The sequence below is a fragment of the Chiloscyllium punctatum genome, chromosome 15 (assembly GCF_047496795.1).
Source record: "Chiloscyllium punctatum isolate Juve2018m chromosome 15, sChiPun1.3, whole genome shotgun sequence".
Taxonomy (NCBI): Eukaryota; Metazoa; Chordata; class Chondrichthyes; order Orectolobiformes; family Hemiscylliidae; genus Chiloscyllium; species Chiloscyllium punctatum.
Window position 1 is genome coordinate 14,459,183 of NC_092753.1, and position 72,089 is coordinate 14,531,271.

At 43.9% G+C, this 72,089-nt stretch overlaps 2 protein-coding genes and 1 non-coding gene across 10 annotated transcripts; 1 reads left to right on the forward strand and 2 right to left on the reverse strand.

Annotated features, from left to right (window-relative positions):
* Positions 1 to 12,377: 12,377 nt before the first annotated feature.
* On the reverse strand, positions 12,378 to 12,450 carry trnar-ccu (transfer RNA arginine (anticodon CCU)). The gene has a single exon. It is a non-coding gene; the product is annotated as a tRNA-Arg (tRNA).
* Positions 12,451 to 15,989: 3,539 nt separating this feature from the next.
* Positions 15,990 to 21,109, forward strand: kbtbd7 (kelch repeat and BTB (POZ) domain containing 7). Its single transcript, XM_072584700.1, has 2 exons — positions 15,990 to 16,460; positions 17,278 to 21,109. Exons 1-2 carry the CDS (start codon positions 16,029 to 16,031, stop codon positions 18,769 to 18,771), a joined length of 1,926 nt encoding a protein of 641 aa, XP_072440801.1. The 5' UTR covers positions 15,990 to 16,028; the 3' UTR covers positions 18,772 to 21,109.
* A 572-nt stretch (positions 21,110 to 21,681) lies between these two features.
* mtrf1 (mitochondrial translational release factor 1) lies at positions 21,682 to 57,830 on the reverse strand. Of its 8 annotated transcripts, none has more exons than XM_072584701.1 (11): positions 57,660 to 57,684; positions 56,022 to 56,085; positions 54,201 to 54,666; positions 51,605 to 51,696; positions 44,594 to 44,675; positions 42,444 to 42,551; positions 36,236 to 36,408; positions 28,098 to 28,215; positions 26,435 to 26,571; positions 24,783 to 24,881; positions 21,683 to 24,116 (listed from the first exon to the last, which is right to left on the reverse strand). In XM_072584701.1, the coding sequence occupies exons 3-11, from the start codon at positions 54,619 to 54,621 to the stop codon at positions 23,994 to 23,996; spliced, it is 1,353 nt and encodes a 450-aa protein (XP_072440802.1). In that variant the 5' UTR covers positions 54,622 to 54,666; positions 56,022 to 56,085; positions 57,660 to 57,684; the 3' UTR covers positions 21,683 to 23,993. The 8 variants fall into 8 exon arrangements, with proteins under 8 accessions (XP_072440810.1, XP_072440809.1, XP_072440808.1 ...); XM_072584702.1 differs by lacking the exon at positions 57,660 to 57,684 and adding an exon at positions 56,367 to 56,492; XM_072584706.1 differs by lacking the exons at positions 56,022 to 56,085; positions 57,660 to 57,684 and adding an exon at positions 57,771 to 57,830.
* Between the last annotated feature and the right edge of the window lie 14,259 nt (positions 57,831 to 72,089).

The window sequence follows — 72,089 nt, forward strand, 5'->3', positions numbered from 1 at the left end:
AAAGCTGGTACTGGTAGCATCATGTTTATACTGAATTTTGAATATTCCTGGGTTTTAGATATTCCACCTGTGCAGTGCTTGAGTGTCATAAAGACACTGGAACTGATGCAGACCCTGGATCTGGGCTGGTACACCTTTTTCCAAAATGTCCTGTTTCCAGTTTTCAGACAGCCACATTTCCATTTGATGTGGTAGCTCTTAAAAATAAGCAAAGTAATTCACACGTGTCAAAAAAAGGAAACTAATAACTGCTACAATGGAGCAGAACTAGTTGAGGTAATTTATAGCTTTTTCCATTTGTTGGTAATGTAGATGAGGGCGTCACATTACTAAGGACCATAGGTTAAGTATAATTATCTGCATCATAAGGTCAGAAGTAGGGGCATTCACTAATGATTACATAATGTTTAATATAATTCACAACTCTTGAGTTATTCGCCCATGAACAGCTCCAGTATAAGTGGCAAATTAGATTTGAGCCACTTAAGTGCCAATCAACAATGACCACTTAGAGTCATAGAGATGTACAGCATAGAAACAGACCCTTCGGTCCAACCAGTCCATGCTGACCAGATATCCCAATCCAATCTAGTCCCACCTGCCAGCACGCAGCCCATATCCTTCCAAACTCTTCCTATTCATATACCCATCCAAATGCCTCTTAAATGTTGCAATTGTACCAGCCTCCACCACATCGTCTGGCAGTTCATTCCATACACGTACCACCCTCTGCGTGAAAACGTTGCCCTTAGGTCTCTTTTACATCTTTCCCCTCTCACCCTAAACCTATGCCCTCTAGTTCTGGACTCCCCAACCCCAGGGAAAGTACTTTGTCTATTTATTCTCTCCATGCTCCTCATAATTTTGTAAACCTCTATAAGGTCACCCCTCTGCCTCTAACGCTCCAGGGAAAACAGCCCCAGCCTGTTCAACCTCTCCCTGTAGCTCAGATTCTCCAGCGCTGGCAACATCCTTATAAATCTTTTCGAAACCCTTTCAAGTTTCATAGCATCTTTCCGATAGGAAGGAGACCAGAATTGTACGCCATGTTCCAACAGTGGCCATGTTCCAACAGTGGCCTAACCAATGTCCTGTACAGCCGCAACATGACCTCCCAACTCCTGTACTCAATACTCTGACCAATAAAGGAAAGCATACCAAACGCCGCTTTCACTATCCTATCTACCTGTGACTCGACAGGTGAGAATCTAATCATGTATGGTTGGCATTGCCAACACTGAATTTCTTTCCATCAACTTCCTGAGGATTATCATTGACTGGAAACTGACTTGGATCACTGTACTGTGGCTACAAGATCAGGTCAGAGACTGGGAATTCGAGTTTAGTAACTCACCTCATGTTTTTCTCAAAGTCTACCTTCAGTCTCTGCACACTATCCACGACAACACCAACCTTTGTGTCATCAGCAAACTTGTAAACCCACCCTTCCACTTCCTCATCCAAGTCATTTATAAAAATCACAAAGAGCAGAGGTCACTGAGCTCCAGGCTGAATACTTTCTATCTATTACCACCCTCTGTCTTCTATGGGCCATCTCTTTCTCTGTCCAGACAGCCAAACTTCCCTGTATCCCATGCCTCCTTACTTTCTGAATGAGCTTACCATGGGGAGCCTTCTCAAACGACTTGCTAAAATCCATATCCACCACATCTACTGCTCCACCTTCATCAATGTGAATCTTAGATAAAGGAGCCCATTTGATCAGCACCCCATCCACATGTTAACTTCCTGACTGACATGTGGTGCATCTTAGAGATGCATTGCAACAACTCATCAAGCATAATTCAACAGGAACTTCCAAACCTACCAATTGTACCATCTAAAACTACAAGAGCAGCAGATATATGGGAATACCACTACTTGAAAGTTCCCTTCCAAGCCATTCACCATCAAGACTTTGAACTATATCGCCAATCCTTAAGTGGCATGAGGTTCAAGTCCTGGAACTCCCTTCGTAACAGTACTGTTGGCATCCCTATACCACATGGATGTAGTGGTTCAAGAAGGCAGCTTATCACCATCTTCTTGAAGGTGGTTTGATTGGGAGACCATTTATTGCCCAATCTGAGATTCCCACATCACAATATTTTAAAAAATTAGCAAATTTGCAGCTGTTGGGATTCAATTTCTGGAAGTGTAAGATTTACTTTGGATTTTAGATGATGAAAAGATTTGTTCTCAAGATTCTTTTCATATTTCTTTCAAATCACCTCAAATTTATTGATTCCTCATGTTATTGACACCTCTGCCAAGGGAAATAGTAGCTTATCTGCTCTTTGAATGTTCCACATACCCCACAAAAAGACAGGTGTAACTGGGCCCTGTGCGGGTACCCATGGCCACGCCTTTGACCTGAAGAAAGTGGAAACAAAATTAAAGGAGATGTTGTTTAAAGTGAGGACAAGCTCAGCTGGGTGGTGGTGGTGGATAGGGATGATTCAGGCATTTGTTTTCCAGAAAGAAATGGGGGAGCCCTGCGATCATCCTGATGGGGAATGGATGTATAAAAAGATTGCACATCCAGGAGGCAGTTAGAGCCTGTGAACTGAAATTCTGAAAATGACATTATTATCAAAGGAATCATGGATGTAAGTGAGAGGAGACTGGACAAGGGGAGAAGAAAATAGAGTCATACAACATGGAACCAGTCAACACTGACATTGTTCCCAAACTAAACTAGTCCCACCTACCTGTGCTTCTCACATATCCTACCAAATCTTTCCTATTCATAAACTTATCCAACTGTCTTTTGAATACGTTATCTGTACCTGCATCTGCCATTTTCACCAGTTGTTAATTCTGCACACAAACCGTTCTATGTAAGAAGGTTGCCCTTTTTAAATATTTCTCATCGCCTTAAAAATATGCCCCTTTGGTTTTAACTCTGCCACCCTAAAGAAAAGACTCTTGTCATGCACCTTACCTATACCCCTCATGATTTTATTTTATAAGCCTTTCCAGTCCAATTTTATATCTGGAAGTGGGAGTTGACACAGTGCATGCTGACACTGGATACGCAGACACAAGATGGCCAATGAGCCAATACATGGAAAAGTACAGCGAAACGTATACAGATACTGCCTGAGGGCAACAGGGTACCAGCACAATAGACACAGAACATAGATAATTAGTTTAAGGTGGGTGATGGAGAGAATACACATTAGTAACATCTACTGCCCACCGAAGTGTGTGAGTCCAGCTACCACCTTCAATAGAAGTGTTAACTACCTGAGACGGCTTGTATAAATGTGTTCATACCTTAGGTTTGCAGAAATGGAAAACAACCTTCCTTCTCAGGAAGAATGATCATGACCAATTCCTGCAGCAATGGACTTCTGCATAGCTGCTGAAACTGACAATGACTCTGTAACATTCCTCGGAAACTGACGATTCTGTGATGTTTTCTGTAAACAAACCATGCTGCACAAACAAAGACTCACTATCTGGACCATTATACCATGAAATGTATAAAATATTGTGACATGTGCTCCGAGGGTGAGAGAAGTCTCGCAGCTGACAGCCGTGCTGCTGGACCTCTCTCTCTCTCTCTCTCTCCCTGGAGCTCCGGTTTCTATGTACAATAAACTCTATCACTGAATCCTGATTCTGACTCTGAGACTGGTGATTTTCCCCACAGCAATCTCAAACCCTCCATTCCCAGCAACATCCTGGTAAATATTTTCTGAACCCTCTTCAGTTGTTACGTGGGCTGCTACCACAAAGCCCTGGTCAGCTGCTACTAATGGTTCCTGTTAGTAGCTATTCATTCTCCCAGATTGACTTTTATTTATTCTTTTGTCCACCTTGTTCTGAGGAAGGGTCTCTGGACCCTCTGATTTTTTTTCACAGAAGCTGCCGGACCTGCTGAGCTTTTCCAGCACTTTCTGCTTTTGTTTCTGATTTCTAGCATCTGCAGTTCTTTGGGGGGTTTTTTGTCCTTCCTTCCTTATTTCCCTTTTTGAACTTCCCTTATAACAAATGTCTTCCTACCCATGTGCTGCATGTACATTCCACATACTTGTTGTGATTCTTTTGGCAAGACACCCAGAAACCTTTACATCAGAGGTTGGAATCTCTCTCCATTTAAATAATATTCTTGTTTTCCTATTCTTCTTGTCAAAGCTGAAGAGTTCACACTTACCCATGCAATGCACCATCTGCCACACTTTTGCTACTCGCTTAATTTATCCATATCCTTTTGCAGCGGGAGTGAGCAATTCAGAGCTTTTGAGTCCACTCTGCCATTTAACATGATCATGGCCGATCTTATCCTGGGCTCAAGTCCACCTTCCTGCCTGCTCCCTGTAGGAGCTTTATCTCACTTTTCATCAGAAACATATCTGTTTCTTTCTTGAATCTGTTGATTGATTCTGCCTTCATAGTGAGTGGGGCAGTGAGTTCCACAGATTGGCAACCCTCTGAGAGTAGTTTCTCCTCACCTCTGTTTTGAACCGACCTCCTCTCACTCCACATCTCTGACCTCTTGTTTGAGACTGTCCCACAAGAGGGCACATCTGTTCAACGTCCACCTTATCAATCCCCTTCTGCATTTAATGTCCTTCAATCAGATCTCTCCCCATTCTCCTAACCTCCAGGAAATACCAGCCCAAGGTATTCAACCACTGCTTTGACAAGAACCCTTTCATCCCTGGAATCAACTTGGTGAATCTCCTCTGAACTGTCTCCCGTGCCAACATATCCTTCAAGTAAGGAGACCAAAACTGGATACAATAATCTACATATAGTGTCACCAATGCTTTACATCACTATTTTTATGATCAAGATGTTTTGCAATAAATCCCAGGATTCCATTTGCCTTTCTTATTATGTCATAGAGTCATAGAAACCCATACAGCGTGGAAGCAGGCCATTCAGCCCATTGAGTCAAAATTGACCCTCCGAAGAGTATTCCACCCAGACTCACCCTATCCCCATAAACAATCCACCTAAGCCGTACATCTTTGGACTGTGGGAGGAAACCCATGCAAACAAGGGGAGAACAAGCAAACTCCACAGACAGTTGCCTGAGGGTGGAGTATGAACCTGGGTTCCTAGCCACTGTGCCAACCTGCATATGCTCTATTTTAGTATCATCTGCAAACTTTGCTATGTTACACACTGTCCCTATTTGCAGATCATTTGTATAAATTGGAAACAGTTGAGGTCCAAGAACTGAACCCTCTATGGCAGCCCACTAGTTACAGTTCATTATCCATTTATCCCAAACCTCTGCTTTCTGTATGTCAGCTAATCCTCTATTCAAGCCAATAATCTACCCTGAACCCCTTGAGATCTAACTTACAGAATCAATCATTTACGCAGCACCTTGTCAAATACCTTCTGAAAGCCTAGATATACCATATCCACCAGATCCCCATTATCCACCTTGCTGGTTACATCCTCAAAGAACTCCAAAAGGTTTGTCGAGTAAATGTATCCTTCATGAAACCATGCTGAAATTGGTGAATTGACCTTTGTTTTTCCAAGTGTTATAGGATGCAGTAACTTTATTTCAAGTGGTAACCTTTGATGTGGCACCTTGACAAAGGCCTTCTTGAAATCCAAGTACAGTACATTGACAGGCTCCCTAATTTACCACTACCCCCAAAAAATTGTAATGAATCACTGAAAGACAACATCATTTCCATAAATCAATGTTGATTCAGTCTGATTGCCTTCAGATTTTATAAGTGACCTGCTATAAACGCCTCAATGATAGATTTCTATATGGGATGTTGTTAAATGGCGTTCTCAAACAGATGCAACAAATGGCAATCCATTTAAGGCCCAACTTGCATCATAATTAGGGCACTCAGTACAGCCATCCAGCAGAGATCACTGGGACACTGCAGTCAGTACAGGCACACAGCAGAGATCACTGGGACACTGCAGTCAGTACAGGCACACAGCAGAGATCACTGGGACACTGCAGTCAGTACAAGCACGCAGCAGAGATCACTGGGACACTGCAGTCAGTACAGGCACACAGCAGAGATCACTGGGACACTGCAGTCAGTACAAGCACGCAGCAGAGATCACTGGGACACTGCAGTCAGTACAAGCACGCAGCAGAGATCACTGGGACACTGCAGTCAGTACAGGCACACAGCAGAGATCACTGGGACACTGCAATCAGTACAGACACCCAGCAGAGATCACTGGGACACTGCAGTCAGTACAAGCACGCAGCAGAGATCACTGGGACACTGCAGTCAGTACAGGCACACAGCAGAGATCACTGGGACACTGCAATCAGTACAGGCACCCAGCAGAGATCACTGGGATACTGCAGTCACTCCATCAGCCAGCAGAGATCACTGGGACTCTGCAGTCAGTACAGCCACCCAGCAGTGATCACTAGGACACTGCAGAGGTAAAAACAATGACTGCAGATGCTGGGAACCAGATTCTGGATTAGTGGTGCTGGAAGAGCACAGCAGTTCAGGCAGCATCCAAGTAGCTTCGAAATCGATGTTTCGGGCAAAAGCCCTTCATCAGGAATAAAGGCAGTGAGCCTGAAGCGTGGAGAGATAAGCTAGAGGAGGGTGGGGGTGGGGAGAAAGTAGCATAGAGTACAATGGGTGAGTTGGGGAGGGGATGAAGGTGATACGTCAAGGATGCGAGGGTGGAGTGGATAGGTGGAAAAGAAGATAAGCAGGTAGGACAAGTCATGGGGACAGTTACTGAGCTGGAAGTTTAGAACTAGGGTGAGGTGGGGGAAGGGGAAATGAGGAAACTGTTGAAGTCCACATTGATGCCCTGGGGTTGAAGTGTTCTGAGGCGGAAGATGAGGCATTCTTCCTCCAGGCGTCTGGTGGTGAGGGAGCGGCGGTACCCACCCCCACCCTCCTCTAGCTTATCTCTCCACGCTTCAGGCTCACTGCCTTTATTCCTGATGAAGGGCTTTTGCCCGAAACGTCGATTTCGAAGCTACTTGGATGCTGCCTGAACTGCTGTGCTCTTCCAGCACCACTAATGCAGAAACTGGGACACTGCAATCAGTACAGGCACCCTGCAGAGATCACTGGGACACTGCTATCAGTACAAGCACCCTGCAGAGATCACTGGGACTGCAGTCAGTCGATCAGCCAGCAGAGAACACTGGGACACTGCAGTCAGTACAGGCAACCATGAGAGATTACTGGGACACTGCAGTCGGTACATCAGCCAGCAGAGATCACTGGGACACTGCAGTCAGTACAAGCACCCAGCAGAGATCACTGGGACACTGCTATCAGTACAGCCACCCAACAGAGAACACTGGGCCACTGCAGTCAGTACAGGCACCCAGCAGAGATCAGTGGGACACTGCAGTCAGTACAGCCAGCCAGCAAAGATCACTGGGACACTGCAGTCAGTACAGGCACCCAGCAGAGATCAGTGGGACACTGCAATCAGTACAGCCACCCAGCAGTGATCAGTGGGACACTGCAGTCATTACAGGCACCCAGCAGAGATCACTGGGACACTGCAGTCAGTACAGGCACCCAGCAGAGATCACTGGGACACTACAGTCAGTACAGGCACCCAGCAGAGACCAGAGGGACACTGCAGTCATTACAGGCACCCAGCAGAGATCACTGGGACACTGCAGTCAGTACAGGCACCCAGCAGAGATCACTGGGACACTACAGTCAGTACAGGCACCCAGCAGAGACCAGTGGGACACTGCAGTCATTACAGGCACCCAGCAGAGATCACTGGGACACTGCAGTCAGTACAGGCACCCAGCAGAGATCACTGGGACACTACAGTCAGTACAGGCACCCAGCAGAGACCAGTGGGACACTGCAGTCATTACAGGCACCCAGCAGAGATCACTGAGACACTGCAGTCAGTACAGGCACCCAGCAGAGATCACTGAGACACTACAGTCAGTACAGGCACCCAGCAGTGATCACTGGGACACTGCAGATATAAAAACAATGACTGCAGATGCTGGGAACCAGATTCTGGATTAGTGGTGCTGGAAGAGCACAGCAGTTCAGGCAGCATCCAAGTAGCTTCGAAATCGATGTTTCGGGCAAAAGCCCTTCGTCAGGAATAAAGGCAGTGAGCCTGAAGCATGGAGAGATAAGCTAGAGGAGGGTGGGTGTGGGGGGAAAGTAGCATAGAGTTTCAATGGGTTAGTGGGGGAGGGGATGAAGGTGATAGGTCAGAGAGGGGACGGTGGAGTGGATAGGTGGAAAAGAAGATAGGCAGGTAGGACAAGTCTGGACAAGTCATGGGGACAGTTACTGAGCTGGAAGTTTAGAACTAGGGTGAGGTGGGGGAAGGGGAAATGAGGAAACTGTTCAAGTCCACATTGATGTCCTGGGGTTGAAGTGTTCCGAGACAGAAGATGAGGCGTTCTTCCTCCAGGCGTCTGGTGGTGAGGGAGCGGCGGTACCCACCCCCACCCTCCTCTAGCTTATCTCTCCACGCTTCAGGCTCACTGCCTTTATTCCTGATGAAGGGCTTTTGCTCGAAACATCGATTTCGAAGCTACTTGGATGCTGCCTGAACTGCTGTGCTCTTCCAGCACCACTAATCCAGAAACTGGGACACTGCAGTCAGTACAGGCACCCAACAGAGATCACTGGGATACTGCAGTCAGTACAGCCACCCAGCAGAGATCACTGAGACACTGCAGTCAGTACAGGCACCCAGCAGAGATCACTGAGACACTGCAGTCAGTACAGGCACCCAGCAGAGATCACTGAGACACTACAGTCAGTACAGGCACCCAGCAGAGATCACTGCGACACTGCAGATATAAAAACAATGACTGCAAATGCTGGGAACCAGATTCTGGATTAGTGGTGCTGGAAGAGCACAGCAGTTCAGGAAGCATCCAAGTAGCTTCGAAATCAATGTTTCGGGCAAAAGCCCTTCATCAGGAATAAAGGCAGTGAGCCTGAAGCGTGGAGATATAAGCTAGAGGAGGGTGGGGGTGGGGGGAAAGTAGCATAGAGTTTCAATGGGTGAGTGGGGGAGGGGTTGAAGGTGATAGGTCAAGGAGGAGAGGGTGGAGTGGATAGGTGGAAAAGGAGATAGGCAGGTAGGACAGGTCCGGACAAGTCATGGGGACAGTTACTGAGCTGGAAGTTTAGAACTAGGGTGAGGTGGGGAAGGGGAAATGAGGAAACTGTTGAAGTCCACATTGATGCCCTGGGGTTGAAGTGTTCCGAGGTGGAAGATGAGGCGTTCTTCCTCCAGGTGTCTGGTGGTGAGGGAGCGGCGGTACCCACCCCCACCCTCCTCTAGCTTATCTCTCCACGCTTCAGGCTCACTGCCTTTATTCCTGATGAAGGGATTTTGCCCAAAATGTCGATTTCGATGCTACTTGGATGCTGCCTGAACTGCTGTGCTCTTCCAGCACCACTAATCCAGAAACTACGACACTGCAGTCAGTACAGGCACCCAACAGAGATCACTGGGATACTGCAGTCAATACAGGCACCCTGCAGAGATCACTGGGCCACTGCAATCAGTACAGCCACCCAGCAGAGATCACTGGGACACTGCAGTCAGTACAGCCACCCAGCAGAGATCACTGGGATATTACAGTCAGTACAGGCATCCAGCAGAGATCACTGGGACACTGCATCAGTACAGGCACCCTGCAGAGATCACTGGGAGACTGCAGTCAGTATAGGCACCCAGCAGAGATCACTGGGCCACTACAGTCAATACAGACATTCTGCAGAGATCACAGGGACACTGCAGTCAGTACAGCCACCCACCAGAGATCACTGGGACTCTACAGTCAGTACAGGCACCCAGCAGAGATCACTGGGACGCTGCAGTCAGTACAGCCACCCAGCAGTGATCACTGGGACACTGCAGTCATTACAGGGCACCCAGCAGAGATCACTGGGACACTGCTGTCAGTACAGGCACCCATCAGAGATCACTGGAACAGCGGTCAGTACATCAGCCAGCAGAGATCACTGGGACACTGCAGTCAGCACAGACACTCTGCAGAGATCACTTGCACACTGCAGTCAGTACAGCCACCCAGCGGAGATCACTGGGACAGTGTAGTCAGTACAGACACCCAGCGGAGATCACTGGGACACTGCTGTCAGTACAGGCACCCAGCAGAGATCACTGGGACACTGCTGTCAGTACAGGCACCCAACAGAGATCACTGGGACACTGCTGTCAGTACAGGCACCCAACAGAGATCACTGGGACTGTAATCAGTACATCAGCCAGCAGAGATCACTGGGACACTGCAGTCAACACAGACACTCTGCAGAGATCACTTGGACACTGCAGTCAGTACAGCCACCCAGCAGAGATCACTGGGACAGTGTAGTCAGTACAGACACCCAGCGGAGATCACTGGGGCACTGCAGTCAGTATAGGCACCCAGTAGTGATCACTGGGACACTGCTGACAGTACAGGCACCCAGCAGAGATCACTGGGACACTACAGTCAGTACAGGCACCAAGCAGAGATCAGTGGGACACTGCAGTCAGTACAGGCACCCAGCAGAGATCACTGGGACACTGCAGTCAGTACAGCCGCACAGCAGAGATCACTGGGGCACTACAGTCAGTACAAGCACCCAGCAGAGATCACTGGGACACTGTCGTCAGTACATCAGCCAGCAGAGATCACTGGGACACTGCAGTCAGTACAGGCACCCAGCAGAGATCACTGGGACACACTGGGACACTGCAGTCAGTACAGGCAACCAACAGAGATCACTGGGACTGCAATCAGTACATCAGCCAGCAGAGATCACTGGGACACTGCAGTCAGTGCAGGCATCCAGCAGAGATCACTGGGACACTGCAGTCAGTACAGCCACCCAGCAGAGATCACTGGAACAGTGCAGTCAGTACAGGCACCCAGCAGAGATCACTGGGACACTGCAGTCAGTACAGCCACCCAGCAGAGATCACTGGGGCACTGCAGTCAGTACAGGCACCCAGCAGAGATCACTGGAACAGTGCAGTCAGTACAGGCACCCAGCAGAGATCACTGGGGCACTGCAGTCAGTACAGGCACCCAGCAGAGATCACTGGAACAGTGCAGTCAGTACAGGCACCCAGCAGAGATCACTGGGGCACTGCAGTCAGTACAGCCACCCAGCAGAGATCACTGGAACAGTGCAGTCAGTACAGGCACCCAGCAGAGATCACTGGGGCACTGCAGTCAGTACAGGCACCCAGCAGAGATCACTGGGGCACTGCAGTCAGTACAGGCACCCAGCAGAGATCACTGGAACAGTGCAGTCAGTACAGGCACCCAGCAGAGATCACTGGGGCACTGCAGTCAGTACAGGCACCCAGCAGAGATCACTGGAACAGTGCAGTCAGTACAGGCACCCAGCAGAGATCACTGGGACTCTGGAGTCAATACGGGCACCCAGCAGAGATCACTGGGACACTGCAGTCAGTACAGGCACCCAGCAGAGATCACTGGGACACTGCAGTCAGTACAGGCACCCAGCAGAGATCACTGGGACACTGCAGTCAGTACAGACACCCAGCAGAGATCACTGGAACACTGCAGTCAGTACAGGCACCCAGCAGAGATCACTGGGACACTGCAGTCAGTAGATCACCCAGCAAAGATCACTGAGACACTACAGTCAGTACAGGCACCCAGCAGAGATCACCTGAACGCTGCAGTCAGTACAGCCTCCCAGCAGAGATCTGTGGGACACTGCAGTCAGTACATCACCCAGCAGAGATCACTGAGACACTGCAGTCAGTACATCAGCCAGCAGAGATCACTGGGACTCTGCAGTCTGTACAAGCACCCAGCAGGGATCACTGGGACACTGCAGTCAGTACAGGCACCCAGCAGAGATCACTGGGACACTGCAGTCAATACAGATACCCAGGAGAGATCACTGGGACACTGTAGTCAGTAAACCACCCAGCAGAGATCACTGGGACACTGTAGTCAGTAAACCACCCAGCAGAGATCACTGGGACACTGCAGTCAAAACATCACCCAATTTCGATCGCACCACTGTGTCATCTTCTCCAAGGAGAATGTTATAAGTTCTGAGGTTATCAGTGAGCTAGAGTCACCTGATATAGCCACCTCATGAAACCTGCTCCACTGAGCAAACAGCACTGCCTCGGGATGTCTAAGGTCAACGAGCAATATACCAGAGGTGATCAGATTCAATAGAATTATTTTAAAGGAAACTGGATAAGGAGTTGTACTGAAAAACATACGAGGGACATTGAGAAAAAAGTGGAATGGTTTGACTTAATTACACCTTTCATACAATTGTGATATAGGAAAGGAAGTGTCAGTGAGAATTGAGATGCTGAACAGGAGCTGTCAAGATTACATAATGACAAGAAATATTTCCTGTAACAAAGTGTTTCAGGGCAAAACTAACCACCCCAGATGGGACTTGAACCCACAATCCCTGGCTTAGGAGGCCAGTGCCTTATCCATTAGGCCACTGAAGCCATAGCAACTATGACAATCACATTATATTAATACCAAAGATCCAAATAATAATTCAATTTGTTACAGATTCTTAGTAATTGGCATTGTTAATCACTGTGTAAATTGTTGATGGGATGTGAAATGTTGACCCACCTCAACGTTTCAGTCACTTACAGCATGGAAACTGGGCTTCATTAGTGTGTTTCATAATGAGGAATAAAGAGCAGATATTCACAGAATAAAGATTAACTGCATTCCTAGTGGGACTGAACCTCACAAATGCAAACACTCCTGTACCTTATTTATTCAGCTACAGGAACACAACATCATCCTTTGTGCACTTGGTGTTTGCTGTGGGTTCATTTTAAATCCCACTTGTACTTGTGACCACCCACTTGATTTGCAGCAGCTTATCACCAATTCCATGGAGCAATGACTGGTAGCAGTGTGGATAGATCTAATTTTCAGAAGCCATTTGTTCAATGATATGCTTTACCCTCTTGTGAACATTACAACCGATCACTAGGAAAAAGAGCTCATTAAGCAGCTGTCCTTTGACTTTGAAAAGCACGACTACATTGATTAGGGTTCTACTACTGGATATGTTCCCTCTCTTTGTAGTGATGTGAGGTCCATTCTGATGAGTGAACATTAACATGCTTTATTGAACGTAACCATTTATTAGAGGTGGTGAGAGGGGTCATCCTGCTGGAACCTTACCAGACTCTGAAATCACCAACAAAGCTCCTTTTGCACATACTCGGTGCTATTTTCAAAGATATAATTAACCCTTAAATTTCTATTCCAGCCCCCAGGTTCTTTCACAGTATCCCATTTAACTATGAATAATTAGCATTTTATTCTGGCTTACCAGCCACCCCAGATCTCTAACAAGTCTCAGATTGCAAGAAACTACAGTAGTGAACACAGCCCAATCCATAGGGCAAGCCAGCCTTTTGACTCCATCTTTATTTCCTGTTGCCTCTGAAAATTAGCCAACATAATCAAAGACTGCTCCCAATCCGGTTACACTCTCTTCCACCTTCTTCCTTTAGGCAGGAGATATAAAAATTTGAATACACGTATGAACAGATTCAAGAACAGCTACTTCCCCATTGTTACCAATGGGGAACTGACCTGTCAAACTTTAATATTGATCTCTCTCTCTCTCCGCACCCTTCTTTGCACTGTAACTCTTTATTCTGCATTCTGTTCTGCCACACTGATGCACTTTGTATGGTCAAATCTGCCTGCAGATATGCAAAACAACACTTTTCACTGTATCTCGGTACATGTGACAACAATAAATCAAACTCAATGAAACTCAATCTCCAACAGCATACGCAGCTCCCTTAGCGGACATGTAGGATGTATGGACTCCCTCGTTGTCATCAGGTAGGATGCGGACAAGGTTAGAGTAGAATTCCACCTTCTCTGTTAACATGAACATTTATGGAACTCCATCAGAAAACAGAATTGTATCCTAATAGGTGAGGAAATAAACCTCACAACCAGAATCGATGAGCTGTTCCAATGTGGCTCTGCAATTTGCAGCTGGATGGTAAGTTGGGTTACTTCCTTATGCATTGCTAAGCCTTTAGTGTTTTACTTTTATTTACAAGAATGAACTTATTTATTTAGATGTCATTACAGTTGCTGCACTTTCTTGTAAAATTCTTGTGAACTAATTAGACAACTTAAACTCGTTTTAAAAATAATTTCTTTAATAAATTAGTAATTCCCTTCAAAAGGAATTATTTTGGGCGGCACGGTGGCTCAGTGATAAGCACTGCTGCCTCACAGCGCCAGGAACCCAGCCTCGGGCGACTGTCTGCGTGCAGTTTGCACATTCTCCCCGTGTCTGCATGGGTTTCCTTCAGGTACTCCGGTTTCCTCCCACAATCCAAAGATGTGCAGGTTTGGTGATTTGGCCGTGCTAAATTGCTCATAGAGTTAGGTGCATTAGTTAGGGGGAATGAGTCTGGGTGGGTTACTCTCCGGAGGGTCGATGTGGACTTGCTGGGCCAAAGGGCCTGTTTCCACACTATAGGGTGTGAAATCTAATTCCCCTCAAAAGGGAATGAAGACAATTCTAGGACAATGCCGCTCAAATCCAAGAATTCAAGGAGTGTGTGTGCAATGAACTTCCAGAGGAAGTGGTGGATGCGGGTACAAATACATTTAAAAGTACATGATCAAGAAATGTTTGGAGGTATACAGGCCATGCACAGGCAGATGGAAATAGTTTAGTTTGGGATTATGGTTAGCGTGGACAGATTGGACTGAAAAGTCTGTTTCTGTGCTGTACAACTATGATTTTATGATTAAATACTTTGCCTCCAATAAATGACATGAGTGGTGGGTTCCTTCTCTATGACTGTATCTTGAAAGAGAAAAGCAAGTTGAATACCTTTTGGTGGATGCTCTCCTTCAACTTGCTACTGTGTTTAACCACTTGTCTTTGAACTTGTAAAACTTTACAAAAATGCCTGTTTGTTCTTATGGGATGAGAACATCATTGGCTAGGCCAGCATTTATTGCCCATCCCTAATTGCCCTTGAGAAGGTAGTGGAGTATCACTTTCTTGAACTGCTGCAGTACAAAGGGGTAAGTACATCCATCGTGCTATTAGGGAGACGATTCTAGGGAATTTCCACGTGATGGAGGTCCTGGGCCTCCTTCACCGCCACTCCCTCACCACCAGACGCCTGGAGGAAGAACGCCTCATCTTCCGCCTCGGAACACTTCAACCCCAGGGCATCAATGTGGACTTCAACAGTTTCCTCATTTCCCCTTTCCCCACCTCACCCTAGTTCTAAACTTCCAGCTCAGTAACTGTCCCCATGACTTGTCCAGACTTGTCCGACCTGCCTATCTTCTTTTCCACCTATCCACTCCACCCTCTCCTCTTTGACCTATCACCTTCATCCCCTCCCCCACTCACCCATTGTACTCTATGCTACTCTCTCCCCACCCCCACCCTCCTCTAGCTTATCTCTCCATGCTTCAGGCTCACTGCCTTTATTCCTGATGAAGGGCTTTTGCCTGAAACGTTGATTCTCCTGCTCCTCGGATGCTGCCTGAACTGCTGTGCTCTTTCAGCACCACTCTGATGTAAACTTGACCTAGCAGAATCGACCAATGGAAATGAGGGGGCGCGTGTGAGCCGATGGAGGCGGGGTTTTCCTGTCAGCATCAGCCAATGGGAGCGAAAGGGGCGGGATTATCTTTCCCGTGGCAGCCAATGGGAGTTTGAATGGCGGAGATTGCCTGGCAATGTTAGCCATTGGGCGAGAGGGAGGTGGGGATTACATGGCATCGTCGGCCAATGGAGTGAGAAGGGCGGGACTTACCTGGCGGCGTTAGCCAATGGGGGCGGGAGGGGTGGGACAACCCTGGCATTGTCGACCAATGGAGGCGATGGGGCGCAACTTGCTGACAGAGTCAGCCAATGGGAGCGACACGGGCTGGTTTTATCGGGCGGTGTCAGCCAATGGTAGTGGCGGGAGCGTGGCTTACCCGGCGGTATCAGCCAATGGCAGTGTCCGATGCTCCGGGGCGGGGTCTGCCCGGTAGCGGCAGCAGGGACAGGGTCAAGATGGCGGCGGTGAGCGGCCTGTCAGGACCGGAGTTGCTGGAGGACGCGGCGCACGCCCGGGCCTTACTCCGGGAGCTGAAATCCTTCTATGACGCCCGGCTGCTGGTGGATGTGACCTTGGAGGTGGAGAGCGGCAGCCGCTTCCTGTGTAACCGCAATGTCCTGGCCGCCGCCAGCCCGTATTTCAGGAGTATGTTCACCGGCGGCCTGTTCGAGAGTAAACAGCAGAGAATCACCATCCACGAGGTGGACTCGGACTCCATGGCCCTGATCATTGATTACTGCTACACCGGCCGGGTCACCGTCTCCGAGGCCAGCGTCCAGAAACTCTACGTTGCCGCTAACATGCTGCAGCTCGAGTATGTCCGGCAGGCGTGCGCCGCCTTCATGGCCCGGAGGCTGGACCTCTACAATTGCACCGGCATCTTCAAGGTGAGGGGGCAAAGGTGAGGGGTGAGAAGGGAGAGGGGCATGTGGAAGAGGGGGCGGGGCAAAGGTGAGGCGTGGGGAAGAGGGGGGGGCAAAGGTGGGGCGTGGGGAAGAGGGGGCGGGGCGAAGAGGGGCGGGGCAAAGGTGAGGCGTGGGGAAGTGGGGGCGTGGGGAAGTGGGGGCGGGGCAAAGGTGGGGCGTGGGGAAGAGGGGGCGGGGCAAAGGTGGGGCGTGGGGAAGAGGGGGCGGGGCAAAGGTGGGGCGTGGGGAAGAGGGGGCGGGGCAAAGGTGAGGCGTGGGGAAGAGGGGGCGGGGCAAAGGTGAGGCGTGGGGAAGAGGGGGCGGGGCAAAGGTGAGGCGTGGGGAAGAGGGGGCGGGGCAAAGGTGAGGCGTGGGGAAGAGGGGGCGGGGCAAAGGTGAGGCGTGGGGAAGAGGGGGCGGGGCAAAGGTGTGGGCGAGGGAGGAATATCTAAATATTCCATTCACCTTGCAATAATGACAAGTCTCTTTGCCTTACTAATCACTTCCTGTACCTGCCCAATACTGTTGTATGACTTCATGAGTTGGGATATGCTAGACCCTCTGTACTGAAGAATTCTGCCATCTTTCCATCAAATTACCAACTCCACCGTAAATTATTTCTATCATTGTGAACCTTTGCTATGTGCAAGTGACACACCTATGTGACGGCAGTGACTACAGTTCAAAAAGTACTTCATTAGGTTGTGTAATGTATTTATCACTGCAATTTCAAAACTGTCTATCCATTCATTTCCTTACATGAGAAGTGCTTGTCAGACTCAACTATTCTGTGTCTTAGTTTGCAGATGCCTTTGATAATGTGGAACTGAAAGAGAAGGCACGTGCTTTCATCGCACGCAACTTGCAACATCTATGCAGGATGGAGGAATTGTGTGAGCTCTCATCTGAGCAGATAAAAGAAATCCTCAGTTTGGACACGCTGGATGTGGACAACGAGAGGAAAGTGTGTATGGCTGCAATTCAGTGGATTAAAGCAAATTTCAGTGAACGTGCCGCACACGCAGTGGATGTACTTAAGTGTGTCCGGTGGCATCATTTCACTGAGAAGGACAGAATGTACCTTGATGGTCTTAAATCTCAGCTGTTTATCAAAAACAAGCCTCTCTGCTCCATCATAGAAGACATTTCTGCATCCCAGGGGGCTGATGTGCCCGCAACGATACAAAACTCTTCCAAGAGGATTGGATTCAGTGCTAAGGAAATGGTTATATTCTTTGGCCATCGGAAGGAACCTTTCCTCTGTTATGATCCATACTCTGGTGACATTTATACAATGGCTTCACCTTTGACTAGTCCTGCACTTACCAAGTCCATCAGTTCACTGGCTGTTTGTGTTTCACCAGACAATGATGTCTTTTTGGCAGCACAGCCGACCAAGCAGCTTTGGGTGTACAATGCAGTTCAGAACAGCTGGCAACAACTGGCCGAGCGGCTACTGGCAAGAGAGAGGATGGATGTTGCTTATCTCAACGGATATATTTACATCCTTGGTGGTCGTGATCCAGCTACAGGCCTGAAAATTAAGGAGGTTGAGTGTTACAGTATTCAGAGAAATCAGTGGATATTTGTGACACCCCTGCCTCATGCATTGCACTTGTTTGAACTGATCACAGTTGGAGACTGTTTGTACGCTGTTAATAACAAGAGAATGTTGTGCTATGTGCCAGAAAGGAATCAGTGGCTGAACTGTGCCTCTCTCAAACGGAGTGAGTTCCAGGAGGCATGTGTTTTCAATGATGAAATCTATTGCATATGTGACATTCCAGTCATCAAGGTTTATAACCCTTCAAAGGGAGAATGGCGAAGGATTAGCGATATCCCGATTGACGCCAACATCCACAACTTTCAAATTGTGTGTCATGGGAATAAACTGCTTCTCATCACCACCACTGTTCCACAGTGGAAGAAGAACAGGGTGACAGTTCATCAGTATGATACAACTGGGGATCAGTGGGTCAATGTTGGTACCATGTTGGGACTGCTGCACTATGACAGTGACTTCATATGTCTTTCAGCACGTCTATATCCTTCGTGCCTGGAGCCGGGCCAAAGTTTTATTAGTGAGGAGGATGATGTGCGCAGTGAGTCGAGTGCAGACTGGGATTTCGAAGGCTCCAGTGATATTGACTCTGAGTCGGGGAGCTCGAGTTCATTTTCAGATGATGACTGGCAGCCACCAGAAGGTCTCAGAGTTGAAAGAATACAGCGAAATGGCCACTTGGCACCAGCAGAGAACAGAGCATCTCATATCAATGGCCAATTGGGAAACTAATGAGCGCCGTCTTAAATGGCCATTAATGAGACGAATCAAAAGTCATAAAAGAAAACTAGTTTTTTTTCTGATTGTTGCAGATATGGTAGTTTTGGACAAATATAGACAGTTATATTTTGCAGTATGTGTTTAAAGTCTTTGGAGGAACTGAAAAAATAAAAGTTGCTTTGAAAATATCTTCCCCCTCAATGGCAGATACACTAGTTTTTTTTTCTGTTCTATCCTTCTGCACGTAGGCCTCACTTTTTAAAGAAATGATTCGGGTAGTTTAACTAGATTCAGTATTCTTCTTAGCAACAATGGAGAGTTCAGTCTTTTAGCTGTTATACTGCTTTGTGAAATCTTTAAAAAAAAATACTCCGAAGATATATTGTAGTTTGGAAGTTGCTGAAGTGATGGTAATTAAATAGGCAGTTTCAACTGGCTGATTTGAAGAGACAGTGACATTGTTTTGCACTGGCCTACAGGAACTGCCAGCTCTGGCTTATTGAAGGAGAACTCTTTTTTTTTGAGAGCATGAAGAAATCCAAAGTTTTATCCTGCAAGTTTCCTCTGGTTTATTTGCCATCTCTTAATGAGGTTAAGTAACTTGGCAGCTTCATGATGTTGCATATTGGAAGAAAGCAGACTTGATGGGTTGAGTAATTGTGTTTCATATACCCTAACGTCAATGTGAATTCTTCTGTAAAGTTGGTCGTTAAAACTTTGGTAGTGTTCACATGCTTGAGAAATTTATCACATTGAAAATCTTTTCGTGTATTTCTGTATAAATTTATCTATTTGTTTTATTTTGCTTTGCTGCAAGTAACAATGTAAATGATGACCAGTGATAATGGTGCTGGTCCTTCTGAGCCGGGCTGCATGAAGTACAACAAAAGATAAAGTTCTAAGTAATGAAATGTGGATAATCAGGCCTGTTGTGTCACTGCTTGTTTTTCACAAGGACACTTCAGAATTAATTCCCCCCTCCCGCCCCCCCTGCTGACTCTCTCAGGTCTGCACTGTCCTCTGAGATAACCCTTTGATCTTTGAAGCTTTTCACATGTAATTTAATTTCTGCTAACTTTCCTGGACCATTTGAAATTTTTAAAATTTCTGAAATTGATGTAAGAACAAAGAACAGCAATATCAGTTGCTAGACATTTTTTTTTAAAAAAATGTTTTAGAACTCTTCAGTTAGCTTCTGGGTGACATTCTCTGAGGCTGGTCACCAAAAGTGGGGGTTTCTCCAGTCACTACATTCTGTGCCATTGGGGGGAAAAAAAAGCTTCAAAAATTTGTGTGGGATTGACACTGACACTGAATTGATACCTCCCTCCTTTTGAATAAAAGAACTGACGAGGCCACATCCATGCTTTAAAAAGAAAGTTGAATTCTATGGTAATTTGAATTAAATAGCTGAATCAATTGATTGACCTGTTGATTTTTATTTTTGTCATTCATTCTTGTCTTAATCTTTGGGATGTAGGTGTTACTGAAAATACCAGCATTTGTTAGCTGTCCTTCATTGAGCAAACCGCTCAGTTCAAGAGTAATAATTGCAGAGGCAAATAAAAGTCCACCACGTTGCTGGAGTCATATGTAGGCTTGGCCTCGGCATGATGGCAGATTTCCTTCTCTACTTTCACCTGTCATGGTGAGATTTGATTCCACATCCAAAACATTATCCTTGGCCTCTAGCTTATCCATTGAGTGCCATTACTAATAAACCATAATCACCCCTCTGCTAAACCTTGATGTTCAAATTTGGACAAATGGAATAAGTGATGTTTCCAACTGGCTTTTTAAATATTTTAATTAACTATTACAGTGAACAAAAGGAATTTTCTGGATGTTTAGAAATACCACCTTCTGGCTCAACACAAACGTTTAAACACTATTTGATTTTAGTGTAATTTCCATTTATTTATCTGAACAGACATGGAAACAGAAGGTATGACATCTTTCTGTGCACGTGATCCTGTCAGCATTTTGGACAAGTAGGTTTAAAATAAAGTATTTTTGCCTTTTGATTACCAGTGAATGAACTAAACTTCGTGAAGTGATTTTAAAGGCCTGTTTCCTGAAAGCATCCTCCCTCACTCCACAAGATAGAAACAATCTCTGGTTTACAAAATCATCACTAGCCTTCATAGGTTTCACTGGGGAGTTAAATAACTTGAGTGAAAATATGTATTAGTAATGTGCAGTGTGTTTAAAGTACAGATTAGGGAGCAAATGTTTTGCAAGACATGCCACAACATTTTATATTCTGTAAAATTGTTTACGTGATAGACAGCTAACCCATACTCAGAATTTTGCTTTTTTGTAATATTTTCAATAAACACTATCTTTTGCATTTGTCCAAGTATTGAAATTATTTACTTGGAACTTACTTGGATTTAAACTGTTCTAATTTAAAATGTTAAAAATCACACAACACCAGGTTATAGTCCAACAGCTTTATTTGGAAGCACTAGCTTTCGGAGCGCTGCTCCTTCACCAGGTGGTTGTGGAGAATAAGACCATAAGACACAGAATTTATAGCAAAAGATTACACAGTGTCCTACAATTGAAATGATATATTGAACAAACTTGGATTGATATTAAGTCTTCCATCTTTCAGAATGTTTCCATTTATTAATAATGTAAATCCCAGAACTTATTTTAAGTCACCTTCTCGAGATAACTTAAAACTTTTATAGCATCTCGAGAAGGTGACTTAAAATAAGTTCTGGGATTTACATTATTAATAAATGGAAACATTCTGAAAGATGGAAGACTTAATATCAATCCAAGTTTGTTCAATATATCATTTCAATTGTAGGACACTGTGTAATCTTTTGCTATAAATTCTGTGTCTTATGGTCTTATTCTCCACAACCACCTGGTGAAGGAGCAGCGCTCCGAAAGCTAGTGCTTCCAAATAAAGCTGTTGGACTATAACCTGGTGTTGTGTGATTTTTAACTTTGTCCACCCCAGCCCAACACCAGCTCTTCCACATCAATTTTAAATGGGCATTGCTGCCTTTAATGTTTGCAATATCCAGGTCTATTATTTACAGACAATAATATTATCTATATGTATGGTTGTAAAATTGTGACAAAAACGATGCGCTGCCTTCCAGCCCCAAATTCTTTGCAATTTACTCTGTGCATGTGAACGTGGAGGTAATTATAGACTGGTTCATTATCTAGTTCTAAAACTATTGTTTTTATCTTGTTTATGGTATGACAGCTAGCTACTGGCCTGTGGGTGTGTGATTCAACTCAAAAGTTAGTTAATCCTGGCTTTTGGGGTACGAGTTAAGGAAAAGCTACAGTTTGAAAATAAGATTTGATTGTGTTGGTTTGAATGCATTTATGTTTAATTGACTTTGGATACATGTGTTTGTGATGAGAAAATGGCCAACAGTGGCACCTTTTAATGGAAGCTTTAAGTAGCAAACGTCCTTCTTTATCAAGCCCTGCAAATTGCTTTCCTTTTCCAACAATTGTTTTTCTACACCACTGTCATGTAATATATGATAATTCCATTTAACAGCTTTTATGATAAATGGGCTATCATCATTTCCCCATACCTCTAACCTCATGAGTATTTAATAGATATACAGCTTGCATTTGTACAGCACCTTTCATCAATATGGTAACATATGCAAAACTGTACTCTTTCAATTGAAAAATCTAGGTTTCAGGATTTAAGGCATAACAGAGGTTGGAAAAAATTAAATTAGATTAGATTCACTATAGTATGGAAGCGGGCCCTTCGGCCCAACGAGTCCGCACCAACCCTCCGAAGAGTAACCCATCTAGTCCCGTTTCCCTCTGACTAATGTACCTAACACTATGGGCAATTTAGTATGGCCAATTCGCCCTAACCTGCACATCTTTGGACTGTGGGAGGAAATCCACGCAGAGAATCTACACAGACAGTCGCCCAAGCCTGGAATCGAACCTGGATCCCTGGTGCTGTGAGGCAGCAGTGCTAACCACTGAGCCACCGTGCTTAAATTTATTACTGGCACATGTATTGAGGTGCAGCGAAAATGTTGTCTTGCCTTACAAGTGTATCAGGGTAACAACAGAATGCAGAAGTTGTTTTCTCTCTGTACTATTAACAGTTGAGGTCTATTCAAAAGTCTGGTAACAGCAGGAAGAGGCTATTCTTGAAACTGTTTGCTCATGTATCCAAACTTTTTTATAATCTTCTGCCCAATGGAAGAAGGTGCAAGGGGTATTTGATTCAAATGGGTCTGATGAAGTTGGCACTCCTGGACTGGCAGGACTGATGTATGAGGAGAAGTTGAGTCAGTTAGAATTGTATTCACTGGAGTTTAAAGAATAGTGTGAGGAAGGGGGAAGAATTTCACAGAATCCTATAAAATTCGAACAGGTTAGATGCAGAAAAGGATGCTCCCAATAGTGAGGGAGTCTAGAACCAGGGGTCACACTTTAAAGGACTGTGTCTGGGTGAAGAAATTTCTCCTTATCAATGGTGAGCCTGTGGAATTCACCACAACAGAAAGTAGTTGAGGCCAAAGTCTTTTGTTTTGCAAGGAAGAGGTAGACTGTGGCTGAAGGGATCCAGTGATTGGGGGGAGTAGGATTAGAGTATTATGCTTGATTAATGGAGCAGGCTTGAGGTTTCAAATGAATTACCCCCCTTAGCTATGTTTCTACGTTTCAATTCATACATTGTAGAATAGGAGAATAATGCTGGCTGTTTTGAAGAGCTATCCAATTAGCCCTAAATCCCTGCAAAATCTTTTTCCTTCAATCCCTTAATTTAGTCCCTTTTTGTTGAGGTCTACTATTTCATTGTGTATCAAACAATGAAGTCTGAGGACACGGTACTTTTCTATTGTTTCAGATGGAAAGGCATTTAAAACTGCTTGAATAATTACATACACTTTTAGATCATAATTGATGTTCCAGTTGTAATATTTCATGTCACTTTTGAAAATGTGATATTTCTAACTTTTACACTGACCCAGTATTTTGTATAAATGTCACTGAAGTATTCCTTACTGCATCCTTCCCAGGAAACTCGTGTCAAAGGAACCAGGACACTGCAAACAGACTTGCTGCCTGGTTTTAATTGATTCAACTAAATGACAGCATCCACAATTTACAACTCAACATAGCCAGAACTTGAATCTTAATACGAAGAGGTTGCTTTTAGAAAATCATACATTAGTTTGCATTGTTTCTTTCAAATATTTCATTCTACAATTATTTTAGCTTTACCTCACTTCAGTAATACATTTATTTCTAGTTTCTATAAGTTCCAGAACAGCTTCGTTTTCTGCTGCCTCCAGAAGCTTATTAATCAATTCATTCAGTTGTCTCCCACCATTCAGAAGCTCCTAAAACAGAACAGAAGTGTAAGCCACAGGACATGGTGCTATTTCAAGTAACTGAAAACTGGGTTGAAGAACCCCTTTGTTAAATGCTGCTACTGATAATTCAGTCGATGGTCCATTAAACAACAGCACTCAGTCTGGAATTGGAGACTCAAGACTTGTTTTGTCTGCAGACAGAATTCGTAGTTCTGTAGGTCAGACCAATCCAAAAGAGTGATCAAGCCAAACAACAGTGTTTGAACTGAGGGGGTCAAAAACAAAAAGAGGTATTTGAAAGGACTCCTATTACATTTTTTTAAGGACAGCCAACTAAATAAACAAAGCCAGTGGAGAGAGGAACTTACTTGAGGTCATGATATCAAGAAAGCTCAAATAATTTGGACATATAATCAAGCCATTTGGAAAAAGAGTTTCTGCAAGACAAAATACTGTGGAATACGTGCACAAGGAAGACCAGAGATTGGCATAAATGTGAACAGGCAGTGAGGACAGCAGAGAATTAAACTCAGTGGTGTAAGATTGTGTCACGTACTCCAAATTAAAGGATGGATGAAAGACAGCACAGGATAAGACTAGAAATCTCATATGGGGCCTCTAACTTAAAATCTGTCAGAATAAACATTTATTTCCTAAACAATTTTAAACAAGCTTTAATGACCACTCCCTCACCTTAATGTCTCTGATAACGTAGTTAATCCGGTGGTCAGTCACCCTGTCTTGGGTGAAGTTATACGTTCGAATTCTCTCTGATTGTGCTCTTGTTCCAACCTATAGTGAAAATACAGTTCAAGTAAATCTCCCAGCTGAAAGAGACATATCATTTGATCAAAGTAATTGTAGAGTCATGCAGCATGTATTATGGACCAGATTTCCCCCCTCAGTATATTTTAAGAAGGAGCCCAGACCCTAACATTGTCTTATTTTAAAAGTAAATGTGAAGTGCGTGTCCCACACGCAATGCGACTGGTCAAACAACCTGACATCAAGCAAAATAAATTTATTTAAACGCTATTATAAAAATACAAACAAAAGAATTTAAAATAACAACTATTAGAAAACAGCTAAATAATAGATAGACTATCTATTACTAATTAATTGTTTCAATATAGTAAGATCCCAAGAACACACCCCTCAGCAAAAAGGCAAATTCTTACACAGATCCTCAGATACAGTTTTCCAGTCGAGAAGGAAAAACACTGAGAAAATTGAGAGAAAGTAGCAGCTAGGAGATATTCACGGAAGCTTCCAACTATTTGAGACACCCAAGGCTTCTGCTCAAAACTAAACCTAAAAACTTTTTAAAAACTAGAAAGTCTTGTTTTGAGCCTGGCTCCACCACTGCTACCATAGCTCCAACTTTAAAAATAACCCCAAAGCCTCACAAATTGTTTATTTTCTTAGAGACAGCTTGGTGCCTCTGCCTCACAAACTCTCTTCAAATAAAAAAAACACTCAGGACAAAATAACCCCTCTTAAAGTGACAGCATTGTGACATGCAAACAACCAGTCCAGGCCGACCATGTTCTCAAACTAAACTAGTTTAGTAACCCTAGGATATACTTGCTGAGCTTTAGGCCTGTATTGGGAATGCTTTGAGATACTTCAAAATCCCTGAACCATCAACACAACAGGTGTTATGATGAAAAAGTAGGCCGATTGACCTCCAGGCTCTCCAACGAGCATTATGATTTAATGCCAATCTCCTACCTTTTTTCCACAGCCTTACACATTGTTTTAATAGAAACAATGTCCAACGTCCTCGTGAATGCCTCAATTGAAACTGCCTCCACACCACCTCCTGGCAGCACATTCCAGATTTGAACCATATATTGCAAGAAAATGCTTGTTTCTTTTGCAAATAACTTTAAATCTGGGCCCTCTAAGTCTCAATCCTTTTAACAAGTGGGAACAGTTTCTCCCTATTTACTCTTTGCAGCCCCCTCGATATTTTTGGAAACCTAAATCCCAGTCACAACCTTTCCAATGTATCCTCACGAATGAAGTTTCTCATCCTTGGAACTGTTCTAGTAAACCTCTTCAGCACTCTTTCCAATGCATTCACATTCTTTCTATAGTGTGGTGCCTGGAACTAGACGCAATACTTCAACTGTGGTTTGACCTCAGACATAGGACAAGTCACAGCAAAGCCAATGACCAAATTAAAAGCTATCCCTCTAGCAGTTTGTACTCTCTTAAGCAGCACAATCAGAAACTTGAGGAAATTACTTGAGTGAATCCAGAGTGTCAGATTTCAGGAAACTGGACTCATCCAAAACCTGTCATCCATTGATGAGACTGAACTGTGTTCCTTATGAACTAACCTGTAATTTCCGAGTACTCTGCCTCTGCTCCAGCCCTCTCTCTGCAACCTGCTGATATAGTTTTGCTTCCAATATGCGCATGGCAAGCTTCCTGTTCTCCAACTGTGATCGGTGCTGTTGGCATTCTACTGTTAAACCTAGAAAGGTCACACTGAAATTAATGACAATTTGGATATCATAAACAACACATTTTTCAGGAGCATTACAAATTTCATATCCCCTTTGGCACTGTAGTGGTATGGATCACTGAGTAGGTTCAGGATTGGCATGTCATAACAGGCACATCATGTGTCTAACACCAGGTTATCCTTGTAATCTGAATTGGACCACAGGATGTTTGCTTATGTCCAACTCCAACTTTCTCGCAGTAAGCAGAGGCCTCATATAAACAGTTTATCTTGCAGACTGCTGGGAACACACAGTAACAGGCACTCTTAAAAAATCTAACTTTGGTGGTTTACTGACATTGGCGCAACATCGAGGGCTGAAGGACCTGTACTGCGCTGTAATGTTCTATGTTCTCGTTATCATCTTCCCCATTTAATGACTATCCTGTAGACCTGCCAAAGCCAGCTCTCTTTCCTCGGCCTTGCTCAGTGGAGAATGGGCTTGTTCTCAGCTGAACATGAACCATGCGAACAGCCTCAGTGTGAAGCCTCCCCAGCCCTCTGCCCAACACTAGCAGAAGCGCTGATGGGTTGAAAAAAAACATGGCAACTCAATGTGTACCAGACTTCCACAGTGCAAATGGGAAACCAACTGGAATTTAACAGCTGCAGTTCAGGTATTGCAGGGCTTGGGAAAGGTGGCACAGGAAGTGGGTGCTGCAGGCTCCGCAAGTCCAGTGTTCTTTACAGAACTTCCCAATTCAGGAGATGCAGGAGTACTCTTTCTTGGTCTAGTTCTCTGACATCACCCCAGTCCCTTGTGGATAGTCTTGTCTTGCTGCCTAGCCCAGCCTAACTTAACTGATACCTCCCAAGCCCCCCAACATCGTGGATCTTCCTGATAACCCAGGAACCTTACCAATAGTCCTCAGTTGTGGTTTCCTGCTGCTGATTTCCCCTCCTGGCTGCACCCAATCAGCTCAGAAATGGAAACAGGGAGTGTTGATGTGGTCCTTCTGTTTAAATTCAGTAGGATCCTCAGATATTTGCAGCCTCACCCACCACTCTAAATATCATGAGCAATGAGTCATTGGACTGCTGCCTGAGTTTCAACTTAAACTAGAACGTCTCATACACTTTAACATATACCTTCAATATCTGATCCCTTATCATGAATAATAGGAGGAATAGGTCACTCCATTTTGTAATGGGATCATGGATAATCTGCTGTACTTCAACACTACTCCTCTGCACTATCCCTCTGCAAATCTTGAACACACTTGAGTTTCCAAAGGCCTTTGAGACGTTGAATTCCAGAGATTCATCTCCCCCTTGATGAATAAACTCCTCCTCACCTATGTCCTTAATAACCAACCCCTTATTCCAAGACTGTATCCTAACCATCACTACCTCAGTGTGGGAGAATGGTTAAAACGTCCAAAAGTCACTAGCACTAGTGACAGTAATATTAGTGGCACTTTGTTACCTCAATAACCAGATATTGTTACACAGATAAACATGTGCATTTAAAAAAAGTAAAGTGGGCAGTCACTCACTTGTTGGAATATGAACAATTCTCACTGCGCTGTCTGTTGTATTCACATGCTGTCCCCCTGCTCCTTTAGCTCGAAAGGTATCAATCCTCAAATCGTTGATATCTACTTGAATGTTGACCTGAAACAGGTAACAGATTAAAGCAAAACATTAACCCTTTATGGTTCTGAATTGACTGTAGCATCCCAGTTACAGCATACTCCCAAAAAGACAGTTTTCTTTTTACACGTTTTGGCAGTTGTTTTAATGCAATGACTAAATTATCAGGAACTGGAGTTCAGGCAGCATCCAAGTAGCTTCGAAATCGACGTTTCGGGCAAAAGCCCTTCATCAGGAAAAAAATTTGGATGCTGCCTGAACTGCTATGCTCTTCCAGCACCACTAATCCAGAATCTGGTTTCCAGCATCTGCAGTCATTGTTTTTACCTCCTAAATTATCAGGAACTCTATCAAGCGTCATGCATGAATCTTTGCACTGAGCAAAACTGGATGCTCAGAAATGGAAACAGACAAGAAATCAATCTGCTCCTGCCCTTTGCAGAGTTGTCGTCACATTCTGTTTAACTAGTTCTGAAAGTGGTGGTGGTAGCTTCTGTCTCATAAGATAATGGTTAGTGCTGTGGTGGTCGGACCTATGGGAAGCATTATCTGGTTGTGGCTGAGAAGCCCCACTCTGGTATAGAGGTCGGTTGAATTTGCTGCAGAGGAAGACAATGAGCTGCACAATTTGCTGGCCTCTCTTTCCTCTCAGCCCCCTCCTCAGGCGCTGTGCTCTTCTCATTTGTTGTTCCAACATCCTCCTTCAGCGTCCAGTGACAGCGACTGTCACCTACTTGGCAGTGTCAATCTCTGCAGTCATGATATCTCATTTACATTTATCCTTGTAGCAGAGAGATGGATGCCCTGGAGGAGGTCATGACCTAGTGAACAGTTGTAAGAACTAAAGGAGCCTTCCACATCCATCAAAGTTTCACCTGCACATCCACCAATATCATTTATTGTATCCGTTGCTCCCGATGTGGTCTCCTCTACATTGGGGAGACTGGGTGCCTCCTAACAGAGCGCTTTAGGGAACATCTCCGAAACACCCGCACCAATCAACCAAACCGCCCCGTGGCCCAACATTTCAACTCCCCCTCCCACTCTGCCGAGGACATGGAGGTCCTGGGCCTCCTTCACCGCCGCTCCCTCACCACCAGACGCCTGGAGGAAGAATGCCTCATCTTCCGCCTCGGAACACTTCAACCCCAGGGCATCAACGTGGACTTCAACAGCTTCCTCATTTCCCCTTCCCCAACCTCATCCTAGTTTCAAACTTCTAGCTCAGTTACTGTCTCCTTGACTTGTCCGACCTGCCTATCTTCTTTTCCACCTATCCACTCCACCCTCTCCTCCTTGACCTATCACCTTCATCTCCTCCCCCACTCACCCATTGTACTCTATGCTACTCTCTCCCCACCCCCACCCTCCTCTAGCTTATCTCTCCATGCTTCAGGCTCACTGCCTTTATTCCTGATGAAGGACTTTTGTCCGAAACGTCGATTTTGCTGCTCGTTGGATGCTGCCTGAACTGCTGTGCTCTTCCAGCACCACTAATCCAGTATTTGGTTTTCAGCATCTGCAGTCATTGTTTTTACCAACAGTTGGAAGAAGGTTGGTTTTAGGTGTACAGCTGTCATCTTGTCTGATGCACATGACCAAGTCAGTACAGACATCACTGGCTTAGTAACAAATGTTTGCTGATAAAATTAGCACGGTGCAGGATCTGAACTCGTGACCTTTTCCTGCCAAGGGATGATGAGGATACACTGAAATAGTGATGACCTGGTGGTATTATCACTTGATTCTCATTCCTGAAGGGCTTTTGCCCGAAACATTGATTCTCCTGCTCCTCCAATGCTGCCTGACCTGCTGTGCTTTACCATCACCATTCTAATCTTGACTCTAATCTCCAGCATCTGCAGTACCCACTTCTGCCTTATCACTTGATTGTTAATCTAGAGAACCAGCTAAATGTTCTCGGGACATGGGTTCAAATCCTACGATAGCAAATAGTGGAATCTTAATTAATAGAGATGTACAGCAGAGAAACAGACCCTTTGGTCCAACCCGTCCATGCCGACCAGATATTTCAACTAATCTAGTCCCACCTGCCAGCACCCAGCCCATATCCCTCCAAACCCTTCCTATTCATATACCCATCCAAATGGCTCTTAAATGTTGCAATTGTACCAGCTCCACCACTTCCTCTGGCAGCTCATTCCATACACATACCACCCTCTGAATGAAAACGTTGCTCCTTAGGTCTCTTTTATATCTTTCCCCTCTCACCCTAAACCTATGGCCTCTACTTCTGGACTCCCCTGACCCCAGGGAAAAGACTTTGTCTATTTATCCTATCCATGTCCCTCATGATTTTATAAACCTCTATAAGGTCACCCCTCAGCCTCCGATGCTCCAGGGAAAACAGCCCCAGGCTGTTCAGCCTCTCCATATAGCTCAGATCCTCCAACCCTGGCAACATCCTTGTAAATCTTTTCTGAACACTTTCAAGTTTCACAACATCCTTCCGGTAGGAAAGAGACCAGAACTGCACGCAATATTTTATAAGTGGCCTAACCAATATACTATACAGCTGCAACATGACCTCCCAACTCTTGTATTCAATAATCTGACCAATAAAAGAAATCATACCAAATGCCTTTTTCACTATCCCACCTACCTGCGACTCCGAGGAGTTCTTGTTCAGCAACACTCCCTTGGACCTTACCATTAAGTGTATAAGTCCTGCTAAGATTTGCTTTTCCAAAATGCAGCACCTCACATTTATCTGAATTAAACTCCATCTGCCACTCCTCAGCCCATTGGCCCATCTGATCAAGATCCCATTGTAATTAGATTCCATACAATGTGGAAACATGCCCTTCAGCTCAACTAGTCCACACCAACCCTGCAAAGAATAACCCACCCAGACCCATTTCCCTCTGACTAATGCACCTAACACTATGGGCAATTTAGCATGGCCAATTCACCTAACCTGCACATCTTTGGACTGTGGGAGGAAACTGGAGCACCCTTAAGAAACCCACGCAGACACGGGGAGAATGTGCAAACTCCATACAGACAGTAATCTGAGGCAACCTTCTTCACTATCCACTACAGCTCCAATTTTGGTGTCATCTACAAACTTACTAACTATACCTCTTATTCTCACATCCAAATCATTTATATGAATGATGAAAAGTAGAGGATCCAGCACCAAACCTTGTGGCACTCCACTGGTCACAGGTCTCCAGTCTGAAAAACAACCCTCCACCACCACCCTCTGTCTTCTACTTTTGAGCCAGTTCTGTATCCAAATGGCTAGTTCTCTCTGTATTCCATGAGATCTAACCTTGCTCACCAGTCTCCCATGGGGAACCTTGTCGAATGCCTTACTGAAGTCATTTTTATCAAGTCTACTGCTCTGCCCTCATCAATCCTCTTTGTTACTTCTTCAAAAAAATCAATCAAGTTTGTGAGACATGATTTCCCACGCACAAAGCCACTGACCTGGAATCAAGTGCTAAACAAAACCATTGCTGGAAAAACCCATCTGCTTCACAAATGCCCTTCAGGGAAGGAAATGTACATGTGATTCCAGACCCATGGCAATATGGTTGACTCTTAAACAATTAATGCTGACCTAACCAGCAAGTGAATTTTTAAAAAATCCTGAGCAGTCTTTTCCCCTGCTCAGTGTACACGGTCCAGGTCTTGCCATTATACAGGAGTGCACTGAGGACACAGGTTTATGGAGACTTAGTTCTCAGTCAGGTTTAACACAGTCTCACCTGGACAGAATTACAGCTTTCATGGTTGATGCAGAATTTAACACTGACTGACAGTGGTGGTGACTATGTGTGAAATCAAGCACCTGCAGCATTACATTTTTCATACTGATACATGGCATTGTGACAATCTTCTGTGCCTTCTTGATGCTGATGGTTAAACCAAACTCTTGACAGACCTGAGAGAGTCTGTCCAGTTGCTACTGAAGGCATTTGTCAGTATGGAACGCTAGTGCAACTTAATCAGTGTACAGTAAATTTCTGATAAGGACTTGGATCTCCAGTGATGTCTTCATGATGTGAGCAGCTTTCCCTCAGTCTTGATTTGAGAGTAGACAGCTTGTGTAGATCTGAAGGCACAGGACATCAGCATAGAAAGGAACACACCAAATAGTGTTGGTGTCAGATTACAACCACATTTGACCCCATTGCAGATTTTAAAGGGTTTCAATGTTGCCCTGTTATAGCTGACCTTACCCATCAGGTTATCAGGGTAGGAGGATATGGCTTTGAGTAGCCTTTGGTGGACAACCAGTTATCTACCTAAGTAGATCACCTCTTTTTTCAGCGAGATTGATTAAGTGGTCTCTTTTATTCACAGCGTTTTTCTTGCTGGACTGAGAAGATCATGTTAACTGTAGATTTTGCAGATCTGAAACACACATATGTGCTGAACAGGGTTGTGATTATTGCAACCCCCTATGTGTTTTGACAGGGTCACAGTTTTTCCATTCAGCATTCCCACCCACCACCTGACCTACACCACCCCACCCATCCACTCACCCTCTACCCCATCCACACCCCCACCACCACAACCTCCCCATTCCCCTTTTGCGCCCTCCACCCCCAGCAGAGAGGAACAAGTTTGTGCAGAAACACCAGTTTCAGTTCTAGGTTGTAAAAATATAAGTGCGGAAGCCTTGGAGAGGGTGCAGAGGAGATTTATCAGGATGCTGTCTGAACTGGAGGGCATGTCTTATGAAGAAAGGTTGAGGGAGTTAGGGCTTTTCTCTTTGGAGTGAAGGAGGATGACAGATGACTTGATAGCAGTGTACAAAATGTTGAGAGGCATAGATAGAGTGGATAGCCAAAGACTTATTCCCAGGGCAGAAATGTCTGTTCATGAGGGGACATAATTTTAAAGTAATTGGAGGAAGGTTTGGGAAATGTCAGAGGTACGTTCTTTACACAGAGTGTGGTGGGTGCACGGAATGCACTGCCAGCAGTAATAATAGAGTCAGGGACTTTAGGAATGTTTAAGCGACTCTTGAATAGGCACATTGAAGATCGTACAATGAAGGGTATGCAGTTAGGTCTAATCTTAGAGTGGGAGCCAGCACAACATACAGCAACAAAGGGATTGTACTGTGCTGTACTGTTCTATGTTCTAAGTTATTGGGCAGATTGGACAGAGAGCGCCTTTTTTCTTGGAAGGCAATGGCTAGCACGAGGGGACAATGCTTTAAATTGAGGGGCGATAGATATAGGACAGATGTCACAGGTAGTTTCTTTACTCAGAGAGTAGTGGGGGCATGGAATGCACTGCTTGCAACAGTAGTGGACTCACCAACTTTAAGGGCATTTAAATGGTCATTGGATAAACATATGGACAAGAATAGAATAGTGTAGGATAGATGGGCTTCAGATTGGTTCCACAGATCGGTGCAATATCAAAGGCTGAAGAGTCTGTACTGAGCTGTAATGTTCTATGTTCTTATTGTAAAATTAGTATTTGGAGCTTTGCCTAAGATGAATGAGACAATAGCTTTGCTAAGTTCTTTCATTGTGGGTTTGATATCCAGCACTTCCATGACAGGCGGGATTTTTAATGAAGATAAGACAACATATTCCATCCATTTTTTAGACTGTTATTTGCAATTGGTGATGACTTCCCCTGCACTTTCTTTTTTCTTTGCTGGTGGACACGATATGTTTTGATCCCTTCATGCGCTCCCCTATCATTACCTGTGCTGAAGGACATCTGGATTTTTTTATTAATTCAAGGGATGTGGGCGTTGCTGGCTGGGTCAGGATTTATTGCCCTTTTCTAGTTTCTCTTGTGAAGGGAACATTGACCCACTACAATCCAGTGCTAAAGGTTGACCCACAGTGCCATTAGGGACAGAGTTCAAAATTTTGATCCAGCGACACTGAAGGAATGATGATTTTTTTTCTGAGTCAGGATGCTAAGTGGTTTTGAGGGAAACTAGCAAAAGGTGGTGTTCCCAGATACCTGCTGCTCTTGTCTTTCTAGATGGAAATGGTCATGGGTTTGAATGTGCTGTCTAAGGACAGATGGTGGACAGGCTCTGCGGAGTCAGGAATGAGTTACTCATTGCAGTAGTCCTAACCTCTGAGCTGCTTTTGAAGCCACTGTATTTATATGGCGAGTCCAGATGAGTTTCTGATCAATGGTAATTCCCAGGATGTTTCTAGTGGATTCACTGATGATGAATGTCAAGGAGCAGTGGTTAGATTGTCTCTTATTGGAGATAATTATTGTCTGGCATTTATGTGGTATGAATGCTATTTTTCATTTGTCAGCCCAAGCCTGGATATTTTCCAGATCTTGTTGCAGTTAAACATGGACTTCAGCATTCAAGGGACCATGAATTATGCTGAACATTGTGCATTCATTGGCGAACATTCCCACTTCTGATCTTTTGATGGAGGGAAGGTCATTGATGAAGTAGCTGAAGATGGTTGCCCCTGTCACTACCATGAGGAACTCCTGCAAAGATGTCCTGGAGCTGAGACGACGGACTTCCAATAACCACAACCATCTTCCTATGTTCTAGGAATGACTCCAACCAGCAGAACGTTTGCCCCTGGTACCCAATGATTCCAGTTTTGCCACACCTGGTCAAATGCACCCTTGACAACAAGGGCTGTCACTCTCGCCTCACCTCGGGAAATCAGCTCCTGTCCATATTTGGCAATGAGGTCAGGAGCTGAGTCACTGGCAAAGTTGTAATCAGTAGTCATTGGTGCACCATCTAGATATCTGTTGGACTTTACTTTAAGTGCATTCAGTCTTCTTGCTCAAATCTCTCTTGTAATTGATGACAGCAGACAACTTGGTTCTGATGACAGGTTTCACAGCAGAGTTAGCCTCAAACTAGTCAACATTTTTCCCATCTTGCTTATTACATGTTAGAAGTGCTCCTTTGTAGCTAAAGTGCAGTCCATTTTACTTCTGAAATTATGTGGGACTGCTGGACAGAATGTGTCTATTCAATTCCAGGAACTGCTGGATTTTATCTGGGAAAGCAGTATGGTTGACGTTATAGGTGGATGACATTTTTGCCTTGAATTAATTAATTTCAAGGGTTGTGTCCTCATGCTGGTGCACACCAGGTAGTGATCTTCATCACAGCAGCTCAACGTGTTGAGAATATTGTTCAGAAAATAATGTCTAGTCCAGACTGATCTTGGATGTCTCCAGGGCATCTTCATGCGTGATTTGTTCTAAAAGGTGTTAGTGACACAGAGCATGTGGTATCACCGAGACCCAGTTGGGTCCCATTGATTGTTATCAGGCCAGGATGTCTGAGGGAGTATGCCAGATCTCAAGGACTGGGCTGAAAACCCCCAGTAGGACCAGGGTGATACTAGGGATGGCAGGACTGTCCTATGAAGAGAGATTGGTTTGACTGGGCCTGTGTTCACCGGAGTTAAGAAAGATGAGAGGGGGAATTTAACTGAAACATACAAAATTCTAACGGACGAGATGCAGAGAGGATGTTTAGAACCGGGTGCTCCGGTTTCCTCCCACAGTCCAAAGATGTGCAGGTCAGGTGAATTGGCCATACTAAATTGCCTGTAGTGTTAGGTAAAGGGGTAAATGTAGGGGAATGGGTGGGTTGCGCTTCGGCGGGTCGGTGTAGACTTGTTGGGCCAAAGGGCCTGTTTCCACAATGTAAGTAATCTAAATAACTAGAAGTTACACTCTCAGGATATGGGTAGGACCATTTAGGAGTGAGATGAGGAAAATGTTCTTCATTGTGAAATTCAAGCAAGAGATAAATAAGTTTTTAGACTTTAAATTCATTGAGGTGCATGGGGAGATGGTGAGAATATGGCATTGAGACAGAGGATCAGCCATGATCCTAGTGAATGGTGGAGCAGGCTTGAAGAGCAAATGGCCTATTTCTACTGTTGGCTGTTATGTTTCTATGTTTCCTGTATATTAGAGTACTGTTAGCTGTCAGTTCATTTCAGAGGTACTTTCTCCTTCTCTTCATCAATATCGGGCAAACTGTGGTGGCAGGGCAGGTGCTGACAGAATCGATGTGCTGTCTCTACCTTACCTTATCAGCCTGGGGGAGAACGATGACAGTCATGGTGCCAGTATGGATCCGTTGCATTCGCGATGATAGGCCCATTTCAGGAATCCTCTGAACTCTGTGGGTCCCGCCTTCATTTTTTAAAAAGCGATAGACACTCTCCCCTGAAATACTTGCTGATGCATGATGCAATCCTCCTTAACAGGGAGAACACAAATAAAAACAGCTTGGATAAAAGAATCGACCGCGGGGAGAGATGGAGCAGTTGGACGTTTTATTCATGGATGAGGCGCGGCAAAGATTTGGAATCTATTCCAAACTAGAAATGCTACTTTTAACCCTAATCTTCTGCTGAAATACTTGAAATCAGTTTGTACTAGCAACGTGGTGAAGTTTCATAGAACACAGAATATAGAAAAATACAGCGCAGTACAGGTCCTTTGGCCCTCAATGTTGCGCCGATCCAAGCCCACCTAACCTACACTAGCCCACTATCCTCCATATGTCTATCCAATGCCCGTTTAAATGCCCATAAAGAGGGAGAGTCCACCACTGCTACTGGCAGGGCATTCCATGAACACACGACTCGCTGAGTAAAGAATCTACCCCTAACATCTGTCCTATACTTACCACCCCTTAATTTAAAGCTATGCCCCCTCGTAATAGCTGACTCCAGTGCTGCCTCTAACCTGCTGCATTAGCTGAGCAGGCAATGCATTGGTTGGTGTAACCCAACTAGCAAGACAAAGGAGAAGAAAATCAACCAACATTCTGAAGCCTGACCACGATCCACTCCTAGTTTGGAAGTATGTTTGTGTCCTTGTGTGAACATGTATGTGGACGTGTGTGTACATGGATGTGTGCTGACATTCACGGACATATGCAGACTCTTGTCCATATGAATGTTAACATGCATCTATACATGTATTCATATGTAGATGTGTACATTTGTGATCTTACAAATAAGTAGCATACAATCCTAGCCAGTCTAACTTTCATCACAAGAAAACTCTCCCATTTACGTATGAGTCTGGTTTTCCAAATTACTCACAAGGCATTTTACATCTTTGCCTCAATTACGAGATTAAACTTATACAGTTCTCCAGATGTGGTCTTACCAATTCCCTGCATAAATGAAGCATAACCTTTATGTATTCAATTTCCCTTAGAATAAACATTAACATTCTACTAGCTTTCTTTATCATTTGCTGAAACTACATACTAATGTTTTGTGATTCTGCACTCAGACATCCGGATCCCCCTCCACATGTCAAAGCTCTGTAATCTCTCACTGGTTAGACAATACACTTGTTCATTCTTACTTCCAAAATGGAGAGTTTCACATTTTCCCACATTATATTCTGTCTGCTAGATCTTTGCTGACTCACCTAACCTATCTGCATCGCTTTTGTAGCTTTCTTATGTTCTCTTCACAATTCATTTTCCTTCCTGTTTTTGTGTCATACATACCTTCGATCCCCAATCCCCATTTATATAAATGACTAAAAAAAAAAATTGGAGGTCCTAACAGTGATCACTGTGGCACATGACTTATTACATGTTGCCAACCAGAAAATGACCCATTCATGCCAATCTCTTATCTATACCAACATGTTACCCCTTTATTGTGGCATCTTACTAAATATCTTCTGGAAATCTAAGTTCAGGGCATCACAGCATCACATCTCAGTTTATCTGCAGTATTTTAAATTATCAAAGAACTCCAATACATTGGTGAAAAATGTTTTCCCTTCCACAAAAACTATGTTGACTCTGCCTGGTTACCTTGAATCTATTTTAAACACACTGATGTAAAATCTTTAATAATAAGTTTTTCATATCATCCCTTGGACAGACATTAAGCTAACAGGCATGTCATTTCCTGCTGTGTGTCTCCCTCCCTTTTGAACAAAGGAATTACGCTCACTATTTCCAATCTAATGGAGCCATGATTCTCGGGAATTTTGCAAAATTCTACTGTCTTACTTGCTACTTCTTTTACAGTGCCAAGATGAAACCCATCTGGACCCAAGTATTTGTCAAGAACTGCCACTTGCCAGGAATTGGACACAAAATTCCAGTTGAAGCCAGGCCTGTGTTTTATAAATGTTCACCTTGCATGTGATATTTACCTTTGTCAATCAGACCTTGTGAGAACTGTGCCTGGGCTTCATCTCAGGATCGGAATGCCTGAGCTCACTCTTCTCCACTTCCTCCAGCTGAAACATCATGGTGTTCATCTGATGCTTGTACATTCCAGAGTCTTTAACCAGTGTGGGGGGTCTGTGGCCATGTGTGAACTTGCTTTTTATGTCTTTTTAACAATTTTCTCAGCCTACCCTGCTATCTCCAAGAATGTGTGCACATGTACACTCAAGTTGTCCCAGCAACATCTTTCAAATTGTATCATTTAGGTTTTATTGCCTTCCCCAGTTTGCCTAACCGAAATGTGTCATCTCTGCATTACTTCATCTGCCATGTGCCCAGTTATCACTCGAGTCTAAAGCTATGCTCTGCACAGTCGACCATTCTTTGGCGACTTTGTCAGCTGCAAATTTGAAATTGTACAGTATTCACCCAAGTCATTAGTGTGTGTGAAAGAAAAATAAAATTATGAGAGATATAAATAGAGTTAATGGTAGGTGTCTTTTCCTTAGAATGAGGGATTTCAAGACAAGGGGTCATATTTTTAAGTTGAGAGGAGAGAGATTTAGAAATGACGTAAGCGACAAATGCTTTACAGACAGGAATTTCAAGACTGTGGGGGAGGGGCATACTTTTAAGGTGAGAGGAGAGAGATTTAATCTACTCATGAGACACTTTTATACAGCGGGTTGTTCGCATGTGGAATGAACTTCCTGAGGAAGTGGTGGACGCGGGTACAATTAAAAATTTTAAAAGACATTTGGATAAATACATGAAAAGGTAAAGTTTGGAGAGATATGGGTTAGGAGCAGGCTAGTTGAGTTTAGGATTGGTTGGACCGAAGGGTTTGTTTCTGTGCTGTACGACTCTATATAACAACCCCTAGGAAGGCTGACTGTAAAGTTTCCTCCAGCCCCAAAAGCAACCATTCACCACTCCTTGTTTCCTGCCACTTGGCAAATTCTGTATCCATCTTCCCTTTTAAGCCTTGGATTTCCAACATCCTACGGCATTCTCTCTCTTTAGTAGTCACATTCTCTTTAATTAATAATGCCATTCCTGCTGCATTTTTTCCTTCTCAACCTTCCCTGAACACTTTGTATTTAAGAATAATTATCATCCTATTTTCTCAGCCAGATTCTTGTTAATGCGAGACCATCATAACTACACACGGTTATTTGAGCCGATAGCTCATCAACCTCCTTTGTCATATTTAATGCATGTAAACCTGGATTACATCTGTCTGTATTTCGTCTTACCTCATCTTTTTTCTCTTCTCTCTGGTGCCAAAGTTTTCTCCCAATCCTTTTCATAACTTATTTCTTCTTGATAATGTAGTTCAATTGATCTTTCTGGAACATCGGGGAATATTGGAGAATATTGCCCCTTTATGCATAATCCTTTGGCATGTGTTCTGCATTTAAGCAAAAACCTCCAAGATCAAGGACTTAGCAGCTTTGACCCCACAAAGTGGGGATGGGGGTGGCAGAGAGGAGGGGGAGTGGCATTTTTGATAAGGGATAGCATTACTGCTGTACTGAGGGAGGATATTCCTGGGAATACATCCAGGGAAGTGATTTGGGTGAAACTGAGAAATAAGGAAGGGATGACCACCTTATTGGAATTGTATTATAGACCCCTCTAATAGTCAGCGGGAGATTTCAGTTATCTGGAACAATAATAGGGTGGTTATGGTAACTTTCCAAACATAATCTGGGACTGCCATAGTGTTAAGGGTTTAGATGGAGAAGGATTTCTTAAGTGTGTACAAGAAAATTTTCTGATTCAGTATGTGGATGTACCTACTAGAGAAGGTGCAAAACTTGACCTACTCTTGGGAAATAAGGCAGGGCAGGTGACTGAGGTGTCAGTGAGGGAGCACTTTGGGGCCAGCGTTCATAATTCTATTTGTTTTAAAATAGTGATGAAAAAGGATAGACAGGATCTAAAAGTTGAAGTTCTAAATTGGAGGAAGGCTAATTTTGACGATATTGGGCAAGGACTTTCAAAAGCTAATTGGAGGCAGATGATCGCAGGTAAAGGGACGGCTGGAAAACGTGAAGCCTTCAGAAATGAGATAACAAGAATCCAGAGAAAGTACATTCCTGTTAGGGTGAAGGAAAGCTGGTAGGTATAGGGAATGCTGGATGACTAAAGAAATTGAGGGTTTGGTTAAGAAAAAGGAGGAAGCATATGTCAGGTATAGACAGGATAGATTGAGGGAATCCTTACAAGATTATAAAGGCAATAGGAATATACTGAAGAGGGAAATCTGTAGGGCAAAAAGAGGATATGAGGTAGCTGTGGCAAATAGGATTAAGGAGAATCCAAAGGGTTTTACAAATATATTAAGGACAAAAGAATAGGGCCCCTCAAAGATCAGTAAGGCTGCAGGAGATGGGGTAGATACCTTGCATCAGTGTTTACTGTGGAGAAGGACATGGAAGATTAGAATGTGGGGAAATAGATGGTGACATCTGGAAAAATGTCCATATTACAGAGGACGTCTTGAAATACATAAAAGTGGATAAATCCCCAGGACCTGATCAGGTGTACCCTGTGGTACTCTGTGGAAAGCTAGGGAAGTGATTGCTGGGCCACTTACTGAGGTATTTGTGTCAATAGTCACAGGTGAGGTGCCGGAAGACTGGAGGTTGGCTAACATGGTGCCACTATTTAAGAAGGGTGGTAAGGACAAGCCAGGGATCTATAGACCAGTGAGCCTGAGGTCGGTGGTGGACAAGTTGCTGCAGGGAATCCTGAGGGACAGGATGTACATATATTTGGAAAGGCAAGGACTGATTAAGGATAGTCAACATGGCTTTGTGCGTGGGAAATCATGTCTCACGAACTTGATTGAGTTTTTTGAAGATTAGGGCAGAGCAGCAGATGTGATCTGTTTAGACTTCAGTAAGGCATTCGACAAGGCTCCCCATGGGAGACTGGTTAGCAAGGTTACACCTCATGGAATACAGGGAGAACTAGCCATTTGGATACAGAACTGACTCAAAGGTGGTGATGGAGGGTTGTTTTTCGGACTAGAGGCCTGTGACTAGTGAATGCCACAATGATCAGTGTGAGGTCCACTACTTTGCATCATATATATAAATGATTTGGATGTGAACATAGGAGGTATGGTTAGTAAGTTTGCAGATAACACCAAAATTGGAGGTGTAGTGAGGAAGGTTATCTTAGAGTACAAAGCAATCTTGATCAGGTGGGTCAACGAGCTGAGGGGAGGCACATGGAGTTTAATTTAGATAAATGTGAGGTGCTGCATTTTGGGAAAGCAAATCAGAACAGCACTTATCCACTTAATTGTAAGGTCCTAGGGAGCATTGCTGTACAAAGTGACCATAGAGTGCAGGTTCATAGTTCTTTGCAATTTGAGTTGCAGGTAGATAGGATAGTGAAGAATGTGTTTGGTATGCTTTCCTTTATTGGACAGAGCATGGAGTACAGGAGTTGGGAGGTCATGTTGTGGTTGTACAGGACATTTGTTAGACCACTTTTGGAATACTGCATTCAATTCTGCTCTCCTTCCTATCAGAAGGATATTATGAAACTTGAAAGGGTTCAGAAAGGATTTACAAGGATGTTGCCAGGGTTGGAGGATTTGAGCTATAGGGAGAGGCTGAATAGGCTGGGGCTGTTTTTCCTGCAGCGTCAGAGGCTGAGGGATGACCTTATAGAGTTTATAAAATCATAAGGGTCATGGATAGGGTAAACAGACAAAGTCTTTTCCTTTGCGTGGGGGAGTCAAGAACTACTGGAGGTTTAGAGTGAGAGGGGAAAGATATAAAAGAGACCTAAGGGGCAATGTTTTCAAGCAGAGGGTGGTGTGTGTATGGAATGACCTGCCAGAGGAAGTGGTGGAGGCTGGTACAATTGCAACATTTAAAAGGCACATGGATGGGTATTTGAACAGAAAGAATTTAGAAACATATGGGTCAAATGCTGGCAAATGGGACTAGATTAGGTCAGGATATCTGGTCGGCATGGACGAAGTGGACTGAAGGGTCTGTTTCCACGCTGTACGTCTCTATGACTCTATGACAAGAATTGAAACACAGTGAAGAAACTTTACCATAGTCTGAAGGAGTGTAGTTCAGCACTTCAAAGTTCCAGTCCTTGAAGCCTGCATAGTGTTTGTACATATCGAAAATCTCCCTTGTAAACTGCTGGCAAATGTCACCTGGAAAAATAAGATCAAGAGTTAACACCACTTGTGAGCAGCCCACACTCAGCAGAATTGGTCCAGTTTTGACCTGAGAACAACCAAGATAATCAACAGCAGTTTACTAGAGAGTGTGGTCCCATCAGAAATTTAGGACTTTCCAGCACAGCTCACTGGACAGACATCAAGTCTAGGAACCTCCAGTGATTTTCCTTATCTCGAATGCAGGGCTTGAGGATGTTGCAATTGCTGCCACATGAGTGAAGCACAGAGCAGGAACAGAATCCAAAACCTCTTGATTTGGTAGAATTATGTGATAGTTCAGCAGCAACTCAATGCACTGACATGGGGAGAATGTCCAGCTCAATGCAAATGAGGAGATGAATAGTATCAGAGAACAGTAAACTATCAGAGTCTATAAATTGAGCAAGTGAGAGATAAGATGACATTGTGGGAAAAAGTAAAGCACAGAATGGAAATATAAACTCAGTGAGAGGACATGTAAAACATGGACAAATAAAGACAAAATTCCTTGAAGTTCCATCTAGATAAAGCTGTGAAATGATTAATAGATTTGTGTGCTTTAGATAGACATAGACTGCAAACACAGCAATGTTTTTCTGCAAATTATCGGTTCAGCCACATTAGATTTTGTCTGGACTAATGTCTGGTCACCTTATAAAGTTTATTAATGTCATTATCTAAGGCTAAGAAATAACAGGCTGTGGCTATTAATTGTGCAAGTACCCACGTGTTAGGAGCACCTATAACACAGGGGAGGAAGGAGTTAGAAGGAGCTGTGGGACTCTATCCGTAAAGGAGGGGGAGCTTGATTTATGCCTCACTTATTGCCTTGGATCCAAATTGAAAACACATGAGAAAAGATGTCCACTAGTCCCTCAAAAATGAGCACAAAGACACAAACTGTTATATGGCTCTGACGTGAAGAAAAACTGCTTCTGCTCAGGTTTAAATATTCCCAGCTCTTCACAATAATGGGAAAAAGTTTAAATATATTAAAGCCTTAAGAAGCAATTCAAAAGGCCTCTAGCCTCCTGCTGTTTCTCCGTAGCTGGATAATATTGTAGTGACTGGACCTATAATGCAGGATTGTAGACACTGGATATTTACAGATGGACAGTGACTGAAATCTTCACATTGAACACCACAACAAAGTCTGGAATACTTATAATGAACATTACAGCTGAGTCAATAAAGTCCGTCTATACGGAAACAGACCCTTCAATCCAACTCATCCATGCTGTCCAGACACCCCAATCTGACCTGGTCCCATTTGCCAGCACTTGGCCTGTATTCCTCTGAACCCTTCCTATTCATGTATCCATCCAGATGCCTTTTAAAATGTTGTAATTGTACCACCTCCACCACTTCCTCTCGCAGCTCATTCCACAGACGTACCCACCGTTGAGCGGAAAAGTTCCTCCTTCGGTCCTTTTAAATCTTTCCCCTCTCATCTCAAAGCTATGCCCTCGAGTTTTGGACTCCCCCACCCTAGGTAAATGACCTTGGCTGTTCACCCTATTCATGACCCTCATGAGTTTATAAACCTCAATAAGGTCACCCCGCAGCCTCCGATGCTCCTGGGGAAAAAGCCTATTCAGCTTATCCCTATAGCTCAATCACTCCGATCCAGTGACTGGAATACTGAAGATAGATATTAGACCAGAGGCATGAATATTCACAACTGGGTGATTCCACAGGCTCTATTCACCCTCTTAGGTGAATATTATTTGGAGATCACACTAAGCAGCTAATGCTGAAACATTGTGCACTGTATGTGCCACTGTGACCGTGCCCAACCCCAGTGTCTGCTGTTCCCTGCACACCAGTCAGTGGAGGAGTGGTCAAAGCAAACTCTGACAACATTTCCTGGCAGAGGACCTGCCTCCATTGACTGTACCTTAACTGCTGGCACAGCAGAGACTGGAGCATCTCATGTGGTACTTACTCAGGTCTCTGACCACATGTGAATGTGGAGTCAGAGGGAACTGCATGCAGTGAGGTATTTAACGGCAATTGTAAATTGCATGGATTCTCACCTCCTGTTGTTCTTCCTGCCGTCACCTCAAGGATCACGTTGCTTTCATCATGTTTCTCCTTTTGCACCAGCATCCGTAGGATCTAAAGTTGTAGGAAAGGAGGCAATTCGCTGAAAGGAATGAACACACTTAAAACATCACTGACACGCTGTTTATTTTATTTGCAGAAAGATGGGCTTTCAGAAAAGCTCTTTAAAAATTGTAGTTACATCATTACATTTCCACCTCAGCCTCTGATCGACAGACCGCACTGTAACACGCAGACATCAGCAATCCTACAATTACACACAAACTTGCTATAGACTGCACAGACACACTGGAGGGAAAGAGGTTTCGGGACTTGACCGGGGGAAATCAAGAGTTGGGCTCAAGGCTTGGGGTGAAGGTGTGTGTCTGGGTGCGTGTGTGTGTCTGGGTGTAGGCTTGAGGCTGAAGGGGTCAGGTACAGGCCTCAGATTAGGGTGTTGGGTCAGGGACACAGAGCCATGCTTTTGATCACTTTAATGACTCCTGAAATAACAGGGTCATGATGTTAGAAGATATTTATTGAGTGCTTTTGATGACAATTGAGTATTGGAGTTGAGACATTATTTTGCAGTTGTACAGGACATTGGTGAGACCATTTTAGAGGACTGTGCACAGTTCTGGTCACCCTGCTATAGGAAGGATATTATTAAATTGGAGGAGGTGCAGAAAAGATTTACAAGGATGTTACCAGGACTGGAGGGTTTGAGTTTTAAGGAGAGGCTGGATAAGCTGGGACTTTTTTCACCAGAGTGTAGGCATTTGAGGGGTGACCTTATACAAGTTTAAAAAATCACGAGGGGCATTGACAAGGTGAATGGCCAAAATCATTTGCCCAGGCTACAGGAGTCCAAAACTTGATGGCATAGGTTTGTGGTGAGAGGGGAAATATTTAAAAGGGACTTGAGGGGCTACTTTTTCACACAGAGGGTGGCTTGTAAGTGGAATGAACTGCCAGAGGAAGTGGTAGTTTCAGGTACAGTTACAACATTTAAAAGACATTTAGACACGTACATAAATACAAAAGGTTTAGAGGGATATAGGCCAAATGCAGATAAATGTTTCAATAAGATCACCTCTCCTTCTCAATTCCAATGGATACAGGTTTAATCTCAACCTTATTGCATAAGACAATCCCTTTATCCAAACAATCAGTTACATAAATGTTCTTTGATTTGTTTCCAATATTCAAGTTTCCCTCTTCAAATAAGGAGCTGTCCACAGTACTCCATGTGCAGTCTGACTTATGTCTATACAGTTGTAACAAGACTTCCCTACTTCTAAACTTTTACAATAAAAGCCAACATTGAATTTGCCTTCCTAATAACCTGCTGCACTTATAATGTACGTCAGGCACAAGGTCATCCAAATCTCTCCACACCACAGCATCCTACAATCTCTCTCTGTTTAAATAATATTCTGCTTTTCTATTCTTCCTGAGAAATTGGACCTCACACAATGTACTATATTTGCCACATTTTACCCCACTCACTTAGCCTCAATTTATATCCACTTGAAGACATCCTGTGCTCCCCTCAACAACATTTGCTTTCTGATCTTTGTGCCATCTTTAGCTACAGTGTAGTCTATCCCTTCAGCGAGTCATCAATATAGGTCACGAATAGCTGAGGACTGAGCAACGATCTTTGCAGCACACCACAAGTTGTCAACCTGTAAACAACAAATTCATCCCAACTTTTCTTTTTAATTTCTTCATCCATTAAGGATACGGTATCACTGGGTAGGCATTTACTGCTTACTTTTTATTGCCCTGGGTAAGTTGGCACTGAGCTGTCTTCTTGAACTGCTACAGTCCACCTGGTATGGGTCCTCCCACTGTGCTGTTTGGAAGGGTACTGCAGGATATTTACTCAGCAACAGTTAAGGAATTATTGTTATTGTTCTAATTCAAGATGGTGTGGGGCTTGGGCAAGAACATATTGCTAGTGGTGATCTCCCACACCAGCTGCCCTTGTCCTTCTCGGTGGTACTGGCTGAGAGTTTGGAAGATGTTTGGTGTAAGCTGATCCTCTATCCACACTAACGTATTTCCCCAATTCATGGGAAGGCAGTGACATAGCAGTAATATCACTGGATTAACAATCCGGAACCCCAGCCCAACGTCCTGAGGACATAGATTCAAATCCTATCGTGGTTTGTGGAGAAATCTGAATATGATCTAATAACAAACATGTGACCACTGTCAATATTATAAAAAACCCACCGGGTTCATTCATATCTCTTTAGGGAAGGAAATCTGTTGTACTCATCTCGTCTGGCCTACATGTGACTCCAAACCCACAGTAATGTGGTTGACCCTTAACTGTCCTCTGGGCAATAAATGCTGGCCTAGTCAGCGACGCCCACATGCCACAGATAAATAAAGAAATCACATGGTGCTGTGCAGTAACCTTTTATATCGCACCTTAGCAAATATCTTTTTGAACTGCCAGATAATCTTTAGACCAAACATGAAATCGTGTCCTATTCAGAAGCAAGTGACAGAAGTTGGGTCAATGGCTAGAGAATATAGTCTGTAAGAACAAATGGACACCGTCATAGAGGCCTACAGCACAGAGACAGGCCCTTTGGCCAATACTGGTCCATGCCGATCAAAATGTCTATCCACGCTAATCCCATTTCCCTGCACATGGCCCATATCCTTCTAAACCTTTCCTATCCATGTATTTGTCCAAATGTCTCTTAAATGTTGTTAATGAACCCCCCTCAATCACTTCAGCTGGCAGCTCATTCCATATGTGTACTACCCTCTGTATAAAAAGTTTGCCCCTTGGGTTCCTTTTTATTCTTTCCCCTCTAACCTTAAACTGATGCCCTCTAGTCCTCGATACCTCAACCCTGCAAAAAAGACTGAGCGCATTCACCCTATCCATGCCTCTCATGATCTTATACATTTCTAGAAGATTCCGCTCCCCTCACCAGAGTCCCCTACGCTCTGAAGAAAACAGTTCTAGCTTGTCCGAACTGTTCCCTATAACTCAGAACCTTGAGTCCTGGCAGCATCCTTGTAAATTTCTTCTGCATTCTTTCAAGTTTAATAACATCTTTCCTATAGCAAGGTGACCAGAACTAAACTCAATAGTCCAAGTGCAGCCTCACCAATGTCCTGTACAACAGCAACAGAACTTCCCAACCACCTGATGAAGGAGCAGCACTCCGAAAGCTACTGCTTCCAATTAAACCTGTTCGACTATAACTTGGTGTTGTGTGATTTTGAACTTTGCATTTCCCAACTTCTATACTCAATGCCCTGACTGATGAAGGCCAGTGCCAAAAGCCTTCTTCACTGCCCTGTCTGCCTGTGACTCCACTTTCAGATAACCATGCACCTGAACTCCAAGGTCCCTCTGTTCCAGCGCACCCCTTAACACCCTTCCATTCACCCTGAAACTCCTACCTTGATTGGACTTTCCAAAATGCAAGATCTCACACTTATCTATATTAAACTCCATTTGCCATTTCTCGGCCCAATCCTCCAGTTGATCAAGATCCTGCTGCAATTTCTGATAACATAGAACAGTACAGCACAGAACAGGCCCTTCAGCCCACGACGTTGTGCCGACCATTGCCCCTCATGTAAGGTAAACCTAATGTACGAACCCTCAAATTTCTGTGACCATATGCACGTCCAGTAGTCTCTTAAATATCCCCAATGACCTTGCTTCCACAACTGCTGCTGGCAATGCATTCCAAGCTCTCACAACTCTCTGCGTAAAGAACCCACCTCTGACATCCCCTCTATACTTTCCGCCAAACAGCTTAAAACTATGACCCCTAGTGTTAGCCATTCCTGCCCTGGGAAAAAGTCTCTGGCTATCGACTCTATCTATGCCTCTCATTATCTTGTACACCTCAATTAGGTCCCCTCCCTTCTTTTTTCCAATGAAAAAAGTCTGAGCTCAGTCAACCTCTCTTCGTAAGAAAAGCCCTCATTCCAGGCAGCATCCTGGTAAACCTCCTCTCCAAAGCATCCACATCTTTCCTATAATAGGGCAACCAGAACTGGACACAGTATTCCAAGTGCTGTCTAACCAAAGTTTTATAGAGCTGCAACAAGATCTCACGACTCTTAAACTCAATCCCCCTGTTAATGAAAGCCAAAACACCATATGCTTTCTTAACAACCCTGTCCACTTGGGTGGCAAATTTAAGGGATCTATGTACCTGCACACCAAGATCCCACTGTTCCTCAACACTACCAAGAACTCTGTCTTTAATCCTGTACTCAGCTTTCAAGTTCAACCTTCCAAAATGCATCAGCTTGCATTTATCCAGGTTAAACTCCATCTGCCACCTCTCAGCCCATCTCTGCATCCTGTCAATATCCCGCTGCAGCCTACAACAGTCCTCTATACTGTCAACGACACCTCCAACCTTGTGTCGTCTGCAAACTTGCTGACCCATCCTTCAATCCCCTCATCCAAGTCATTAATAAAAATTACAAACAGTAGAGGCCCAAGGACAGAGCCCTGTGGAACACTGTGAATAACCTACCTCACTGTCCACGATACCGCCTATTTTAGTGTAATCTGCAAACTGACTAAACATGCCTTGTACATTTTCATCCAAATCATTGATATAGATAACAAGTAGCACTCCACTAGTCACAGGCCTCCAGTCCGACAGGGTCATTTCAATCTTCCCAATATTTATATCTACACTTACAGGGACATGGATTATTGAGGCATAGTCAGCATGGATTTGTTCAACACATAAATTTGAGTGAGGTAATCAGGAGAGTTGATGCATTTGCTGTGGTCTGCATCAACAGTAGCAAGGCTTTAAATAAGGTCTCTCAAAGACTGGTCAAGCAAGTAAGAATCCAATGGAATCCAAGACAAAGTGGCACATTGGATCCAAAATTAGTTTGTATCCGGGAAACAGAGAGTGATAACAGAGGGATATAACTGTGACTGGGTCTGTTTCTCACAGTTCTGCAGGGGTTCCTTGCTGTTTATGGCGTACATTAATGACTTGGATTTAAATGTACAGAATATGATTAATAAGTTTGCAGATGACAGGAAAGTCAGCATTGTGGTAAACAGTGAGGGGGAATGATTGTATTCGCACAGTATTGAATCATGGAATCCATACAGTGTGGAAAGAAGCCATTTGATCCATTGAGTCTTCACTGAACATCTGAACAGCATCCCATCCAGATCCAAACTCCACCCTATCCCCTAATCCCACAATCACCACGACGAAATCCACCCAGCCTGCACATCCCTGGACACTATTGGGTGGGGGGGGGGGGGGGCGGTTGGAGTTTGTTATGGCCAATACATCTAACCTGCACATCTTTGGACTATGGGAGGAAACTGGAGCACCCGGAGGAATCCCACACAGATACGGGGAGAATGTGCAAACTCCACACAGACAGTTGCTGGAGTCTGGAATCGAACCCAGTCCCTGCCGCTGTGAGACAGCAGTGGTAACCACTGAGTCACCGTGCCACCCACTGTAATCTGCATGATGATATCAGCAAATTGTCAGGTGGACAGAGATGTGACAAATCAAATTCAACTCAGAAAAGTGTGAAGTAATGCACTTGGGCAGGCTAACAAGGCAAGTGATTATACTGTGAATGATAGGACTCTAGAAAGTACTGAAGATCAGAGGGACCTCGGATGCATATCCACAGAAAGTATCAGGTGGTTAAGAAGGCATATAATATACTTTTTTTTAATTAGCTGAGGCATAGAATAAACGAGCCAGGAAGTTATGCCGGAACTGTATAAAATGTTGGTTAGTTCTGGAATTCTGTGTGCAGTTCTGGTCACCATATTTCAGGAAGGATGTGATTGCATTTGAGAAGGAATGGAGGAGATTCACCAGTATGGTACCTGGGCTGCAGGGCCTGAGTTATGAGGAAAGATTGGATAGGCTCGGGTTGTTTTCCTTGGAGCAGTGAAGATTTGGGCGGCACGGTGGCACAGTGGTTAGCACTGTTGCCTCACAGCGCGAGAGACTTGGGTTCAATTCCTGCCTCAGGCGACTCTGTGTGGAGTTTGCACATTCTCCCTGTGTCTGCGTGGGTTTCCTCCCACAATCCAAAAATGTGCAGGTAAGGTGAACTGGCCATGCTAAATTGCCCGTAGTGTTAGGCGAAGGGGTAAATGTAGGGGAATGGGTCTGGGTGGGTTGCGCTTCAGCAGGTCGGTGTGGACTTGTTGGGCCGAAAGGCCTGTTTCCACACTGTAAGTAATCTAATTTGGAGGGGTCTTGATTGAGGCATATAGGTGTATGAAGAGCATAGATAGGGTGAATAGGAGGACACTTTTATCGATCATGGTGACTCAGTGGTTAGCAATGCTGCCTCACAGCACCAGGGACCCAGGTTCGATTCCAGCCTCAGGCGACTGTCTGTGTGGAGTTTGCACATTCTCCCCGTGTCTGCGTGGGTTTCCTCCAGGTGCTCTGGTTGCCTCCCACAGTCCAAAGATGTGCAGGTCAGGTGAATTGGCCTTTCTAAATTGCCTATAGTGTTAAGCGCATTAGTCAGAGAGAAATGGGTTTGGGTGGGTTACTCTTCGGAGGGCCGAAGGGCCTGTTTCCACACTGTAGGGAATCTAATCTAAGCTAATCATTAGTTGAGGGGTCAATAAACAGGATGCATAGATTTAAAGTAAAATGCAGAAGGCTATGCTGAGAGTTAAAGAGAACTCTGCCTGTAAGGGTGTTTTAATCTGAAACTCTCCTAACATTTAAACAGTATTTAGATGTTAACTTGTATTGCCATAGTCTCCAGAGCTACAGGCCAAGAGCTGAAAAATGGGATTCCCGTGATCAGATCTTTAACCAACACAGATACAATGGGCCCAACTGGCTTCCTCTGGGGTCTAAGTGTTTGAATCCACTTAGTTAAAGAAAACTTCTGCTGCTTCAATAGTGGAAGTTGGACAAGCTATCCAACAAATGAACCATACCACTTTTTAAAGAATTTCCTGGATGCCCATTTACACTCACATTTCCCTGTAAAACCGTCAACTTTTTGTTCAGCTGCTGGCGTTCTTCAAGGACCAATGGTATCAACTCCTGGTCATCTCGGGCCTCCAGATCTGAAAGCAAGTTGGTTAAAACTTAGTAATAAATAAACAGTTCAAAACTACCCAAGAAATTCAAAGGCTTTTTTGTTTAGTTTCAGATTATTTAAATTGTCCAATAGCCAGAATATAGCAGTTTTAACTAGTCCACAAATTTGTAGGGCTATATCAAACATGAAGTGCTCAGTATCTACCCACAATGTTTCAATCTCACTCACTTCTGCTTGACTCACTCATATCGTCACCATTCTCAGCTCTTAAGCAGAAGTTTAGAGCACAGAACCCAACTATTCAGACCACAGGTTAGCTTAGTGTTTAACCTTTCCTCATAGCTCAGGCCCTCCAGCCCAGATAGCATTCTGGTGAATCTCCTCCATTCCTTCTCTAATGCAATCACATCCTTCCTAGAATGTGGTGACCAGAACTGCACACAGAACTCCAGAACTAACTTCCTCCCACCTCACTTCATCTCATATCCCTTTATTCCTTTCATACAAACACTGGAGCTGAGGTAAGCCTCAGTCCCACAAGCCTGCTCTGCCACTCTAAGTTATGGTTGATCATCTACCTCCACCATTTTCTCATGCTATCTGCTTATGTCTTGATAGCACTGGTATCTAGGTAGCATTGATCTCTGACTTGAACCAGCTCAATGATTTGAGTTTCCACAACCCTTTGGGGTAGAGAATTCCAATACAGAATTGGGCAGTGCAGTCTCTCTGTCTCTGCAAAGGACAATCCCACCATCCAGAATTAGTCTGATGAACCACTGCTGCACTGCCTTCTATACCAATTTTATCTTTATTCTATATTAAAAAAAAAGGACCTAGATTAGAACATCTATAATACTGGCCTCAATTATTTTGTGTTATCGAGTTCCACATTCTCAACACTATCCAGATAAAGACATTTCTCTTGATTTCCCTAATGGAATACTTTGTGACAATCTCATATTTATGGCACCTCGAGTTGGTCTCTGCAGTAAATTATCTATTCAATCAAACCCTTTCATGGTTTTATAGATCGCTCTATGAAGTCTCGAGGTCAGCCTTCTCTTGTTGAATATTTTGACTTTCATGCACTAGCAATTAATCTGCAACAATTTGTAATTATACAGACTCCTCAATAAGAGAGGACCCAAGAGTCTTGTGGGATGGTGGTAGTGTTCAAACCACTAGGCCTGAAGGTCTGGGTTCAAACTCCACCTTTCATACTGTGTCTGAACTGGTCAATCAAAGCAAAATAAAAAGGTCTTTGCAATTCCCTGAGGAGATATGGGCGTGCAGCAGGAATTGGAATGGTAGGTAGATGTACAAAGGCAAGGTTAGATAAAAGATTGGTCAGGAGGATGTTGGGAAAGACAGCAAAGGGTAATAAGGACAAGAGTTTCAGGAAGGGAGTACCTGATGGCTGGTGGGTCTGGTATTGACGATGGGCCATGGGCACAGGGATACAGAAATATGGAGTACTTCATAAGCAGAAATCACATTCTGGAATCTGAAGCCAGTTGAAAATTAAATGCCACACTTGCACAACTTCTTAAGGGAGGCTGTACCATATTGTTGAGGTATCAAACACATTATCAAATAAAATTCTTTGCCAGAAAAGAAAGGCTTAATGCAGACATTGGGTTCAATCAGCAGATAACTACTGCATTCACCTCAACTGTGCTATCTCATCTGTCTGTTGCTGAGCAGAGTTACTTTGGGCTGTTTGAACCAGCAGTTATCAGAGAGGATTTAACAAACCAATTTTGTAGATGGAAGGCATATCAGTGTTATATGAGCTTTTCTATGTGCTTCACTCCACATGAAGAGCTCTGGTAACATCAGGAAGACACTGGAACATCAGACATAAGAGCAGGAGTAGACCATTTCCGTCTATTCTGCCTTTCATTAAAATTATTACTGATCTGGTCGTGATCTGAGCTCCACTTTCCTGTCTGACCCCCATAATCTTTGACTCCCTTATCTGATAAAAATCTACCTCCTTCAGCCTTGAACAAAGACCCAGACTCTTACCTTCTGCAGAAGCGAATTCCATATTCGAACAATCCACAGAGAATACATTTCTCCTCATCCCCGTCTTTAAGGGGAGATCTTTTATTCTCAAAACAAGTTGCTTGCTCAACATAGTCGTGTTGCTACAATCCAATGAGTTTAGAGGAAGAATTAGCACAGAATCAGGCTATTTAGCCTAACTGCTCCATGCAACTGCTACACACAAACCTCCTCTCAATCTATCTACATATCTCTTTGTGCTTTTATCCCTCATTTAATTTCTTCTTAGGTGCATTTCTGCCATTCACCTTAACATAGGAGCGAGTTCCACATTCTCGTGTACTTCCAACTTCCTCTTTAATTCCCTATCGAATTTATCAGTGGCACCTCATGTTAGACTCTCCCACAGGTTGGTTTAAAATAGCCCACACTTGGAGGTCATTAAAAGCAACACAAAAAAAATGCCGAAGATCGACAAAACAATATCAATGCCAAATATAAAAGTAGAACTCTGATTACTATTGTACATTGATTCCAACTCGAACAAATCTTTTTCTAACGACTGCAGGTCTTCCAAAAGTGAAGCAAGTGGAGCCAGGTTGACGTGGCGTCTACTTAATAACTTTCCATCTTCCTCACGTGGCTGGATGCAATTCAATCCGTTCTTGATTTCTTTGTATTCATCTTTCAGACCATCAATGTACTTCCTCACAGCTTCCAGCTGAAGTAGTTCACTGAAGTCATTATGATGGTGCCTCTCTGACTGGTGCTTGTAAATGGTGCTTGGCACATTTCTGGGGAGATGCCACCACCAAAATCTGGCGGTCCGTCCACGCGTTGTTACGTTTTGTGTCAGCCGGCAAACGCGTCGGCAGGTCCTCCCAAGGTGACCCTGCCTCCGGAGGGAGTTGCTGATGAACCAACTGAGTCCATGTTCCATAATCTGAACAATCTGTCAAGCTCAGGAAGAGGAGGGTATGGTCATCTGAGAGAGTCAGGAGAGATAGCAGATTAGTTGCGGGCTGAACACAATCAGCGTATTGACATATACTCGGCATGCAACATTTTGAAAAACCTCACAGTTGGGGTGGAGGTTCATCAGCAAAATGGTCAAGAGAAGCTGGATTGATCGCCTTGCAAAGTGAAGGTTAATGGTAGATTTAACCTCATTGTTCACAATAAGGAAGGGGGTTGATATGCAAGAAGAAACAGTTTCCATTTCCAGAATATCAGTAACCAGAAGGGACAGTTATAAAAATCTTAAGGGATTGGAGTAAAAATAGGCCTTTCGCCCATTAAGTCTGCTCTGCCATTCAATGAGATCACGGCTGACTTGATAATCCTCAGCTTCACTTTCCTGTCATTTCCCTTGATTCCTTTACTGATTAAAAATCTCTCAGCTTTAAATGTACTTAATGAGTCAACTTTAACAGCCCTCTGTGGTAAAGAAATCCACAGATTCACCATCATCTGAGAGAAGGAACCCCTGCCCACCTCTGTATCAAATGTGCAAGTCCCGAAAAGTTAGCACTTAAGTGGAGAATTATTGTTCTTTTCTCCACTGTCTTATGATCTTTAATGCAGTCACTAATGAAAGTGTTTCACACAGTAACTATCGACATGGGACCAGATAAATATAGTTTGGCCATTTGCTCCCTTGAGTTTGTTCCACCATTCAAACAGATCATGGCTGACCCGCCTCAACTTTTTCCCCATATCCCTTAATATCTACTGATCTCAGTTTTGAGTATATTCAACGAATGAACCTCCACAAATTCCCAAGATTCACCTTCCTCTGGATGAAGAAATTCCTCACCTCAGTCCAAAATGACCTGTGCCTTATTGTGAGACGATATGTCTGGTTCTAGACCACAAAGGTGGGGAAGCATCCTTTGTGCCTTTACCCTGTTGAGTCCTACAAACATTTTGTACTCTTCAACTAGATAATTCCTCATTCTTCTAAACTCCAGAAAATACAGGTCCACTCTCTTTAAAACTTCCTCATTGGGCATTCTTAACGTGGAAGAGATATATTTTGTGAACTTCTATTGCTATTCTTTAATGGTGAGTATATCCTTCCTTAGCAAGGAGACAAAAAAATTATTTTTCTTTTCAATAATCAAGGCAAGTATGTTTAACAAAAATGTACCACGCATAAGGCAGGTGAAAATGCACACAAGGCTATACATTTTAATGTACTGAAGATTTTTCTGTATAAATCGATACATCCCTTTCTGCTAATAAACTCTGTCAACTACCTGGATTATACCAGTATTGAAAGTGTTTTTTTAAAATACTGAAATGCAGCACAACTATTATTTCAATCATAACGTTACTGACCTTCAGTAAGTCCTTCGTTATTCATCTGACCATAACTGAACAGAAATAATGAATTGAAACCAGACTGGGAATTTACAAGAAAAACATGTTAATTTTTTATCCTGACTATTAACATCTCTTAACTGCTTTGTGACCCATTATATTATACAATGTACAAAATTTTGTAGGTGTTGTGTCACATTGACTCTGGGAATTGCTATAACATGTAGTTTTGTGGAGGTCCTGATAATTCCTGCAGTTTAAGGAGGGCCACTAATGGTCCATAAAAGTATCCTAAAGACCATTCCGAAAGATCTACCTTTAAAATGAGTTCTCGAGATGTATTAAGAAATGAACAGTTTTTACCTTAACCAAGTGTGTTGGATTTTAACTGACATGAAAGCAAGATGAGGAGCTTTTAGGGCGTTATATGTGCAATTAGTCAACTACAGATTGACACTCCCAATGTTGTTTTCCTAATGAGAGATAATAGAGAGGGAGAGCAAAAGTTGAATTTAGCCATGGATTTTATTACATGTTCAGTGCATATCCCAAGGAAGTAATTGTATGGTGAAAGAGAGGGAATACTGGGGGTAACTTTAGGGGGAAGGAAGGTCAGAATTTCAGGGTAACTTTAGGGGGAAGGAAGGATAGGAACATCAGAGGGTAACTTTAGGGGGAAGGAACATCAGAGGGTAACTTTAGGGGGAAGGAAGGATAGGAACATCAGGGGGTAACTTTAGGGGGAAGGAGATAAGGAACATCAGGGGGTAACTTTAGGGGGAAGGAGATAAGGAACATCAGGGGGAAGGAGATAAGGAACATCAGGGGGTAACTTTAGGGGGAAGGAGATAAGGAACATCAGGGGGAAGGAGATAAGGAACATCAGGGGGAAACTTTAGGGGGAAGGAGATAAGGAACATCAGGGGGAAGGAGATAAGGAACATCAGGGGGTAACTTTAGGGGGAAGGAGATAAGGAACATCAGGGGGAAGGAGATAAGGAACATCAGGGGGTAACTTTAGGGGGAAGGAGATAAGGAACATCAGGGGGAAGGAGATAAGGAACATCAGGGGGTAACTTTAGGGGGAAGGAGATAAGGAACATCAGAGGGTAACTTTAGGGGGAAGGAGATAAGGAACATCAGGGGGAAGGAGATAAGGAACATCAGGGGGAAGGAGATAAGGAACATCAGGGGGTAACTTTAGGGGGAAGGAGATAAGGAACATCAGGGGGAAGGAGATAAGGAACATCAGAGGGTAACTTTAGGGGGAAGGAGATAAGGAACATCAGGGGGAAGGAGATAAGGAACATCAGGGGGTAACTTTAGGGGGAAGGAGATAAGGAACATCAGGGGGAAGGAGATAAGGAACATCAGGGGGTAACTTTAGGGGGAAGGAGATAAGGAACATCAGGGGGAAAGGAGATAAGGAACATCAGAGGGTAACTTTAGGGGGAAGGAGATAAGGAACATCAGGGGGAAGGAGATAAGGAACATCAGGGGGAAGGAGATAAGGAACATCAGGGGGTAACTTTAGGGGGAAGGTGGGGAACAGAAGGACCAGCAGTTCATCATAGTGACTGTTTGTGTTCACAATGAGAATCTGCGTCAACAAATACTGTATACAGCACACACTCAAACCCGACACCCTGTCAATACCTTGACAATAGGTCCCCCGGCCATCAGTCACCGAGACCCCATCCCTCTCCCTCTCCCTCTCCCTCTGCCCCTCCCCTGATACCCCTGTCCCCCCCCCTCCACGCTCCTTACCTCAGGAGTATGCGCACAGCTCGTGAAGCCCGGAGCACTCTGGGAAATGTTCTCAGAAACTACATATCCCGGCAGACTGTGCGACGGGAGTCTACTTCCGGAACCTCAGCCCAGACCAGCTCCTTTCAGAAATGGCAGTCCCAAAGAGGCTGCAGTGCCAAGGTCAATGAGATCCTGGAGAGAGCAGGGCTATGGGGTGTTGTTCAACTTGGGGTGTTGTTCAAGTGGAATGCGATCTACACCCATCAATCACCAGTTCAGTGAATCAGCAATATACTACTTATAACTCCACACTCTGCTTATTACTGGATAATAATCTAATTCCATTTTGAAAACCTTGATTAAACCTACACCAACCCCCACACTCCCCCCCAACACTCTCAGATAGGACATTCCAAACCCTAACCATTCAAGTGATTCTGCCTCAAATTCTCAGACACAAATGGGAACTGTTTCTATCCATTCTATCCAGTAATTTTGAATATGTCAATCAAGTTTCCTGTCCTCCAAGGAAATGAGTCCTAACATTTCTGACCTATCTTTATACTGAAGTTCCTGAAGCTTGGAAGCATCTTGGAGGGTGTGGAGTCTTCTTAATTAACCGTGCTCTCATTTCATTTCTGTACAGAGGTACCTCGATTATCCGAATTTTGGATTATCCAGCAAGATCACAAGGTCCCAGTGCTTGACTAAACTGTGTTATCTGGCACTCGATTATCCGAACATTCGATTATCCAACAAAACATTCCCCGCCCGTGTTGTTCGGATAATCGAGGTTCCTATGTACTCCTGTCCTTCTTTGTGCATTGACTAGTTTATTGATTTTTTTAATTGTTCAATTATTGTTCAATTATTTGCCCCTTCTGGTCTGCCACCCCTTTACTTTATACAGTGGCTCAGTGGTTAGCACTGCTGTTTCACAGCACCAGGGACCCAGGCTTGATTCCACCCTTGGGTGACTGTGTGGAGTTTGCATATTCTCCCCATGTCTGTGTGGGTTTCCTCTGGGTGCTCTGGTTTCCTCCCAGAGACCAAAGATGTGCAGGTTGGGTGGATTGGTCATGCTAAATTGCCCATTAGTGTCCAGGGATGTGCAGGCTAGTTGGACTAGCTATGGGAAATGTGGGGTTACAGGTAAAGAGTAAGGGGTAGGTCTGGGTAGGATGCTGTTCAGTGGGTCAAGGACTCAAAGAATCAAATGGTCTGCTTTTACACTATAGGGATTTTATGATTCTATATTGTCTCTCCACTTTCACCCTACAACAATGAATCACCTCATAGTTCTCCACATTGAAATTAATCTGTCACTTGGCCACTTATTCAACCTATTTGTTTATGCCCTTTCAAAATTTGACACTATCCTTCTCACAGCTTCAAGATGTTGTATCATTGGCATTGCTGTGTGAGCTGGACTGGGAATGAGATGAGGGTAGAATTTTCCAGTGGAGGCAACCACTGGGTACATTGTGATCATTGGTAACACAAAGAGCTAAGGCAAGGGCAACAATGGAAGATGTTGAAGGCCCTCATTAGAAGATAGCCAGAGAATCATAATATCCCTGCAACATGGAAGCAGGCTATTTGGCCCTTTGAGTCTACAGCAACCCTTCAAAGACCATTCCACCCTGCGCACCCCACCTCCCCCCCCCCCCCACACCTGTAATCCTGCAATTCCGACAGCTAATCCCCCTAGCCTGCACATCCCTAGACTCAATGGGCAATTTAGAATGGCCAATCCACTTAGCCTGCGCATCTTCGCATTGCTAGAGGAAACTGGAGCACCCAGAGGAAATCCCCGCAGACACAGGGAGAATGTGCAAACTCTACACATTCAGTCACTCAAGGTGGAATCAAGCCTGGGTCCCTGGCGCTGTAAAGCAGCAGTGCTAACCACTGAGCCACCATAAAAGTCATCAAGAAATCCAACAGGGAATCCAGGAGAAACTCAGTTACCCAAAGATAGTTGAGAATCTGGAACTTGCTGCTACAGGAAGTGGTTGAAGAGGTTGAATAGAGTCATAGAGTCATACAGCACAGAAACAGACCCTTCAGTCCAACTCATCCATGCCAATCAGACATCCAAATCTGACCCGGTCCCATTTTCCAGAAAATGGCCCTATCCCTTTAAACTCTTCCTAGTTATATACCTTTCCAGATGCCTTTTAAAGGTTGGAATTATACCTGCCTCCACAACCTCCCCTGGCAGAAAGTTCTGAAGATATTTATAGAGAAGTTAGAATTATGAGGGATTTTGATGCATTCAACAGGAGAAAAAGCTTTATTAATGTTAAGAGATTTAAAGAGATGTTATAATTTGGACCATGACTTTAAATTTAGGTTTTAAAAAAGGAGTGAGAGTGAGGACTGCAGATGCTGGAGATTAGAGTCGAGAGTGTGGTGCTGGAAAAGCACAGCAGGTCAGGCAGCATCCTAAGAGCAGGAGTATCGCATTTTGGGCAAAAGCCCTTCATTAGGAATTCCTGATGAAGGGCTTTTGCCTGAAATGTTGATTTTCCTGATCCTCAGATGCTGCCTGAGCTGCTGTGCTTTTCCAGCACCACACTCTCAACTTTAAAAAAGGGGATCAAGTGATTATTCCAAATTCTGACCAACATTAAGCCTGACTTTCTATAAGCAATGTGTGAGGTCCTCACACCAGAGAACAAAGGCAAGGGCAGCAGTGCTAACAGTGAATAGACTTAATGACTCCAAGATTTGTGGGTAAGAGAGAGCAGCTGTTCGTGTGGATAGTACAGATGCGTTTGACAGGAGGTTAGACAAGTGCATGAAGGAGAAGGGAATAGATGGTAATCATTATAGAAGATGGGATACACTAGTGCAGTACAAACTGTGGCATGGACTGGTCGAATAAATGACCTGTTTCTGTGCCATATATTCTATGGTGGTGGCAGTATCGGGCTTGTTGAATTTGGTGGTTATCTAGATGTCCAGTGCAACTGAGACCTGGCGGGAACAACACCTGGATCGGGTCTGAGATCCCACGGGTGGGCCCAACATGACATTGGCAGTCCCCAGTCATTTGCAGCAATGACAAGAGCAGGGGAGATTGAGCCGGTGCGGATGAAAGCGTACCAAAGCAGAGGCGATCAAGCCCTCGTAGGAAGTGCGTTCTCATCATGGCAAAGCACTTCAGAAAGCCTGCAATGGTTGAACGTTTAGTTCCATTTCTTTACTTTTTGACTTAACACTAAGAAGGACTGTTGGACTATAACCTGGTGTTGTGTGATTTTTAACTTTGTACACCCCAGTCCAACACCGGCATCTCCAAATCATAAGAAGGACTGTAATGTTTAACTTTAACTTTATTTCTTTACTTTTTTTTACAGTATATTAAGGGTGACTTTTAACTTTGTTCCTTATTTCTTTGTACTTTGTTCCTACGTTTTTGAACCTGGGTACTTGTACTTAAGATGGTGCTGTGTGTGGTGACATTGAAAACTCTTCACTGTACTTTTGTACTTGAGTACATGTGACAATAAGGATTAAATCTAATCTAAATCTAAAGGTAACACCTTATGTAATGTGACAGTGTTTGAATTTGATAAAAATGTGGAGCTGGAAAGGCACAGCAGGTCAGGCAGCATCAGCAGAGCAGGGAAGTCAACATTTTGAGTCGGGACCCTTCATCAGTACTGGGGAGGGGGAAGGGAGCTCAGAAATGAGTAGAGGGAGGAGGGGTGGGGCTGGGGGAAAGGTGGGTGGATGCAGATAAGGGGTTACTGTGATTGGTCAGTAGGAAGGGTGGAGCGGATAGGTGAGGAGGAAGATGGACAGGTTAGGTCCAATCAAGGAGGCAGAGAAGAGAGGGAAGGCTAGACATGGGATGAGGTTGGAGTGGGGAGATTTTGAAGTTGGTGAATTCTATGTTAAGGCCTTTGGGCTGTAAGCCTTTGAGGCAGAATAGTGTTTGGATTTGGCTGTTTTAACGGCAGACAAGATCCTAGATCAGAATTAACTGAGCCCGATGTTGACTATGATTCCAACCTTACAAATTTGGTGGCAGGGAATTTAAGGTAACGGGTTTGATTTTCCAAATGTTTAATTGGAGGAAATTGCCATTCATTCAAAACAGTATGTCAGGTCAGCTGTCTGGCAGTAGATGCAGTTGATGGGTCAAGGCAGATGGTGGAGCTATTGAGCTGGGTGTCTGCAGTGGATGTGTGGACCCTCAGCCCATCAGAGAAAGGGAGGTGGCTTTCTGCTGGTCTGGCTTGACAATGGAGAGTCAGAAGAAGGATGGAAGGATGTGATACAGGAAGAATGTAATCACACTGGAGGGGGTACAGAGGAGGTTCACCAGGATGTTGCATGGGTTGGAGAAATTGAGTCAGAAGGAGAGACTAGGTAGGCTTGGATTGTTTTCTTTAGAGCAGAGAAGACTAACGGGGACATGATTGAGGTGTATAAGTTTATGGGGAGTATAGACAGGGTGAATAGAGAGCAGCTGATTGAGAGGTCAATCACAAGGGGGCATAGTTTTAGGATAACAGGCAGGAGATTCACAAGGAGTTTGGGAAAAATACCTTTCCATTCAGCAGATGGTCGGAATTTGGAATGCACTGCCTGGGAATGTAATGGAGTCTGGAAACCTTACAATCTTCAAAAATATTTGGATGAGAACTTCAAATCTCATAAAATTCAAGGATATGGAACAAAGGCAGAAAATTGGGATTAGCACATTTTTTGTGGTAGTTATGTTGGTTCTGACTTGATGGGCTAAACACCCTTTGCTGCACTCTGAATCTATAGGAAAAGTCATTGGGCTCAAAACATTAACTCTGTCTCTCTCCAGTGGCTGCCAGACCAGCTGAATTTCTCCAGCAGACTCTTGTTTTTGTTTCAAATATTCAGCATCTGCAATATTTTGCTTTCATTGACTTTCATAGTGGTGTTTGCTGGCTTAACACAGTGGGACTGGGTTAGTGATTCTACATGGATGCTGCCTGAACTGCTGTGCTCTTCCAGCACCACTAATCCAGGACTGGGTTAGTGACAAGGGGGAGTGATTGGGTCAGTCTTGGGGGGGGGCATTGGCTCGGGAGGAGTAGATTGGTGATGAAGGGATGAGTTTGAAAGAGGGTTCTTGTGGAGGGAAGATGAGTGATGTTGGCTCCTGGGGACTGGGTTGGTAGGGTGTGGATGGTTTGGAAAATCATGCACTAGAGTCTGATGGGTTGGGACATTGAACAGTATAGAACAGATTATGGCTGACAGCAGAGTAACTGTGTTAATGATTTACAATAAATCTCAAAGCGGTGTTTCAATTATTGATTGAGTACTTGATTGTTTTTATATGTACTGAGATACAGTGAAAAGTGTTGGTTTCCACGCTATACAGGCAGCTTGCACAGTACAAGGTGCATCAGGGTTATCAGAGTACAGTGTTACAGCTGTTCAGAAGGTGCAGAGACAGACAGAGATCAGAATTAATGTTTGAGAGATCCATTCAAAAGTTTGATAACAGTGGGTAAAAAGCTGTTCTTGAATCTATTTGATGGAAGAGAGTCTAACTGGGGTGGGACGGGTCTTTGATTATGCTGGCTTCTTTCCCAAGGCACAGGGAAGCATGGATGGAAGGCTGGTTTGTGTGATGGACTGGGCTATGTTCACAACCCGCTATGGTTTCTTGCGATCTTGGCAAGAGCAGTTGCCATACCACGCTGAGAAAGCATCCTAATGGTGCATGTATGAAAATTGTTAGGACATGCTGAATTTCCTTAGCCACCTGAGGAAGTGGAGACAATGTTGTGTTTTCTCGACTGTTGTCTTGTCATAGGTGGACTGGAACAGATTGTTGGTCCTGAATTAATCTGGAGGGGCTAGAGAAAAGGGCAATGAAGAGCATTAAATAAACCAAATAGTTGAGTTACTGCAGTCACTGTGTGAAGGTTTAGGCTATGAACCAGGCATTTTTCCTCAGGCCAATCAAATTGTTGCCAAATTTCTATCATGTGTGAAGAATGATCCCAAAAAACAGAGCCAGTGTTTATTTTGTAGCTTCTAGTTTGACCTTGCATGTCATTGTTCCAGATTGATTAAAACCACAGCATATTTTACAGATGGTTCACCTGCACTGTAACATTAAATGCAGAGTACAGAAGTTACCACTTAGTTTGACAACACTTAGTTGAGTATAACAGCAGTCTTGTGTTAACCAATCTATTGTAAGTTGTGAGCAGTTTTGGAACCCCCCGTTTAGAGATTTGAATTTGTTTCCTTTGCCCTCTTTCCGAAAACAGTCACCTTTTCATAGAATCCCTACAGTGGCGAAGCAGGCCATACGGCCTATTGAGTCCAATGCAGCCCGCCAAAGAGCATCCCACCCAGAACCATCCCCCTGCTCCCCCACCCCTCCCCCAGCCTTATTCCCTGTAACCCTACATTTCCCACGAATAATCCACCTAACCCACACACCCCTGGGTACTATGGGTAATTTAACACGACCAATCCACCTAATCTGCACAACTTTAAATTGTAAGAAGAAACTAGAGCACCCAGAGTAAACACATACAAGTGCGGGGAGAATGTGAAAAACCCACACAGACAGTTGCTCAAGGGTGGAAGCGAACCCTGGTCTCTGGCGCTATGAGCAAAGCAACCCTGAACCACTGAAAAAATGCTTTCGGTACTTGTACTCCCAGGCTTATTCATTCAGGGTGAACACAGTATTTATTGCCCACGTTTATAATTGACCTTCGCCACGTGGTGGTGAGCTACCCAGCTGAGTGGTTTTCTGGGCCATTTCGAAGTGTAACTCAGAGTCAGCCATATTGCCCTGTCTCTGGAGTCCTACAAAGACCAGACTAGGCTTGGACAGAAGATTTCCTTCCCTGAAGGACATGAGGGGAACCAGAGGGAAACCAGATGGTTTTCGAATCAATTTGGTAGTTTTATAATGAGGCTAACATTTAATACGGGTTTTTTTTAGATTAGATTAGATTTTTTTTAGATTACTTTACAGTCTGGAAACAGGCCCTTCGGCCCAACAAGTCCACACCGACCCGCCGAAGCGCAACCCACCCATTCCCCTACATTTACCCCTTTACCTAACACTACGGGCAATTTAGCATGGCCAATTCACCTGACCTGCACATCTTTGGACTGTGGGAGGAAACCGGAGCACCCGGAGGAAACCCACGCAGACACGGGGAGAATGTGCAAACTCCACACAGTCAGTCGCACAGTCCACACAGTCAGTAATATTCTATTACTTAATTGAGTTAAACTCTCCCAGGTAGCCATGGTGGGATTTGAACTCTTCTCTCTGGATTAACCTGGGCCTCTCAATTGTTGTGACAGTGACCTAACCACTGTGCTGCCATCCTCTAAAGGTTCTCCAGGAAGCCAAGCCACAGATAGAACCCAGTATCTAACCAGGAACTGCATTATATATTCACCTTTATGAAAATGATGACCTGAGCATCTAGAATACAAAAATACCATCAATACATCTCCTGTCCCACCAAATGTCCAAACACCCTCGATCATTGCTATACAACCATCAAATTCCCCATCCAATTTTGGAAAATTAGATCACAATGCTGCGCTACCCCAGCGCACTTTGTACGGTATGATTTACCTGTATAGCACGCAAACCAACACTTTTCGTTGCATCTCGGTACATGCATTTTGGTAAAACTAACAGGGGCAGCACTTGTACAATTAATGGTAGGGCCTTGGGTAGTGTTGTAGAACAGAGAGACTTAGGAGTTCAGGTACATAATTCTTTGAAGTTTGCATCATATATAGACAGGGTGGTTAAAAGGCATTTAGCACGCTTGACTTCATTGCTCAGTCCTTTGAGTAGAGGAGCTGGGGAGTCAAATTGAGGCTGTACAGGACATTGGTGGGGCCTCTTCTGGAGTATCACCATTACCTGTGAAGACACCACCCACTGTGTACGTGACAGGTACTCATGTGACTTAGCCAATGTTGCCTATCTGTAGGCAAGGATGCCCTGAGGCATGGTACATTGGCGAGACCAAGCAGACGCTATGACAACAGATGAAGGGACACCGCACAACAATCAACAGACAGGGGTGTTCCATCCCAGTCAGTGAACACTTCAGTGGTCCGAGACATTCGACCACTGATCTTCTGGTGACCATCCTCCAGGGCAGACTTTGGGACAAGCAACAACGCAAAGTGGCCGAGCAGAGGCTGATAGCCAAGTTCGGTACCCACGAGGATGGCCTAACCGGGATCTTGGATTCATGTCACACTACAGGTGACCCCACTACACTATACACTCTCTCACAAGCACATATACACACATACTCACGCAGACCCTCTGTCGTACACATGCTCTCTCTCGTACACACACATACAGACACCCCCCACACTCACACGCACGCATGTACCCTCTCACAGGCTTATACTCCCTCACACCCACACACACTTTACCAAGCTTTCACACAAACTCTTTCACGTGCACTCACACTCACATGCGCACTCTCTCTCTCTCTCTCATGGAGGCACACACACTTATAAGTCTATGGGGTGAATTTGTATTTGCAGAACTATATTTGCAGATACATTTTATTTTGCACAAGAATGCACAATCTGCAGGTAGTCAATGCAGGCTGGCAATACATGTATTATTTTGTAAATTCCATTTTGGAAATAGAACCAGTCTGACTCAAGATTGGGATACAGACAGACTCTAACCTCACACCTTCAATGCATTGTCTGAGCTGAGATGTTAACTTTTGTTTTAAAACCTTAAGTTGTCTCAAGAAGGTGACTTTAAAGAAGTTCTGGAATTTTCATGGCGAAAGTGAGGACTGCAGATGCTGGAGATTAGAGTTGACAATGTGGCGCTGGAAAAGCACAGCAAGTCAGGCAGCATCTGAGGAGCAGGAGAATCAATGTTTCGGGCAAGAGCCCTTCATCAGGATTCCTGGGGCTCCAACCGAAACCTGCAACCCATTCTAAAAGATGAAAGACTTACCAATCCAGGTTTGTCCATTTCAGTTGCATTACACTGTAATCTTTTGCTATAAATTCTGTGTCTTATGATCTTATACCCTACAGCCTTGAAACTTGTCTGTTTGATTTCATTCAGCGCCTTTAGCTGGATTACAGACAATATTACTTAATCGCTAAATTAATGGCACTGGGTAAAACAGCAGCTCTTTGAATTGGTTACAGGCTCCTGCTAGGGTATTATTAAAGAGAATTGTACACTCTATCTACAGGATATCTGGAGGGAGGGATCTTTATAGCTTCACTGTAAAGACTTTTTTGTACTGGCGACCAAAGAGGATTTATTTTTGATGCGCTGCTTTTGACAGCACTGCCATTTAGTTTGAAAGGTACAGATTTGGTAGCCCATCAAATCTTCACTGGCAGTATTCTCTCAATGCCAGTCTCAGTATGGTCTGTGCAAATATGGAGTGTAAGTGGATGTTGGAGGAAGTACAGTTAACATATCTTAAGCTCAGTGTTGCTGAAGGTATTCCTTGTGTCTCTAAAGGGTTTGCGCTTCCAATAACCACAGCCATGTTCCTTTGTGTTGTGACTCACACCGGGGACCGATTTTCCCTCAATCCCATTGACCCGAGTTTTCCGAGGGGTCCTTGACACCACGCTCGGTCAAATGCTGCATCAAGGGGGTGTCACCTCACCATTAGAATTCAGCTTTTTGTACTTGGTTTGGACCAAAAACTGTGATGAGTTCGGAACCAGGATGTCGCTGGTGAACCACAAACTTATTGAGAAACTGCCACTTAATAGCACCATCAATGATCCTTTCCATCAGTTTGCTGATCTTTGAGAGTAGACTGATGAGAGTGTAATTGTCTTCCCTGGATTTTCCCTACTTTTTGTATGCAGGACATACCTTGGTATTTTTCCACATTGTCGAGTAGATGTCAGCATTGTAGCTGTTTTGGAACAGCTTGGCTAGAGGAGTGGCAAATTCTGAAGCAGATGTCTCCAGTACTATTGCCAGAATGTTTCAGGGCCAATAGCCATTGCGATATCCAATGTCTCCAACTATTTGATATCACGTGGAGCAAATCGACTTAGATTGGCATCTGTAATGCTGGAGACATCAGATTCATTGAATCCCTACAGTGTGGAAACAGGCCATTCAGCCCACCAAGTCCACACCGACCCTCCAAAGAGTATCCCACCCAGACCCACCCCCTACCCTATCCCTGTAACCTTGCATTTCCCCTGGCTAACCCACTTACCCTGCACATTCCTGGACACTGTGAGCAATTTAGCATGGCCAATTCACTTAACTTGAACAACTTCGGACTATGGGAAGAAACTAGAGCACCCAATGAAAACCCATGCAGATATGGGGAGAGCATGCAAACTCCACAAAGACAGTTGCCCAAGGCTGGAATCAGTAACCACTCAGCCACCATGCCGCCCACTGGAAGAGGAGATCACGATAGATGTAAGAGAGGGGAAAGTGTTCCTAACTGTTCTTGAATTAATTTCCTAATCGCTGACTGTAATTGCTCAGGCTGCGTTGAACCTGGCCTATAACACACAACACACAAACTAATCAGTCTGTGCCTTTGTGTATCGTCCAATTGAGCAAATATTCCTGATCACGTTGACGTAGCCTGTACCCACAATCCATCATTCCCTTGCCTTTCAGCCATCCCAACAATCTAACCTTGAATGTTGACACAGTTTCTATCTCAAATGCGAACCCTGGAATTTGCTCCACAGCCTTGCAAAGTTTAACCTCTCTGCGCTAATACTTCACTCTTACCTGTAATCGTGCATCAGTGACTCAGTCTAGGCCTTTCAAATACTGAAGACAATCTGCTACTTTTATAATGTCCCATTCTTTCACAATTTTAAACACTTATAAAATATCAGCACATGATTAGACTTCTGCTAATAAAAATTGATTCAATTTGAAAATTTTTCTTCTTCATGGTTCATCATTCTAGGCAGAGTTCAAGTGACAAGGCTGCACCATTTCTGAAGCCTTGCTTTCTTTCCAATTTTGTGGAACCCAATGCTAGAGGGACCGGCTGTCCTGTATTTTAAGGGATTATCCCAGCTTGTATCATGCCCCTTCTGTTTCTTATTTCTCAGACAGCACCTGGATACTGTTATGTTCCCAAGTGATGCTATTACTAGACAAATCAGATCCTAGACAGAAATCTGGCTTGATAGATCATGTTTTTTTTTCAATTTGATGTGTTGCTTTTTCAGCAAAACATAAGCATGCAATGCAGCATTTTTGATTTTGAGAATAAAACAGAAATTCATGACTCAAGAGAGTTGAAGAAAAAATAAATGCAGCTACTTATTTAACACAACTTGAAAGATGTGAGAACACACAGCAAAATAATATCCCATCCATTTCTGTCGCTATCACTACCATACTCAAATACCAACAAGATAGTTCTCTTCTCTGTCAAATCTATAGGTTTTATTTATCATTTCTTCCTATTTCTGATCTTCAGAAATTGATAGCCTTTTCCTTTTTGATACAACTGAGCTTAAATTTTCTTAGCTTCAAATAACCCCTTCAGTATTTTAATCCAACACTTCTGGACTTGGATTTCAAACTAAAACCTTTACATCAAGGAACCTAACTGTTGTAAACTAACTCTTTTCTTCAGGTAGATCTTCTACAAATTGAAACAAAACTTTTCTTTCCAAATCAAAAATCAATTATTGATTGGTCCTAAACCATTAATGTTTTCTCTCTCCAGTTATAAAACTCCACAATGCAAACAAATACACATTGTTGGACTAGGAAGGCCCAAATCTCTGATACATGCTGGTTCAAAATTATGGCTCCAGAAATACTGACCAGTTTGTTATTAAACATATTTCACATAGATGAAAACCCACATGCCACTAGTTCAAAATCTAAACTCTAAGATAAATGATATTAACATATATGTATATAAAAATTTAGCATGGTAAATGCACCTAACCTGCATATCTTTGGACTGCGGGAGGAAAGAAGCCTACGCAGACTACAGAGTGGTTGGAGGGGGTAAGAATATAGCTTATGGTGCTGTCCATCTGCTCACACATACCTGGAATATACCTGAGAAATCTCTCCTCAATAAACAGTGCTCAAGAATGGCAAGGATCTTGATTTAGAGTCATAGAGTCATAGAGATGTACAACATGGAAACCGACCCTTCGGTCCAACCCGTCCATGCTGACCAGATATCCCAACCCAATTTAGTCCCACCTATCAGCACCCGGTCCATATCCCTCCAAACCCTTCCTATTTATATACCCATCCAGATGCCTCTTAAATGTTACAATTGTACTAGCCTCCACCAATTCGTCTGGCAGCTCATTCCATACATGTACTACCCTCTGTGTGAAAAAGTTGCCCCTTAGGTCTCTTTTATATCTTTCCCCTTTCACACTAAACCTATGCCCTCTAGTTCTGGACTCCCCGACCCCAGGGAAAAGACTTTGCCTATTTATCCTATCCATGCCCCTCATAATTTTGTAAACTTCTATAAGGTCACCCCTCAGCCTCCGACGCTCCAGGGAAAACAGCCCCAGCTGTTCAGCCTCTCCCTATAGCTCAAATCCTCCAATCCTGGCAACATCCTTGTAAATCTTTTCTGAACCCTTTTAAGTTTCACAACATCTTTCCGATAGGAAGAAGACCAGAATTACACACAATATTCCAACAGTGGCCTAACCAAAGTCCTGTACAGTTGCAACATGACCTCCCAACTCCTGTACTCAATACTCTGACTGATAAAAGAAAGCATACCAAATACCTTCTTCACTATCCTATCTACCTGTGACTCCACTTTCAAGGAGCTATGAACCTGCACTCCAAAGTCTCTTTATTCAGCAACACTCCCTAGGACCTTACCATTAAGTGTATAAGTCCTGCTAAAATTTGCTTTCCCAAAATGCAGCACCTCGCGTTTATCTGAATTAAACTCCATCAGCCACTTCTCAGCCCATTGGTCCATCTAGTCCAGATCCTGCTGTAATCTGTGGTAACCCTCTTCGCTGTCCACTACACCTCCAATTTTGGTGTCATCTGCAAACTTACTAACTGTACCTCTTATGCTTGCATCCAAATTATTTATGTAAATGACAAAAATGTTTAAAAAGTTTTATTAAAAATCAGACATATCATTACAACTGTGGCCACAATAAATATCACTGACCAACTGTGTGTTCTTCATGATTCAATAAGCATTACCTGCTTGCTTCTCCAAAGACTAGAAGTAAGCAGGGTCAACATTGTGCCTGGTGACTGAAGAAGCAAAGTCAGGCACACAGCTCCAACATAAGGTTAAAACAGCAATTAGAAAATTGGAATTGGCAAACTAATCTGCCACCGATCCCGAAGATGGTTATGGTGAAACAGTATTGGAATCTTGCTGTGTAATCACAGACAGCTCACTGCAATTAATACCATGGAGCAATTATAAAAGCAACAGAGAAGGAAACTATTCAATCCTATAATACTTCCCCTTCGTGCATTTATCCAATTTTGTTTCAAAACTTGCTATTGAGAGTGCTTCCTGTTTTATTAGGTAATGGTTCTGAAACAGTTAATGTGAGCTTGCTTTGACCTCCCCCCCAATCTGATGATGTCATGTGGCCTTTGAGTGGAGAATTGAGCAGTACAGCACATGTATTATGATTAACTCATTAATGTAATTTGTACCTATTTTGATCATGCAATAAATTGGCTCATTATGTATGACAAGTGCCTCTTCTTGTTAAAACTCATCAGTGGTATTTCCTCTGCTGGTTATAATTAGACAGTCTTTGATTCAAAGTAGAAATGAAAATCCCCTATTTTGTGATTCTGTCTGTACTTGGGTGTCTGTGGAGGGGGAGCATGCAGTGTCTGCTAGCATGATAGAGGCCTTCAGAGACTGGTGGACACGGTTGAGATGCATCATCACCCCCAATGTAATTTTGACCTAATAAGTTTCCATTCACCCGTTATATGTTTCCATTAACCGTTATAGAATCATACAGCATGGAAACAGACCTTTTGGCTCAACCAGTCCACACCGACTGTAATCCCAAACTAAACTAGTCCCACCTGCTTGTGCTTGACCCATATCCCTCCAAACATTTCCTATTCATGATCTTATCCAAATGTCTTTTAAACGTTGCAATTGTATCCACATCCACCACTTCCACTGGAAGTTCATTCAACACACGTATCACTCTCTATGCAAAACAAATTGCCCCTCATGTCTTTTTAAAATTTTTATCCTCTCACTTTAAAAAGATGCCCCTTTGTCTTGAAATCACCCACCCTAGGGAAAAGACATATGGTATTCACCTTATCTATGCCCCTTATGATGT

Excerpts from the sequence above, each read along its gene's own strand:
- kbtbd7 (XM_072584700.1), top strand. The coding sequence starts at position 16,029 with ATGGCGGCGGTGAGCGGCCTGTCAGGACCGGAGTTGCTGGAGGACGCG. Across the intron at positions 16,461-17,277 it reads ATTGCACCGGCATCTTCAAG|TTTGCAGATGCCTTTGATAA; the intron begins GTGAGGGGGCAA and ends TCTGTGTCTTAG.
- mtrf1 (XM_072584706.1), bottom strand. The coding sequence starts at position 54,621 with ATGGAACATGGACTCAGTTGGTTCATCAGCAACTCCCTCCGGAGGCAG. Across the intron at positions 26,572-28,097 it reads AATTGTTCATATTCCAACAA|GTTTAACAGTAGAATGCCAA; the intron begins GTGAGTGACTGC and ends TGACCTTTCTAG. Across the intron at positions 24,117-24,782 it reads ACGTTATCAGAGACATTAAG|GAGCTTCTGAATGGTGGGAG; the intron begins GTGAGGGAGTGG and ends GTTCTGTTTTAG.